Raw genomic sequence first — 67,442 nt, forward strand, 5'->3', positions numbered from 1 at the left:
CATGGCATTTTACAGGGAAGGGGTGCCAATCAGTCATGGCATATTCCAGTGGCATAAGTATACAAAGCTGTTACCCACCTGGCAGTCAACTGTATTTGCTGGTAAGCATACTTCTTGGGCCCTTCCCTAAATATGAATGGCAACTAGAGGGTTGGGGCCTTGCATGTATGGATAGAGCCAGCCAGAGTTCAGTTATTACCTTATTGATTCCCACAATAGCCCTGTAAGGCATGTATTGCTGTATCTTCATCATAAATAGGCTGACTTTAAAGAAATGTATCTATAATAATAAAAGCATGATATGCTAATTAGACCAGACATCCTAAGAGATACAAATATAAAATTAATGTCTTTAAATTGTGTCTCAAGTATTTCATTGTCTGCATTCCTTTCATAAGATCATTGACAAGTTCTTTGCTTCTTACTTGTTTTCCGATACATATAATACATGTGTATTCATTTTGAAAAAAAATGAGAAAAACAAGAAAATAAAAATCACACTCTGACATATATAAAATATGCATGCTTTTAAATGAGATAGTAGATCTATAAACTGCTTTTTAAACTGCTTTATTAACTTTGTGATATTTATTAAGCATTTTTCCATGCAAGTTAATGAAACTCCCCTGCTGACAAAAAAAGTTACAGACTAAGTCAAAATGAAATGTCCAATCAGAAAAATAAAAGAACACCAAAGATTCACCATAATGGGTACATCAAAAAATGCAAGTGTGGGAAGCAGGGGGTTTATTATTTCTTAACCTCAGCATTCAGGGCATAAGGCAAAACTCATCATGATGGTCATGGTGAGGGGGATCTCCTATAAGAATGCGCAGACTGTACCTCAACTGAAGCTCTCTAATTTTCCTCCTTAGCTCTCTCATCTCTTCCATGAACCGTTCCATATCATCTGCATCTCCATCTATCATATCAATGTTATTGACAAGCCTATTGGGCATATCCTCTCTAATATCCTGGGCAGGTGGAGCCCAACCCTCTCTAATATTTCCTCCAGGCTCCTGGACTTCACCACCTCCCAAAGGGCGGGCTTCTTCTTCATTCTGCACTGGAGCCTGCTCACCTCCTTTGCATTCCTTGGGGACATTTTCCATGTTGAGTTTTTTTTCTGCTTCTTTCTAGGAGATTAAAAAGCAAGGATTCAATGCGTTGTAACAACCTGATTCAGAACCCTCTAGGCAAAAGTTTCCCCATCTGAGAGACTTCGCGCGGCCTCTAGGGGTCGCCCCAGACCCAGCCCTGCCCCACAAAGCCCACCACCTTCCCTGCAAATCCTTCCCTCACACAAAAACGCAGGACAAGTGGTGGATGGGACAGTGGTTGAGAGACCAGGGATCCTGATAAGCCTTCCAGGGGCGCCCGAGTTTGCCCCTCCACCTTTTTCTTTCCTCACCAGCCACAGACCCAGTTTCTAAAGACTTACACAAGTTTCTCCTGCTCTTAATTCGGGCACAGAAGGCTGAGTCCCCTAGTTTCTGTTCTAATCCCTGATACCCCCTACATTTTAGGATCCCAGGCATTCCCCTACCTTCAGGGATCAGAAGCAGGTTTCCTCTCTTAGCCTTGATATCTGCTGCACCAAAGGACCTAAAGACCAGACAGAAATATGACAATGGCCAGGACTGATCACTTGATTAAAGGACAGCTTCATTGCTTATTTGGGACTCTTCTAGTCAAGTATTGCCACCATCTTTTTCTCCTTCCTTCCGTCTCACGGCTTCTTTTCCCTTCCTGTGATGCCCTAACATGCCTTCCAGAAATAGGTGTTGTAATCAATGATTATTTCCAAACCAGTTTTACGTATTCTTTAGGTCCCTTACCCCACTGTCTTGTCCCTCCCGTCACCTATTTACCATTTCTTGAACGCAAATGGACAACTTTCCAGGCGGGTAGTCAGAAGAGCTTTCTGCACGGCAACGTGGTTTATTCATAAAGAATTTCAATCTGGGTATCAGCCAGGACCTTCTGAGACCCAGTGGCCTTTCATTGCCCATCATTTTATGTACCAAGATGGACGAAGGGAGCAGAATAGTGAGGGCATGCAAACCTGGACCCGCTTCAGTCTCAGCGCTTTGTCACGCCTACCCTAGGGTGCACACTCAGCGACCACGATTACACCGACCCGCAAAGACCTGAAACAGTTTCTCGCTCTCTGCCTAGATCCCCCAGTTAAAAACCTGCCCACTCGACCGCCTCCTCTGCAGAAGGGACCTGTTTCCCAGGCCTAATCCCTTTCCCTATATTCTCGGCATCAACCGCCATCCCGCGCCGTACCCGCAGCCCACCATTTCAGACACCAAATATGGACGAAGGGTGAAGAGATGCCGGTAACGGAGGCCTAAACCGGGTGGAGAGCCCGTCATCCCCAACCCGATTTCATGGTTGTGCCCCCCTCCCGTTGCCGGCCCATTCCTCGATAACCCCTTCTCTGATTCTTCCCTCCCAGATGTCGCCCAATCACCCATCTCCTAGAAGATTCGAACTGGTACACAATGTCGACTCTTGGCCCCTCCCTATATCATCCATTTCTTACACCAAATGGGTGGGCATCGGGGGAGGGGTAAAGAAAATCTAGTCCTGGACCCAATCTGGTTTTTGCCCTCTGCCACCCCTCCCCCAGTCAGCGCCCACCAACCTGCACTGGATCGAGGTCAGCTTCTCTGACCTCCTCCTTCCGTGGGCTACAGGCTCGCTTTGAAGGCAATAGTGAGCAGACACACAGCTACAAAGGACTCACACCGCAAGTAGGAGGAGAAACTAACCCTCGCGTCAGCATTACGTCTCGTAAGAATCACGTCACCGTGAGCTCAGATCCGGAATTAGGAATCATACCTGCAGTACGGCAGGAGGGTGGAGGGCAGGGGAATGGCGGAGCCACCTTTTTCCTCTTTTCACCATCTCCCCATTCCTACCGCAGGCTACTGCCCATGCCTTGTTATATTTCCCTCTATTTAGCAATCTTTGAGACCAAGCGGGCCATAATATTTTGTAGTTTGTATTTGCCCCTTTTCCTGATTTCTGCTGGAGCTTTTAAAGAATTGCTTCTTTCTCTTCTATATCATTAAAAGCCAACTTCTCTTCCCTCCACTCACCAGGACTTGATAGTTTTGTCCCAGACTGAAACCAGTGCAGGGAAGGGGGGTGAGGCTAGGAAGTCTGGAAAACAGGTAGGAAGTAACATTAACATTTTTTCACCTTAATTGTTTCCCTTTCTGTTGATTTTTTAAAGGGGGTGGTTGTTTTTATTTTCCATTGGTATGCATTAATCTTTTAGTTGTTATAATTAGACAATACTATTATTTTCAGTTGAAAAATAGGATTCAAGTTGTAAAATCTTGGCAACCTGTATCTGCTGCTGAAACATTCTATAAATATAGACCCTTCAGACAGCATCCCCTTCCCCTTTTAAGGACTTTGAAATATAAAGCTAAGCTAGTGGTTCCTCTTATGAAGGATCTCTGTGTGATCTTTCTATGAGATGAGGCAAGTGAGTAATAGAGTCCTTTTTTTCTAATAGATTCTTGCTGGTGGATTTTCAGATCTTGAGAGCCTATGACAAACTTATGGTCTCCTCTAAATTATATTAGTACAACTTTGCAACAAGCCTCTAACATGGCCTCTAAATTAGAGCAACACTGAGTGAGGTCTTTCAAACAATTATTTGGGAAAGTTATACTGACAGTTAAAAAGTATTGTGAAGCTACAATATTAAAAATATTATGCCAGACTAAATATAGAAAAAATGAAACAGAAAAGAAAGCCAATTGTCCAACTCAAATAAAGAGAAATATTAGTAATCTGATTGAAATATTTTGAATCAGTGGGGAGAGGTTATACTGTATTGTTCAAGAAATGGTGATGGGATAATTGGTTATTTATTTGGAAAAAATAAATGAAGTGCCATATTCTTGTTGTACACTTACATACAGACACTAAATGTTTAGATAAAGAGACATAAAACTATTGAAAATAATATATAGGAAAAATAATTTTGCATATAATATTAGGATGAAAAAGTTGTTAGAAATATAACACCAGAGACAGACATGGCCAAAACACAACTGGCTCAATTTTGCTTAAGTCTAAGGAACCATGTAGAATGCTCCTCAGAACTATCCCAATCACTGTTGCAAATCTGGAATGTTTATCCACAGATGCAGGTCTTTATTAGTGCATGTTACCCTGAGAATGCTAAAATCTCTGGCACTTCTGAGTTGTCCTTTGCCTAGGTTGAGCAAACTCCCAAGGTGCCAGAAAAATCCCTCAGTAAAATTAGAAAATACAGAAAAGGTAAAAGAAAAATATTTGCTTTCATCCTTGCCTCAAGAAATATACTATCCAGATTTTACTGTAAATCAGTCCAAATATTTTCCTTCAAAATAAAGACAACACACACACACACATTTATTCCCATATTTATGAACTTTGGGATGTTTGTAGTTTTATTTATGAGAGACAGTGTTGATTGAAACTCGTTGTACATAGTTTTTTAAATAATAATATGAGAGTATTAAATTCCTAGAACTGTCATTGCTGTATATTACTATGGATGTTTTTATTTTCTTATTGTTGATACTATTACAGATGTCCCCTATCCCCCCCCATTTACCCATCTCCACCCAGACCCTACCCCCCTCCCTCTGGCCATCACCACACTGTTGTCTGTGTCCATAGGCTATGCATATATTTTGGATGCTTTTAATTGTCATAGAAATTTGCCTTGAAAAATATTGTTCCAATTTGGTTCTATAATGAATGAACATTCCTGTTTTTTTATGTGTCCACGAACACTGACTATTACTTTGATTATTGTAGTTTTTATTTTATTTTTGTTTCTTTTTGTCTTATTTCATTTATTTCTAAAAATTTGTTGTCAAGGTTATCAGGCAATATTTTCTAAACCTGCCAGATCATAACAGACACTTAACATTAATATTTCCAGACTCTGAAGATTCCAGTTCAGTAAATTGGAGTCATATCTGAGAATCTACATTTAAGTTCCTTATGCAGTTATTTTTTTAATTAAATTTATTGGGATGACATTGGTTAATAAAATTATATAGGTTTCAAGTGTACAATTCTACAATATATCACCTATATATTGCATTGTGTGCCCACCACCCAAAGTGAAATCTTTCATCACCATATATTTGGCCCCCATTACCCTTTATTATTCCCCATCCCTTTCCCTCTGATAACCACCATACTGTTTTCTTTTCTCTATGAGATTTGTTTGTTTTTCAGGCTTGTTCATTTGTTGCTTTCAGTTTTATATACTACATATGAGTGAAATCATATGGTTCTTTACTTTTTCTGTCTCCCTTATTTCACTTAGCATGATACTCTCAAGATCCATCTGTGTTGTAGCAAATGGCAGTTATTTCATCTTTTCTTATAGCTGAGTAGTATTCCATTGTATATATGTACCACATCTTCTTTATCCAGTCATTTAGCTAAGGACACTTTGATTGTTTCCATGTTTTGGCCACTGTGAATAATGTTGCAATGAATATATGGGGTGCATATATCTTTGCTAACAAATGTTTTCAAAATTTTCAGGTAGATACCCAGAAGAGAAGTTGCTGGGTCATACAGTAACTCTAATTTTTAATTTTTGGAGGAGCCTCTATACTACTTTCCATAGTGGCTGTACCAGTTTACATTCCTGCAGCAGTGAATGAGGGTTCCTTTTCAGATCCTATAAATCTTTCACCTTATGCAATTCTTAATATTGGATAGGGTTGGAAATCCATGTCCCAGGCAAAATCAAACAAACAAGAAACTTCAAAACCAAAACAAAGAAAATCTCCCATTGTTATGTAAATGGTCTTTTTACAAAAAAACATTATTATGAAATCATTTCAAAGTTACAGAATGATTCTGAAAATAGCACAAAGTACTTCACATGTCCTCAGTTGAATACTAGCTGGCCATTTAAAAATATTTAGTTTAATTCATTTCATATAAAACTTTAAAAAATGAATTCTACTTTAAAAAAAATAAATTCTACTTTATTAAACCCTGAAGTTTTTTGAGTATTTGATCTTTTTTATTGAGTTTACTGGGGTAACATTGGTTAACAAAACCACACAGGTTTCAAGTATACAACTCAACAAGACATCATCTGCATACTGCATTGTGCACCCATCGCCCAGTTTTGTCCACATTTATCTCCCTTTGTCTTCTTCTTTTTTTAGTCCTCACCCAAGTATATTTTTTCCGTTGATTTTTCAGAGAGAGTGGAAGGGGTTGAGAGAGGTTGAGAGAGAAGAAACATTGATGTGAGAGAGACACATTGATTGGTTGCCTCCCCCACTCAGCCCTGGGGCCAGGGATGGAACCTGCAACCCAGGAACCAGACCAATGCTCTAAACACTGAACCATGCAGCCAGGACCCCCTTTGCCTTCTTCCACCTCCCCCCAACTTCCTCATTCTATATAACATTTTCCTAAATATTAGTCTATTTTTATCTTTAGGTTTCTTATACAAAATTTTAAAAATACATGTAACTTGTAATGTCTAAAGATAAATGTTTTAGTGTATAGTCTAAATGTTCAGTACTCACTGTTATACTCACATAATTTATTTACATATCTACTTGAATGAAATAATATGCCATGAACTATTCTGCTACATGCTTTTTTATATGTTTAAAAGTATTTTCAGGTTAGTAGCAGTTTAAGGATTCCACTTGTTTTTAATGTCTCAAGAGTGTTTAAATTATCATAATTTATTTGAACAATCCCAATTAATTCATATTAGCATTATTTATATATATGTATATATGTATATATATATATATATATATGTATATATATATAGTTACCAATATTGTTTAAATAAATTTACATATGCAGATTACCCTCCAAAAATTATTTGTTTACACCATCACCAACACAGGTTGTAATCAATCATCCATTATTTTATACTAGCATAGATCTATTGTTTTATACTGTATATAGTTTGAAAAAACATAAGCACACACACACACACACATATATATATACATATTAACACATACATAGTTATTTTATGTACTTTAGTTATTTATGTACAAGTATTTTATGTATTTTATGTACATATTTTATGTACTTTATCCCCCAGTGGATACCTGAAACCGTAGATAGTACCAAACCCTATACTATATTTTTTCTATACATTCATACCTATGATAAAGTTTAATTTAAAATTTAGACACAGTAAGAGATTAACAACAACTAATAATAAAGTAGAAAAATTATAATAATATGCTGTAATAAAAGTTATGTAAATGTGGAAGCCTGCAACTTGGGAGAAACCAAGATGGCAGCATAGGTTAAACACCTAACCTCCAGCCTGGCACAACAATTTCAAAAATACAACTAAAAGTCAAACGGACATCATCCAGAACCACAGGAAAGCTGGCGGACTGAAATGCCCACAACTAAAAGGAAAGAGAAAACCACAAGGATAATCAGAGGAGCCGTAAAAGCCTGAGGTACAGAGACACGGGCGGAGACACGAGCACGCGCGTGCAGGGAGGACGGAGCCGGAGAGGAAGGGGCGGCTGACGGCCTGGCCGGCGTTCTCTAGCAGGAAGGAGATAAAAGCTCCAGATTGCGCTGAACCCCAGCTCCGACTGCACTGAACCCCATTTCCGGGAGAAACCCTGGGAAGGCAGGCTAATTCTGGAGGAATCTGGGCTGTGGGGCGGAAACACAGAGGAGCGGCAAAAGGCAGAGCTCCTCAGGCGTGCATGTGAATGCGCGCAGAGGAGGGATTGTCGCCTGTGCTGCTGAATTGCCCTGGCGGGAAGGAGACAAAAGCTCCAGACCGTGCTGAACCCCAGTTCCGACTGCACTGAACCCCAGTTCCGGGCGAAACCCTGGGAATCCAGGCTCATACTGGGGGAATCTAGGCTGTAAGGGGGAAATGCAGAGAAGCGGCGAAAGGCAGAGCTCCGGAGGCGCACACGGGAATGCGCGCAGAGGATGCTCTGTTGACTGTGCCGCTGCATTGCCCTGGTGGGAAGGAGACAAAAGCGCCAGACTGCGCTGAGCCCCAGTTCCAACTACACTGAAACCCAGTTCCGGGCGAGAATCTGGGAATCCAGATTCCTTGGGGGAGAGAATAGACTGTTTGGCAGCAGGCGAAACTCCAGGGCACTTTTCTCTCAGAGGTGTTTGCAGGGAGTACAGAGAGACACTGAGACACAGGAACCTCATAGGGCGGGGCTGACGGGAAGCCAAGGCTGTAGGCTCCACCCTGAAACTCCGCCCCATCCAAGCTTAGCACAGAGGCTTTTACAATTTTGCAAGTCTAGTTGAATAAGGCTGTCTCCCGGCACAGACACAGCTGATCCTCACGGCCAATTGGACTGGAGGTCAAATCCTCCCAGTGTACCAAAAGCAATCAAGGCTTAACAACACCATGACTTTGCACTCAGCCCACAAAGGGGGGTATCAAGAGCAACCACCTAGGGAGATTGGGAAAGCTGAGCTATAGGGAGGCAGCCAAAAGGTGAAGACACTGAAGCAGGTCACGAATAGAAGGGATGAAGGAAGGTAAACTAATGGACGACACAGTGTTCAGAACCACATTTATAAGGTTACTTAAGAATCTTCTGGAGGACCAAGATGGTGGCATAGGGCAGACGCCTGATTGTTGCCTACCACAACAATTTTGAGGCTACAGCTGGAAAGCAGAGCAGACACCATCCAGAACAATGGCTGGAGGAATTGCTGAGAAAGAATTGACCGATTGGAGTTGGGATCGGGAAGATGAGGCCCCGCTGGGTCCCGGATCCAGGTGCGCTCGCCCGGCGACTGGTCGCCGCTGCAGACCTGAGTGCCGCTGCAGCGACCTCGGACCAGCCCGCCACCGCGCACCGGGCGCACTGGAGCTTCGCCGAGCCCGCCGCCCAGCGAGTTCCGCGGCAGCCGCCCCGGAGCTTTGAGAAAATGGCCGAAGGAATTGCTGAGAGGGAAATGACCGACAGGAATTGGGATCAAGAAGACGAAGCCCCGCCGGGTCCTGGTTCTGGGCGAGGCCACACCCCTGGGTCCGGGCGAGGCCACGCGCCCTTGGGTCCGGGTGTAGCTGGATCCTGGGTCCGGGTGAGGCTGTGCGCCCCTGGATCCGGGCGAGGCTGGGTCCCGGGTCCGGGAGAGGCCACGCACCCTGGGGTCCGGGTGAGGCCACAAGCCCCTGGGTCCGGGTGAAGCTGGATCCCGGGTCCGGGTGAGGCCGTGCGCCCCTGGATCCGGGTGAGGCTGGGTCCCGGGTCTGGGTGAGGCCACGCACCTCCGGGTCCGGGCGAGGCCACGTGCCCCTGGGCCCGGGTGAAGCTGGATCCCGGGTCCGGGTGAGGCCGTGGGCCCCTGGGTTCGGGCAAGGCCACATGCCCCTGGGCCCGGGTGAGGTCACGCGCCTCTGGGTCCGGGTGTAGCTGGATCCCAGGTCAGGGTGAGGCCGTGTGCCCCTGGATCCGGGTGAGGCTGGGTCCCGGGTCTGGGTGAGGCCATGCCCCTGGGTCCGGGCAAGGCCACGCGCCCCTGGGCCCGGGTGAGGCCACGCGCCCCTGGGTCCGGGTGTAGCTGGATCCCGGGTCCAGGTGAGGCCAGCGCCCCTGGGTCCGGGCGAGGCCGCATGCCCCTGGGTCTGGGTGAAGCTGGATCCCGGGTCTGGGTGAGGCCGTGCGCCTCTGGGTCCGGGAGAGGCCACGCACCCCGGGGCCTGGGTGATGCTGGGTCCCAGGTCCGGGTGAGGCCGCGTGCCCCTGAGTCCAGGTGAAGCCGCGCCCCTGGGTCCAGGCGAGACCAAACCAGAGGGAGTCGGACCTGCATTACCACCATTTGTCCACCATCCAGAGCTGAAAAGTCAGTGCCAACATGTACACATAAGGAACTGGTGGACATTGAAATTGGGTCTCAAAAGAACTGTTGGTCCAGAAAGAAACTTACTACAGACTGATTCATTTGCCTGTCAGCATAACTATTATTGCTCGTCTCACATTCGGTTCTTATAAGTATATTTCTAGTAACACATGATCTCACTCATCTAGGGGAAATGATGAACAACATAGACTGATGAACAAGAACAGACCCAGAAACAAGGAGGCATCGATCAGACTGTCGGGCCTCAGAGGGAGGGTTGGGGAAGGTGGGGGTGGGGGGAGAGATCAACCAAAGGACTTGTGTGCATGCATATGAGCCTACCCAATGGTTGGGGACAACAGGGGGGTGGGGGCATGTGTGGGGAGGGGTGGGGAATGGGAATGGGTGGATGAGGACAAATATGTGACACCTTAATCAATAAAGAAATTTAAATTTAAAAAAAAAGTTATGTAAATGTGGTATCTCTTCCTAAATATCTCATTGTACTGTACTCATCTTTTCATTTGAAGGAAGTACCTTATGGCTTCTCTTTGTCATATCAGAATTGTCAGCATATTAGTCTTGTGTTTTGGGCCATTATTAAGTAAAATAATGGTTACTTGAACACAAACACTGATATATCTAGGTAGTTGATCTGATAACCCATACAGCTACTAAGTGACTAATTGTCAGGTAGTGTCTACAGTGTGGATTTCCTGGAAAAAGGATGATTCTCATCCCTGGGAGTGGGGCTGGGCAGAGTGGGATGGTACAAGATTTCATCACGCAACCCAGAATGGCTTAAAATTTAACATTTACGAATTGTTTATTTCTGGAATTTTCCATTTAATATTTTCATACCTTGGCTGACCATGGGTAACTGAAACCACAAATGATGAAGAACTACTGTATATAGGTGTAGGTGATTTATTTTTATAGAAGTACTAATGGCCCAGTGCACGAAATTTGTGCACGGAGGAGGGTGGTCCCTCAGCCCTGCCTGCACCCTCTCCAATCTGAGACCCCTTGAAGGATGTCCTACTGCCAGTTTACAAGGATCGGGCCTAAACCAGTAGTTGGACATCCCTCTCGCAATCCGAGACTGCTGGTTCCTAACCGCTCAACTGCCTGTCTGCCTGATTGCCCCTAACCACTCTGCATGCCGGCCTGCTCTTCCCCAACTGCCTCCCTGCTGGCCTGCTCACTCCCAACTGCCCCCCCCCACTGTCCTGATCACCCCCAACTGACCCCCACTGATGGCCTGCTTACTCCCAACTGCCCTCCCCTCTTGGCCTCTAACCACCTCTACCTTGGCCCCACCACCATGGCTTTGTCCAGAAGTACGTCCAGAAGGTCTCCTGGAAGGTCTCCCAGTCTAATTAGCATATTACCCTTTTATTAGTATAGATAGAGACCTGGTGCACAGGTGGGGGCTGGCTGGTTTGCCCTGAAGGGTGTCTCAGATCAGGGTAGGGGTTCCTTTGGGGCATGGGGTGGCCTGGAGAGGGGCCTGTGGTGGTTTGCAGGCCGGCCATGCCCTCATGGGGTGAGGGTCCCCACTGGGGGGCGTGGCCATCCTGGGTGAGGGGCTGAGGGCTGTTTTCAAGATGGCCACACCCCCTTCAGGGTGGGGGGGTCCCACTGGGGTGCCTGGCCAGCCTGGGTGAGGGGCTGATGGCTGTTTTCAGGCTGGCCATGCCCCCCAGCAGGGACCCTCACCCCATGGGGGCATGGCCAACCTGGGTAAGGGGCTGAGGGCCGTTTTCAGGCTGGCCACAGCCCCTTCAAGGTGGGGGTTACACTGGGGTGCCTGACCAGCCTGGGTGAGGGGCTGAGGGCTGTTTGCAGGCTGGCCATGCACCCCAGCGGATACTCTTACTCCATGGGGATGTGGCCAGCCTGGGTAAGGGGCTGAGGGCCGTTTTCAGGCTGGCCATGCCCCCTGGAAACCCAGGCCCCCAGCCCCTCCTTGAGTGGAGACCAGGCCGGGCAGGAAGCTTGGCTTCCTCCGTCACCGGGGGCAACCCAAGCCTCCTGCTTGCTCCAGCTCTGTGGCTGCCACCATCTTTGTTGGGTTAATTTGCATACTTGCTCCTGATTGGCTGGTGGGTGTAGTGGAGGGGCGGTCAAGTTGCATGTTTCTCTTCTATTAGTGTAGATAGTATTCCATTGCACAATTGCATTGTCATTCATCTTTTGTTTTCTTACTGATGTACATTTAGATTTTCCCCCCTATTTTTTCTATTATAAGCATAGATGCAATGAACGTTCTTGTGCATGGCTCCTTTGCACTTCCCTCACTTGAACAATAAAATTTGTTTTGTTTTTAAGTTTTAGGTTTTTTTGTTGATGGTTTTTTGTTTTGTTTGTTTTGTTTATTTTGTTTTTGTAAACCTAATCCGCCAGGATTTCCCAAATCTGCCCATTCTTGAGTGACATCCTAGGTATATAAATAACACCTTGATATGCAAGTTCATCTTAAGGAGGTTTTAATAGTATATCTGGGATGACACATGAGAGCTTGTATTTAAGAAGTACCTCAGGTAACTTATAAGATCAGGCAAGTTTGGGAAACACTTTGATGGGTTTTAAAAAATCATCTTATTAATTTGCTAATTTATTTTCTTTAATTCTTAGTGTAGTTCAGACTCTTATTTTTAAACTTCTTTATTGTCCTTAAAGATTGGGTCTTAAGGATGAAATAATACTTAAAATTGTTCTTTAATATTTAGGATGTCACATAGCTTCTAAACAGAGTTCTTAAATTTTGTTTAAGAACAAAATTTTAAGTTTAAGGGAAAAATTTTCAAACTGAATACATTTCCTTAAGTTTTCAGTACAAGCAAACAATCTATTTTCCTAAACCCTGAAAATTGTTAACACACACACACCCATCATTGATATGTAATTTTGATTTCTTCTGTTTTTATTTCAGTCTCTGTTCTTTTTATACCTTTTACATTAATGATTGAGTTGTTTTTCAAAAAAAAATAAAACAATCCATCCAGTTTGGTGTATATTACTGGAATTTATTTTGTATGCATATACATATGTAAAGGAAAATTTTATTAAATCAGGGGAGAATTACATAATAAATGTGAATTTCTTCTTTAAGGATAGTACAAAATTATGCTTCAGAGCAAGATGAAAGTTTGAAGAAAATAACATTTTAAACTCACTACAGTTTTTCTATTTCTCTGCAAAAGAAACTATTGTTTGCTACTCAACTAAGTTTTTTTAAAACTTATTTTCTACTGCTAAAACTTGTAACAATTTCATGGTCATAAAAGATTATTTGTCTTTTTTTTATTTCAAATGCTTTAAAATACAAAATTGTCTTTTTATTTCAAATACTTTAAGACATTAGAAACATTGTAATATAACATGGGTCATACAGAAAGATTAGTGGGAAAATTTTTGTTGTTTTAAAAATTCTATCAGCAAATGTAAAACAACCCTTTGTTAAGTTTAGTAAGATTTTATTACAGAAAACTCTGTGTTCAAATGCTACTAAAACTCAGGTTTTGTTGATAATATTAATAAACATGGTTTAAGGTAAACCTCTCTTTTATAGTAGAAATAAAGATGATTCTACTGTCTTTCCTAAACCTTAAACACATCACAAAAGTTGTTTGCTCTATAAAAATATGCTACTAAAAATAACACATACTTTACATATGCATATATTTTAAGTGAACCATACAGGGGCCAGCAAAAGTAGGTTTACAGTTTTGGATATATGAAACACAAAGTTTATTCTTGTATTATTATTTATTAATTATAGTATTATTTTCCATACAAAAAACTGTAAACTTAGTTTTGCCCACCCTTGTATATGCTTTTCTGAGATTTGCTTTCTTTTTTTTAACCTAACAATATATTTGAGCATATATCCATATCAGTAAATAAATAAAATCTATATTTGTTTTCTATTGCTATGTAACAAATTACCACAAACTTAGAGGCATATACAAAAAAATTATTATCTCAGTTTCTATGGAACAGAAATCAGGAACAGAATGACTGGGTTCTCTGCTCAGAAAATCAAGGATTTGGCTTTTTGTGTCCTCATCTGGTGGTAAACCCAGGGAATTGCTTCTAAGCGCATTTTCATTATTGGCAGAATTCAATTCTGTGGGGATATATGACCAAGATCCAGGTTTTCTTACTAGCTGTCAGCCAGGGACTGCTCTTAGCAACTACATGTGGCCCCCTAAATCCCAGCAAGAGTGAACAGCCCTTATTTCAAATCTAACACTTAGAATTTAACTTCCACTTCTCCAGCTGGAGAAAATTGTCTATTTAAATTTTTTTTCTTTTTATTAAATTTATTGGGGTAACACTGGTTTAAAAAATTCAGGTGCAGAGGAACCAAGATGGCGGCAAAGTTAAACAACTAAACTGCCGCCTCACACAACAATTTCAAAAATACAACTAAAAAACAAAACGTCTACCACCCAGAACCACGGGAAAGCTGGCTGAGTGGTAGATTTACAACTAAGAAGAGAAGGGAGCGCAAACGCTGGAGAGCTGAGGTATGGAGGTGCGCGCGAAGTGGGCTGGCGGCGGGTGACTGGGAGTGCAGCTTTTCTTCAAACCGAAGGGAGACAAACTCCCGATCACTCTGAACTCCAGTTTCTGGGGACACATGGGGGACCCAGATGACTACGGGGAGAAGCTGGACTCTCGGCCATAGGGTCGGAGAGTGAGAGTGACTTTTCTGTAGAGGTGTGCCCAGCAATCAGGGTTTGCTGCGCTGGAGCGTGGGACACGGGGACTTGGAAACGCAGAAAGGCAGAGACGGCTGAAGGAAGCCATGGCCGTTGGCCATGCCTCAGCCTAGTGATGCCCTGAGACCCCGCCCCACCCTGAGACCCCGCCCCTCACATTCTACAAACCCGCCCAGGCTCCACACAGCGGCTTTTACATATAAATGGCCTGTTCTGTGGCAGCTCAACCACATTAACTGCAGCTCCAGTCAGACTGCTCCAAAACCGCCCAAGCAAAGAGGAGAAAACTGTAGCTCTTGCTGTAGCTCCTGCTGGGGGGCCTCAGACAGTAGCTGACCTGCACCCCATTGGAGATCCAGACACTAGTGTATCTAGTGGTCGGTGTGAGACAACACCAGATTTCAACCACTCTCATAAGGGACACATTCAAGAGGCAGACTCAGTGAGCACCAAAGCCCTACTGTGTCTCCAGCACAGCAATTCTTCCGTTATAGACACAGCAGGTCCTCACAGCCAATTGGCCTGGAGGTCAATTCCTCCCAGTGTACCAACAGCAATCAAGGCTTTTAACTACACCAAGACTTTCCACTCAGCCCACAAAGGGGTGTACCAAGAGCGACCACCTAGAGTGATTGGGGAAGCTGAGCTACTGGCCCCTATAGGTCACTGACCACACAAAGCCACTCCATCAACACAGGGAGGCAGCCAAAATGCGGAGACACCGAAGTATGTCATGAGTAGGAGAGATGGAGGAAAGCAAACTAATGGACGACACAGTGTTCAGAACCACATTTATAAGGTTACTCAAGAATCTTCTAAAAACCGCTGAGAAACTCGAAGAGACCTTCAAGGACCTTAATGAGAATACCAAAAAAAATGGAAAAGGACCAGTCAGAAATTATGCATACACTGTCTGAAATAAAGAATATACAGACACTCAACTGTAGACCACCGTACCCAAAGAGACAAACCAAAGATCTGGAATATGAGGAAGAAAAAAACACCCAACCAGAGAGGCAGAAAGAAAGAAGAATCCTAAAGTGTGAGGATAGCGTAAGGAGCCTCTGGAATGGCTTTAAGCGTACCAATATCCAAATTTTTGGATGCTAAAAGAAGAGAGAGAGCAAGATACTGAAAACCTATTTGAAGAAATAATGAACGAAAACTTCCCCCACCTGGTGAAAGAAATAGACTTACAAGTTCAGGAAGCGCACAGAACCCCAAACAAGAGCAATCCAAAGAGGACCACACCAAGACACATCATAACTAAAATGCCAAGGGCAAAAGACAAAGAGAGAATCTTACAAGCAGCAAGAGAAAAACAGTTAGTTACCTACAAGGGAGCACCCATACGACTGTCAGCTGATTTCTCAACAGAAACTATGCAGGCCAGAGGGGAGTGGCAAGAAATATTCAAAGTGATGAATAGCAAGAGCCTACAACCAAGACTACTCTATCCAGCAAAGTTATCATTCAGAATTGAAGGGCAGATAAAGAGCTTCACAGATAAGAAAAAGCTAAAGGAGTTCATCACCACCAAACCAGTATTATATGAAATGCTGAAAGGTGTTCTTTAAAAAGAGGAAAAAGAAGAAAAAAGTAAAGATAAAAATTATGAACAACAAATACATATCTATCAACAAGTGATCCTAAAAATCAAGTGAATTAAAAATCTGAGGAACAGAATAAACTAGTGAACATAATAGAATCAGAGGCATAGAGTGGGAGTGGATTGATAATTCTCAGGGGGAAAGGGGTGTCTGTGTGGGGGGTACGGGACGAGACTGGACAAAAATCATACACCTATGGATAAGGACAATGGGGGGGGGGAGGTAAGGGCAGAGGAGTGGTGGGAACCGGGTGGTGGGGAGATATGGGGGGGGGAGTAGAAACAATTGTAATAATCTGAACAATAAAGATTTATTTAAAAATAAAAAATTCAGGTGCAATTGCACAACACATCATCTGTACACAGTATTATGTGTTCACCACCTCAAGTCAAGTCTTCTTCCATCACCATTTATCTCCCCCTATACCTTCCTCCACTTCCCCTACCCTGGCAGTCACCACACTGTTGCCCATGTCCATGAGTTTTTTCTCTCTTTTTTTCTTTCTTGCTCAGTCCTTCCATCTACCCCCCAACCCAGCCCTCCCCACTCTCCCACCTGACAGTCAGATTTCTATCTATGAGTTTGGTTCTATTTTGCTTGTTACTTCATTTTGTTCATTAGATTCTACATGTGATGAAATCATATGATAATTGTCTTTATCTGACTGACTTATTTCACTTAGCATAATACTCTCCAGTTCAATCCATTCTATGGCAAAGGGTAGGTAAGATTTTCTTCTTTTTTATGGCTGAGTAGTATTCCATTGTGTAGATGTACCACAGCTTTTTTATCCACTCATATACTAATGGACACTTGGGCTGCTCCCAAATCTTTGCTATTGTAAATAATGCTGCTATGATCATAAGGGTGCATATATTATTTTGAATTAATGTTTCGGGCTTTCTTTGAATAAATTCCCAAATTTATCCACTGGGTCATAAGGTACTTCCATTTTTAATTTTTAGAAATAGTTTATTAATTTTTTAGAGATAGAGAGAAACATCAATGTGAGAGTGAAACATCTATTGGCTGCCTCCCACATGCCCCTCCCGCTCCCCTGTGCCTGCAACCCCGGCATGTGCCTGACCTGGAATAGAACTGGCAACCCCTTAGTCCACAGTACAATACTCAACCAACTGAGCCACATCAGTCAAGACCCATTTTTTACTTTTTGAGGTAATGTCATATGGCTTTGCACAGTGGCTGCACCATCTGCATTCCCACCAACAGTGCACAAGGGTTCCCTTTTCTACATATCCTCGCAAACACTTATTGTTTGTTGATTTATTGATGATAGCCATTCTGGTAGGTCTGGGGTAATAGCTCCTTGTGGTTTTAAATTTTCATTTCTCTGATGATTAATGACATTGAGGATTTTTTCATATATCTATTGGCCATCTGAATGTCCTCTTTGGAAAAGTGTCTATTCAGATCCTTTGCCTACTTTTAATTGGATTGTTTGGGGGTTTTTTGGTGTTGAGTTTTATAATTTCTTTATAAAACTTTGATATTAACTCCATTTCACATGTATCAGGGAATATGTTTTCCCACTCAATGGGTTTTCTTTTCATTTTGTTGGTGGTTTCCTTTGCTGTGCAAAAAGTTTTTAGTTTGATGTAGTCCTGATTGTTTATTTCTTTTGTTTCCCTTACCCAAGGAGATATATCAGAAAAAAAAATTGCTACAAGAAATGTCCAAGATTTTACTGCCTGTGTTTTCTTCTAGGATTTCTATGGTTTTGAGTCTATCATTTAAGACTTTAATCCATCTTGAGTTTATTCTTGTGTATGGTATAAGTTACTGGTCTAGTTTCATATTTTTGCACATACCTGACCAATTTTCCCAACACCATTTATTGAATAGACTATCTTTATTCCCTTGTATGTTTTGCCTCCTTTGTCAAATATGAATTGACTATAAAGGTGTAGGTTCATTTCTGGGCTCTATATTCTGTTCCATTGATCTGTATGTCGGTATTTATGCCAGTATCATCATGTTTTGACTACTATGGACTTATAGTATAGTTTGATATCAGGTAGCATGATTCCTCCCTGTTTGTTCTTCTTTCTCAGAATTGTTGTGGATCTTAAGGGTCTTTCATGATTCCATATAAATTTTTGGAATATTTGTTCTAGTTATGTGAAATATGCCATTGGTATCTTGATAAGAATTGTGTTGAATCTATAGATTGCTTTGGATAGTATGGACATTTTAATGATATTAATTCTTTTTTTAATATATTTTTATTGATTTCAGAGAGGAAGGGAGAGGGAGCGAGATAGAAACACTAATGATACTAATGATGAGAGAGAATAATTGGTCAGCTGCTTCCAGAATGGCCCCTACTGGGGATTGAGCTTACAACTTGGCATGTGCCCTGACCTGGAATCGAACTGTGACCTCCTGGTTCATAGGTCCATGCTCAACCACCAACTGGGCGATGTTAATTCTTATCCATGAACATGGTATATGCTTCCACTTATTTGTATCTTCTTCAATTTCTTCATTGTCTTATAATTTTCTAAGTAGATTTCTTTTATATCCTTGGTTTAATTTATTCCTAGGTATTTTTTAAGCAATTGTGAATGGAATTGCATTCTTAGTTTCCCTTTCTGATATTTCATTATCGGTGTATAAAAATGCAACTGATTTTTGGGTAATTATTTCATGTTTTGCTACTTTACTGAATTTATTTATCAGTTCTAGTAGTTTTTAGTGGAATCTTTAGGGTTACCTAATTCAGTATGATAGCACATGCAAATAATGACAGTTTTACTTCTTCCTTTACAGTTTAGATACCTTTTATTTCTTCTTCTTGTATGCTTGCTGTGGCTAAAACTTCCAGTACTATTTTGAATAAGAGTGGTGAAAACACACATCCCTGTCTTGCTCCTGACATTTAAAAAATTATTTTATTGTTGACAGTATTACAGATGTCTCCAATTTTATCCCTTTTTGCCCCCTCCACCCAAACCTTGCCCCACCCCAGGCCTTGCCCATGTTATTGTCTGTGTCCATGGGTTATGCATATATGTCTATATCTTCTTTATTTAATCTCTTCCTGTTCCCTCCCCCTCTAAGTGCTGCCAATAAGGTCTGTTATTCTGTTCCATGCATCTATACCTCTGGACCTATTTTGTTCATGAGTTTATTTTGTTCTTTATATTACACTTATAAGTGAGATGATATGATATTTCTCTTTTTCTAACTGGCTTATTTTGCTTAGCATAATAGTCTCTAGGTCCATCCATGCTGTCTCACAGAATAATAGATCCTTCTTTTTTACAGCTGCATGGTGTTCCATAGTGTAAATGTACAACAACTTTTTTATCTACTCCACTACTTATGGGCACTGGGGCTGTTTCCAGATCTTAGCTATTGTAAATAATGCTGCCATGAACATAGTGGTGCATATATTCTTTATTATTAGTGTCTTGGGATTCTTATGATATATTTCCAGAAATGGGATCACTGGGTCAAATGGCAGATCAATTTTTAATTTTTGAGGAAGCTCCATATAGTTTTCCACAGTGGCTGAACCAGTCTGCATTCCCACCAGCAGTCTACTAATGTTGCATTTTCTCCACATCCTAACCAACACTTGTTTATTGATATGTTCCAAATCTTAAGGGAAATGCTTGTAGTTTTTACACATTGAGTATGATGTTAGCTGCGTATGTGTCATATATGGCTCTTATTACATTGAGGTATGTTTCCTCTATTTCCATTTTGCTGAGAGTTTTTACATAAATGGGTGCTGGATTTTATCAAATTCTATTTCTGCATCTATTGATATGATCATGTGGCTTTGATCCTTCATTTTGTTTATGAGGTGTATCAGATTTATTAAATGCCACAGTATATCAGATACATTTAATTGATATCTTCACAGCATTTAACCACAGAGCAGAAGAATATACATAATTTTCAAGTGCATATGGAACATTTTCTAGGATAGACCACATGTGAAGACACAAAACAAGTCTCAATACATTTAAGATTGGAATATATCAAGCATCTTCTCTGACCATAATGGTATGAAACTAGAACTCAATCACAATAAAAAAACTGAAACTCACACAAAGATGTGGAGGTTAGCTCACATGTTATTAAAAAAATGAATGGGTTAATTATGAGATCAAGGAAGAAATCAAAAGATGCCTTGAAACAAATGAAAATGAGAACACAACAACCAAAAATCTATGCAACACATTGATAGCAGTCATAAGATGGAAATTCATAGCATTACAGGCCTATCTCAAGAAACAAGAAAAATCTTGAATAAAAAATATAACTTTACACTTAAAGGAACTGGAAAAAGAACAACAAACAAAGCCCAAAGTGAGTAGAAAAAAGGAAATGAAGATCAAAGCAGAAATAAACAAAATAGAGTCTAAAAAATATAAAAGGTCAGTGAAACCAAGAACTGGTTCTTTAAAAAGATAAACAAGGGGAGAAAATGGTGGCAGAATAGACAAACGTGTTCCGAGCCTTGTCCCAGAGCAGAAAGAAAGAACAGCTGAGGGTCACACGGGGAGTGTTTGTTAGCAAGTTAAGGGACAGCTAGACTCCAGGAAAGGTGAGGGACTGCTAGACGGGGTTCCCCTGACCTCGCAGCCACCACTGCAGCTGGGTCCCCTCACAGAGCTATGGGCTCAGACGCGGAAACCACGCCATCTTGAAAGGGAAAGTGGATCTTATCGGAAGCCTGCAAATCCACAAATGTAGTAACCACCGAACAGCTAGGAGCCTCAGAACACAGGTCCCTAATTGGCGCAAACACGTGGATTCAAAGGAGCTCTTCACTCCAACATGGAAAGGTCAGATTTTGCCTGGGATAAGGAGAAAGAGAACTACATAACCAGACATCCGGAGAAGAGAGACTATAGGGAAACAAACAAACAGCCCACAAATGAAAGAAAATAGGCATCACCAGAAACAGAAGTAAACAAAATAGAGGCAAACAACCTATCAGAGAAAGAATTCAGAGAAATGGTAGTAAGCTGGCTGAAAAGAATGGAAGACAAATTCGACAATATGAGTAAGAACCAAGAGGAAATGAAGAAGAACCAAGAAGAAATGAAAAATGACATCGCTGCTATAAAGAACTCAAAAGAAAACATCAAGAGTAGATTATAAGACTGCATCAGTGAGCTAGAAGACAAGATGGGAAAAAATACCCAAGTAAAGCAGCTTCTGGGGAAAAAATTAAAAAGCAGGAGGAGAGCCTAAGGGAACTTTGGGACAACATGAAGCAAAACAACATCCACATAATAGGGGTTCCAGAAGGAAAGGAAACTGAGCAAGGAATAGAAAACCTGTTTGAACAAACAATGACAGAAAACTTCCCTAATATAGGGAAGAAAAAACCCACACAAATCCAAGAAGCTCACAGAGTCCCAAGCAAAATGAATCCCAAAAGACCGACACCAAGGCACATTATAATTAAATTGGCAAACACCAACGACAAAGTAAGAATCTTAAAAGCGGCCAGAGAGAGACAGAAAGTTACCTACAAAGGATCCCCCATCAGACTAGCAACTGATTTCTCAACAGAAACTCATCAGGCCAGAAAGGAATGGAATAAAATATACAAAGTCATGCAAAGGAAGGGTCTGAATCCAAGAATACTGTACCGAGCAAGGCTATCAATCAAAATTGAAGGTGAAATCAGGAGCTTCACCGACAAAAAAGGACTAAGGGAATTTATCACCACCAAACCAGCAATGCAAGAAATGATAAAGGGTCTGCTGTACAAAACAGAAATAGGAAGCGAAGAAGGAACACAAGGGTAAAGAATAAAAATGGCGACAAACAAGTACCTATCAATAATAACTTTAAATGTAAATGGATTAAATGTCCCAATCAAAAGACATAGGGTAACTGAGTGGATAAGAAAACAAGACCCATATATCTGCTATCTACAAGAAACCCACCTCAGAAAAAAAGACGCACACAGACTGATGGTGAAGGGATTGAAAAAGGTTTTCCAGGTGAATTGAAATGAAAAAAAGCTGGGGTAGCAATACTTATATCTGACAAATTAGATCTCAAAGTGAAGGACATAACAAGAGATAAGGAAGGCCACTTTATAATACTAAAGGGAGCAATCCAACAAGAAGAAATAACTCTGGTAAACATATACACACCCAATACAGGAGCACCCAAATACATAAAAAATCTCCTGGAGGATATCAAGGGAGAGAATGACAACAATACAATCATAGTAGGGGACTTTAATACCCTACTATCACCATTGGAAAAATCCTCTAAACAAAAAATCAGCAAAGAAATATCAATCTTAAATGACTCACTAGATCAGATGGAATTAAATGACCTCTTCAGAACATTTCACCCCAAAGCCACAGAATATACATTCTTCTCAAGTGCACATGGGTCATTTTCAAAGATAGACCATATGTTGGAACATAGGCAAAGTCTCTTCAAATTCAAGAAGATACAAATCATATCAAGCACCTTCTCAGATCATAATGGCATAAAACTGGAAATCAACTACAAAAAAAAACAATCCAAAAAAATCAAACACATGGAGACTAAACAGCATTCTATTAAACAATGACTGGGTTACTAGAGAGATCAAAGAAGAAATAAAAAAAAATCATGGCAATAAATGACGATTAAAACACAACAATCCAAAATCTATGGGACACAACAAAAGCAGTCTTGAGAAGGAAGTTCATAGGTCTACAAGCCTACTGCAAAAAAAAAAAAAAAAAAACACAAGAAACAATGGTAAAACATTACCTAACCCTACAACTCAAAGAGTTAGAAAGAGAGCAACAAGAAAAGCCCAGTGTAAGCAGAAGGAAGCAAATAATAAAGATCTGAGCAGAGATAGACGATATAGAGACAAAAAAAAATACAAAAGATCAACAAAACCAAGAGCTGGTTCTTTCAAAGGATTAACAAGATTGATTAACCTCTAGCCAGGCTCACCAAGAAGCAAAGAGATAAGACCCAAATAAATAAAATCAGAAGTGAAAGAGGAAAAATAACAACAGACCCTACAGAAATACAAAGGATTGTTAAAAAATACTATGAACAACTATATTCCAACAAACTGGACAACCTAGAAGAAATCGAATTATTCCTAGAAAAATACAACCTTCAAAATTCAATCAAGAAGAATCCAAAAATCTCATTAGGCCGATAACTGTGGAAGAAATTGAAGTACGCATCAAAAAGCTTCCAGCAAACAAAAGCCCAAGGCCAGACGGCTTCACATGGGAGTTTTACCAAACATTCAAGGAAGAACTAAAACCTATCCTCCTCAGACTATTCCAAAAAATTCCAGAGGAAGGAACACTTTCAAGCTCATTCTATGAAGCCAGCATCACCCTAATACCAAAACCAAATAAAGACAGCACAATGAAAGAGAATTACAGGCCAATATTCCTCATAAACATAGATGCCAAAATCCTCAACAAAATTCTAGCAAATCAGATTCAGCAGTACATCAGAAAGATCATACACCATGACCAAGTAGGATTTATCCCAGGGATGTAAGGATGGTACAATCTCCACAAATCAATAAACGTGATACATCACATAAACAAATTGAGAGATAAAAACCACATAGTCATATCAATTGATGCAGAAAAAGCATTTGACAAAATCCAACACACGTTTTTTAATAAATACTCTCAGCAAGGTGGGAATAGAATGATCATACCTCAACATAATAAAATCCAATTATGAAAAACCCACAGCCAATATCATACTCAATGGGCAAAAACTAAAACCATTTCCCCTAAGAACAGGAACAAGATAAGGATGCCCACTCTCACCTCTCCTGTTCTATATAGTACTGGAAGTATTAGGCATTGCAATTAGACAAGAAGAAGAAATAAAAGGCATCCAAATTTGAAAAGAAGTAATAATGTCCTTATTCATAGATGACATGATACTGTACATAGAAATCCCTAAAGACTGCATCAAAAAATTATTAGACTTAATAAATGAATTCAGCAATGTAGCAGAATACAAAATTAAAGCCATGAACTCTATGGCATTTCTATAAACCAATAGTGAACTAACAGAAAGAGAGACTAAAAAAAGCAATCTCATTTACCATGGCATCAAAAAAATTAAGATTCCTAGGAATAAACTTAACTAAGGAGGTAAAAGACCTATAGGCGAAAAACTACAGGACACTGAAAAAATAGATAGAGGAAGACATAAACAGATGGAAGAACACAGCGTGTTCATGGATTGGTAGAATCAACATCATCAAAATGTCCATACTACCCAAAGCAATCTATAGATTGAATGCACTCCCCATTAAAATACCAATGGCATATTTCACAGACATAGAAAGAACTCTCGAAAAATTAATCTAGAATAAAAAAAGACCCTGGATAGCTTCAGCAATCCTGAGAAAGAAGAACAAAGTATGTGGGATCTCAATACCAGATTTCAAGCCATATTACAAAGCCACTGTTCTCAAAACAGCCTGGTACTGGCTCAAGAACAGACATATAGACCAATGGAATAGAATAGAGAACACAGAAATCGACCCAAACCACTATGCCCAATTAATATTCAACAAAGGAGGCATGAACATACAATGGAGTCAACATTCAATAAATGTTGTTGGGAAAACTGGACAGATACATGCAAAAAAATGAAACTAGACCACCAACTTACACATACACAAAAATAAACTCAAAATGGATAAAGGACTTAAACATACGACAGGAAACCATAAAAATACTAGAGAAATCCACAGGCAGCGAAATCTCAGACATATGCCAAAGCAATTTCTTCACTGATACTGCTCCTATGGCAAAGGAAACTAAAGAGAAAATAAAAAATGGGACTACATCAAAATAAAAAGCTTTTGCACAGCAAAAGAAACCATCAACAAAACAACAAGAAAGCCCACTGCATGGGAGAACATATTTGCCAATGTTATCACTGATAAGGGTTTAATCTCCGACATTCACAGGGAACTCATACAACTTAAAAAAAGGAAGATAAACAATCCAACCAAAAAAATGGGCAATGGACCTAAATAGAAACTTTTCAAAAGAAGACAAAAAGAAGGCCAAGAAATATATGAAAACATGCTCAAAATCACTAATTTTCTGAGAGATGCAAATCAAAATGACAATGTGGTACCATCTCACACCGGTCAGAATGGCTATCATTAACAAACGACAATGTTGGCGAGGATGTGGAAAAAAAGGAACCCTCGTGCACTGCTGGTGGGAATGCAGACTGGTGCAGCAACTGTGGAGAACAGTATGGAGTTTCCTCAAAAAACTAAAAATGGAACTCTCGTTTGACTCAGTGATCCCACTTCTAGGAATATATCCCAAGAAACTAGAAAAACCATTCAGAAAGGATATATGCACCCCTATGTTCATAGCAGCACAATTTACTATAGCTAAGATTTGAAATCAGCCTAAGTGTCCATCAGCAGATGAGTGGATTAAAAAACTTTGAGACATCTACACAATGGAATACAATGCTGTTGTAAAAAGAGAAGGAATTCCTACCATTCGCAACAGCATGGATGGAAGTGGAGAGCATTATGCTAAATGAAACAAGCCAGTCAGAGAAAGATAAATATCACATGATCTCACCCATCTATGGAATATAATGAACAACATAAACTGCTGAACAAAAACAGATCCAGAATTGAGAAGCATAGATCAGACTGTCAAACCTCAGAGGGAAGGTAGGGGAATGTGGGATTAAGGGGGAGAGATGAACCAAAGGACTGGTATTCATGCATATAAGCCAAACCAATGGACACAGACAACAGGGGGTGAGGGTATAGGTGTGGGTTTGGGGGTGAGGAGTAATGGGGGAATGAGGACACATATATAATACATTAATCAATAAAAAAAATTTAAAAACAGAAATCAAGTGACTAAATGGATAACAAAACATGACCCAGGTATATGTTGTTTACAGGAGACCCACCTCAGAACAAGGGACTCAAACAGGTTGAAAGTGAAGGGGTGGAAAAATAACTATCAGGCAAATGGAAATGAAAAAAAAAGAAGAAAAAAAAGCTGGGGTAGCAATACTTATATCTGAATAAATGGACCTCAAAGTGAACACAATAATAAAAGACAAGAAAGGCCACTTCATAATTCCAAAGGGATCTATAAAACAAGAGGATATAACTCTGATAAACATATATGCACCCAATGCAGGAGCACACAAATACATAAAAAAGGGGAGAAACCAAGATGGCGGCATAGGTAAACACCTAAACTGATGCCTCGCACTACAATTTCAAAACTGCAACTAAAAGACAAAAGGGACATCATCCAGAACCATAGGAAGGCTGGCTGAGTGGAAACTCTACAACTAGAAGGAAAGAGAAAAGCACACTGAGACCCAGAGGAACTGCAGAAGGCAGAGGTATGGAGACACGCGTGCGGAAAGGGCTGGCAACTGAATACGCAGGTGGCTTTCTCAATTGGGAGGGAGACAAAAGCTCCCAACAGCTCTGAACTCCAGTTCCGGGTGAGACTCAGGGGACCCAGACTCATTTGGGGAGAAACTGGACTGGCAAGAAAGAGAAAAGCACACTGTGACTCAAAGGAACTGCGGAAGGCAGAGGTACGGAGGCGCGCGGGAGGAGAGGGCTGGCAACTGAGTACTTGGCTGGCTTTCTCAATGGGGAGGGAGACAAAAGCTCTCAATGGCTCTGAACTCCAGTTCCGGGTGAGACTCTGGGGATCCAGACTCATTCAGGGAGAAACTGGACTGTCTGGCAGCAGGTGAAACTCGAGGGCGGCTTTCTCTCAGAGGTGCTTGCAGAGATTACCGCGACACACTGAGACCCAGGGGCTTCTTACGGCAGGGCTGATGGGAAGCCATTGCTGTCTGCTCCGCCCTGAGACTCCTCCCCATCCAAGCTGAGCGCAGAGGCTTTTGCAAGTCTTGTCTCATAAGAGTGTCTCCAGCACAGAAGTTCCCCCATCGTAGACACAGCTGGTCCTCACAGCCAATTGGTCTGGAGGTCAATTCCTCCCAGTGACTCCAACAACAGTCAAGACTTAGCTACAACAAGACTGTGCACACAGCCCACAAAGGGGTGCACCAAGAGTGTCCACCTTAGGTAACTGGGGAGGCTGAGCCACTGGACCCTATAGGACACCTAGCACACAAAGCCACTCTATCAACACAGGGGAGCAGCCAAAATGCAGAGACAAACAAACAGGTAACAAATGAAAGAAATGGAGGAAAGCAAATGACTGGATATAGAGTTCAAAACCATGGTTATAAGGTTTTTCAAGAATTTTCTAGAGAAGGTCAATAAATTTAGTGAGACCCTTAAGGATATGAAAAAGAACCAACTAGAAATTAAGCATACACTGACTGAAATAAAAAATAATATACAGAGATCCAACAGCAGACTAGAGGATCGCAAGAATCAAGTCAAAGATTTGAAGTACAAAGAAGCATAAAACACCCAACTGGAAAAGCAAAAAGAAAAAAGAATAAAAAAATATGAAGATAGTGTAAGGTGCCTCTGGGACAACTTCAAGCATACCAATATCAGAATTATGGGGTGCCAGAAGAAGAGAGAGAGCAAGATACTGAAAACCTATTTGAAGAAATAATGACTGAAAACTTCCCCCACCTGGTGAAAGAACTAGACTTACAAGTCCATGAAGCTCACAGAACCCCAAACAAAAGGAATCCAAAGAGGACCACACCAAGACACATCATAATTAAAATGCCAAGAGCAAAAGACAAAGAGAGAATCTTACAAGCAGCAAGAGAAAAACAGTTAGTTACCTACAAGGGAGCACCCATACGATTGTCAGTTGATTTCTCAACAGAAACTATGCAGGCCAGACGGAGTGGCAAGAAATATTCAAAGTGATGAATAGCACGAACCTACAACCAAGATTACTCTACCCAGCAAAGCTATCATTTAGAATTGAAGGTCAGATAAAGAGCTTCACAGATAAGAAAAAGCTAAAGGAATTCATCACCGCCAAACCAGTATTATATGAAATGCTGAAAAGTATTCTTTAAGAAGAGGAAGAATAAGAAAAGGGTAAAGATAAAAATTATGAACAACAAATACATATCTATCAACAAGTGATCCTAAAAATCAAGTGAATAAAAAATCTGATGAACAGAATAAACTGGTGAATATAATAGAATCAGGGGCATAGTAAGGGAGTGGACTGACAATACTCAGGGGTAACGGGGTGTGGGGGGGTGCGGGAAGAGACTGGACAAAAATCATACACTTATGGATGAAAACAGTGGGGGGTGGGGGTAAGGGTAGAGGGTGGGGTGGGAACCGGGTAGATGGGAGCTATGGGGGTAAAAAAGAGGAACAATTGTAATAATCTGAAAAATAAAAATTTATTTTAAAAAAACAAATACATAAAAAAAACTTCTGGAAGATATTAGGGGAGATATTCACAGCAACATAATCATAGTAGGAGACTTTAATACCCCGTTAACATCACTGGATAAATCCTCTAGGCAAAAAATTAGCAAATAAATATCCATCATAAACAACTTACTAGATCAGATGGACTTAACATCTTTAGAACATTCCACCCCAAAACTGCAGAATATACATTCTTCTCAAAAACACCTGGGACATTTTCAAAGATAGACCACATATTGGGACACAGGCAAAGTCTGTCCAAATTCAAGAGGATTGAAATCACATCAAGAATTTTCTCAGATCACAATGGCATAAAATTAGAAATCAGCTACAGTAAAAACAATCACAAAAATGCAAACACTTGGAGGCTGAACAGCGTACTATTAATCAATGAGTGGGTTACCAAAGAGATCAAAGAAGAAATAAAAAAAACAACTAGAAACAAACAACAATGAAAACACAGCAATCCAAAATCTTTGGGACATAGTAAAAGCAATCCTGAGATGGAAGTTCATAGCTTTACAAACCTACCTCAAAACAATAACAACAAAAAAACTGGTAATAAACTATCTAACTCTGAAACTTGAAGAAATAGAAAGAGAGCAACAAGAAAATTCCAGTTGAGTAGAAGGAAGGAAATAATAAAGATCAGAGTGGAAATAAATGACATAGAGACAAAAACAAACTATACAAAAGATCAATGTAACCAAGAGCTGGTTCTTTGAAAGGATAAACAGGATTGATGAAACTCTAGCCAGGCTCACCAAGAAGCAAACAGAGAGGACCCCAATAAACAAAATCAGAAATAAAAGAGGTAAAATAACAACGGACCCCACAGAAATATAAACGATTGTAAAAAAAAAATACTGTGAGCAACTCTACTCCAACAAACTGGTCAACCAGGAAGAAATGGACACATTCCTAGAAAAATACGAACTTCCAAAACTCAACCAGGAGGAATCAAAATATCTGAATAGGCTGATAACTATGAAGGAAATTGAAGCAGATGAGTGGATTAAAAAACTGTGATACATCTACACAATGGAATACTACACTGCTGTAAAAAAGAAGGAATACTTAGCATTTGCAACAGCATGGATAGAACTGGAGAGCATTATGCTAAGTGAAATAAACCAGTCAAGAAAGATAAATACCACATGATCTTACTCATTTATGGAATATAAAGAACATTATATGATGCAAAGACTTCGCCATCTTGAAGGGGAGAGTGGATGTTGTTGGAAGCCTGACAATCCTGGAAATCTACAACAAAGGCAACCAGTGAACAGCTGCGAACCTGGGAACACTGGTCCTCAAGAGGCGTGAACACATGGATTTGGAGGAGCTCTGCACCACCTCACGGAAAGTAGAGAGAGAACTACAAAACCAGAAACCTGGAGAAGTGAGATCATGGGGAGACAAAGAAACAGCCTGCATATGAAAGAAAAGCAGGCATCACCAGAAAAGGAAGTAAACGAAATAGAGGCAAGCAACCTGTCAGAGAAAGAATTCAGAGAAATGGTCATAAGGTGGATGAAAAGAATGGAAGACAAATTCAACAATATGTGTAAGAACCAAGAGAAAATTAAGAAGAACCAAGAAGAAATGAAAAATGACATCGCTGCTATAAAGAACTCAATAGAAAGCATCAACAGTAGATTAGAAGAAGCAAAGATCTGCATCAGTGAGCTAGAAGTCAAGGTAGGAAAAAATACCCAAGTAGAGCAGTATCTAGAAAAACAAAAATTAAAAAGCAGGAGGAGAGCTTAAGGGAACTTTGGGACAACACAAAATGAAACAACATCCGCATAATAGGGGTTCCAGAAGGAAAGGAAACTGAGCAAGGAATAGAAAACCTGTTTGAAGAAATAATGACAGAAAACTTCCCTGATATAGGGAAGAAAAAACCCACACAAATCCAAGAAGCTCACAGAAACCCAAGCAAAATGAACCCAAAAGACCGACACCAAGGCACATTATAATTAAATTGGCAAACACCAACGACAAAGTAAGAATCTTAAAAGTGGCCAGGGAGAGACATAAAGTTACCTACAAAGGATCCCCCATCAGACTAGTGATAGATTTCTCAACAGAAACACATCAGGCCAGAAAGGAATGGAATGAAATTTACAAAGTCATGCAAAGGAAGGGTCTGAATTCAAGAATACTGTACCCAGCAAGGCTATCAATCAAAATTGAAGGGGAAATCAGGAGCTTCACAGACAATAAAGGACTAAGGGAGTTTATTACCACCAAACCAGCAATGCAAGAAATGCTAAAGGGTCTGCTGTAAAAAGAAAAAACAGGAAGCAAAGAAGGAACACAAGGATGAAGAATAAAAATGGCGACAAAGAAGTACCCATCAATAATAACTTTAAATGTAAATGGATTAAATGCCCCAATCAAAAGGTAGGGTAACTGAGTGGATAAGAAAACAAGACCCATATATCTGCTGTATAAAAAAACCCACCTCAGAAAAAAAGACGCACACAGACTGAGGGTGAAGGGATGGAAAAAGGTTTATCAGGTGAATAGAAATTTTAAACAAAGCTGGGTTAGCAACACTTATATCTGACAAATTAGATCTCAAAGTGAAGGACATAAAAAGAGATAAGGAAGGCCACTTTATAAACCTAAAGGGAGCAATCCAACAAGATATAACTCTGGTATACATATACACACCCAATACAGGAGCACCCAAATACATAAAAAACCTTCTGGAGGATATCAAGGGAGAGATTGACAACAATACTATCATAGTAGGGGACTTTAATACCCGACTATTACCATTGGAAAAATCCTCTAAACAAAAAATCAGCAAAGAAACATCAATCCTAAATGACTCACTAGATCAGATGGACCTAATTGACATCTTCAGAACATTTCACCCCAAAGCCACAGAATATACATTCTTCTCAAGTGCACATGGGTCATTTTCAAAGATAGACCATATATTGGGTCACAGGCAATATATCTTCAAATTGAAGAAGATAGAAACCATATAAAGCATCTTCTTAGATCACAATGGCATAAAACTGAAAATCAACTACAATAAAAACAATCCAAAAAATCAAACACATGGAGACTAAACAGCATGCTATTAAACAATGACTGGGTTACTAGAGAGATCAAGGAAGAAATAAAAAACATAATGGCAACAAATGACAATTAAAACACAACAATCCAAAATCTATGGAACACAGCGAAAGCAGTCTTGAGAGGGAAGTTCATAGCTCTACAAGCCTACTGCAAAAAAAAAAACAAAAAAAAAACAAGAAACAATGGTAATACATTACCTAACCCTACAACTCAAAGAGTTATAAAGAGAGCAACAAGAAAAGGCCAGTGTATGCAGAAGGAAGCAAATAATAAAGATCAGAGCAGAGATAAACGACATAGAGACCAAAAAAACAATACTAAAGATCAACAAAACCAAGAGCTGGTTCTTTCAAAGGATTAACAAGATTGATTAACCTCTAGCCAGGCTCTCCAAGAAGCAAAGAGAGAGGACCCAAATAAACAAAATCAGAAATGAAAGAAAAGAAATAACAGAACCCACAGAAATACAAAGGATTGTTAAAAAATACTATGAACAACTCTATTCCAATAAATTGGACAACCTGGAGGAAATGGACATATTCCTAGAAAAATACAACCTTCCAAAATTCAATCAGGAAGAATCTAAAAATCTCAATCCTTCCTAATAATAAACAAATATGCAAATTGACCGTACCTTCGCTATGCCCCCAATTGGCCAGGAGGCATGGGGGGGCGGGACTCGGGATGGCCAGGGTGGCCAATTGGGACAGCGTCTGTGCCATGGCTGTGCTGCAGCACAGAAGGGGCGTCTGGGGCAGCGAGCTCACGTCCCACCACGGACCATCAAAAGTGGGGGAGCTGGGTGCATGTCCGCTCAGGCACCAAGCCTTTCAGAAGCCTCCGGCGGGGAGGAGGCTTCTGGAAGGCCTGGTGCACCAGAGGACAGGCACCCAACTCCCCCGGAATCGAAAGCAAAAGCGTGTAGGGGACCCTACAATTGCATGATTCAATCATGCACTGGGCCTCTAGTAGGCCAATAACTATGGAAGAAATTGAAGCAGTCATCAAAAAGCTTCCAGCAAACAAAAGTCCAGGGCCAGACGGCTTCACATGGGAGTTTTACCAAACATTCAAGGAAGAACTAAAACCTATCCTCTTCAGACTATTCCAAAAAATTCCAGAGGAAGGAACACTTCCAAGCCCATTCTATGAAGCCAGCATCACCCTAATACCAAAACCGGATAAAGACAACACAATGAAAGAGAATTACAGGCCAATATCCTTCATGAATATAGATGCCAAAATCCTCAACAAAATTCTAGCAAGTCAGATTCAGCAGTACATCAGAAAGATCATACACCATGGCCAAGTAGGATTTATCCCAGGGATGCAAGGATGGTACAATATCTGCAAATCAATAAACGTGATACATCACATAAACAAATTGAGAGATAAAACCACATAGTCATATCAATTGATGCAGAAAAAGCATTTGACAAAATCCAACACCCTTTCTTGATAAAAACTCTCAACAAGGTGGGAATAGAAGGATCATACCTCAACATAATAAAATCCATTTATGAAAAACCCACAGCCAACATCATACTCAATGGGCAAACACACTAAAACCATATCCCATAAGAACAGGAACAAAACAGGGATGCCACTCTCACCACTCCTGTTCAACATAGCACTGGAAGTACTAGCCATTGCAATCAGACAAGAAGAAGAAATAAAAGGCATCCAAATTGGAAAAGAAGAAGTAAAACTGTCCTTATTAGCAGATGACATGATATTGTACATAAAAAAACTAAAGAGTCCATCAAAAAACTATCATACTTAATAAATGAGTTCGGCCATGTAGCAGGATACAAAATTAACCCCAATAAATCTGTGGCATTTCTATACACCAATAGTGAACTTACAGAAAGAGAGAATAAAAAAGCAATCCCATTTACCATTGCAACAAAAAAATTAAGATACTTAGGAATAAACTTAACTAAGGAGGTAAAAGACCTATACGTGGAAAACTACAGGACACAAAAAAAGAGATAGAGGAAGTCATAAACAGATGGAAGAACATACCATGTTCACGGATTGGTAGAATCAACATCATTAAAATGTCCATACTACCCAAAGCAATCTATAGATTGAATGCACTCCCCATTAAAATACAAATGGCATATTTCACAGACCTTGAAAGAACTCTTCAAAAATTCATCTGGAATGAAAAAAGACTCCGAATAGCCACAGCAATCCTGAGAATGAAGAACAAAGTAGGTGGGATCTCAATACCAGATTTCAAGCTGTATTACAAAGCCAGTGTTCCCAACACAGTCTGGTACTGGCACAAGAACAGGCATATAGACCAATGGAATAGAATAGAGAATCCAGATATCAACCCAAACCACTATGATCAATTAATATTTGACAAAGGAGGCAAGAGGATACAATGGAGTCAAGACAGTCTCTTCAATAAATGGTGTTGGGAAAATTGGACAGATACATTCAAAAAAAAAATGAAACTAGACCACCAACTTACACCATACACAAAAGTAAACTCAAAATGGATAAAAGACTTAAACATAAGACAGGAAACCATAAAAATACTAGAGGAATCAACAGGCAGCAAAATCTCAGACATATGCCGAAGCAATTTCTTCACAGATACCACTCCTAGGGCAATGGAAACTAAAGAGAAAATAAACAAATGGGACTACACCAAAATAAAAAGCTTTCGCACAGCAAAAGAAACCATCAACAAAACAACAAGACAGCCCACTGTATGGGAGAACATATGTGCAAATGTTATCACTGATAAAAGTTGAATCTCCAACATTTACAGGGAACTCATACCACTTAATAAAAGGAAGATAAATGATCCAATAAAAATATGAGAAACGGATCTAAATAGAAACTTTCCAAAAGAAGACAGAAGGAAGGCCAAGAGACATATAAAAACATGCTCAAAGTCACTAATTATCCGAGAGATGCAAATCAAAATGACAATGCGGTACCATCTCACACCTGTCAGAATGGCTATCATCAACAAATCAACAAACGACTAATGCTTGTGAGGATGCGGGGAAAAAAAAAAAAAAAACCACCCTCATACACTGCTTGTGGGAATGCAGACTGGTGCTGCCACTGTGGAGAACAGTATGGAGTTTCCTCAAAAAACTAAAAATGGAGCTCCCATTTGACCCAGTGATCCCACTTCTAGGAATATATCCCAAGAAACTAGAAACACCAATCAGAAAGGATATATGCACCCCTGTGTTCATAGCAGCATAATTCACCATAGCTAAGGTTTGGAAACAGCCTAAATGCCCATCAGCAGATGAGTGGATTAGAAAACTATGTTACATCTACACAATGGAACACTATGCTGCTATAAAAAAGAAGGAATTCTTACCATTTGCAGCAGCATGGATGGATCTGGAGAGCATTATGTTAAGTGAAATAAGCTCTGCAATGAAAGAAAAATACCACATGATCTCACTCATTTATGGAAAATAAAGAACATTATAACCTGATGAACAAAAAGTTAGATACAGAGGCAGTAAAGCATGGAACAGACTGTCAAATTATAGCAGGAAAGCAGGGCAGTATTGGGGAGGGGGAAAGAGATCAACCAAAGCACTTGTATGCACGCATATAAGCACACCAATGGACACAAGAGTCTGGGGGGTGTGGGATGAGGGCATGCCACAAGGGTTAGGGGAGGCTGGGGGAAGGTCAATGTGGGGAAAAAGGAGATATATGTACTACTATATGTAATACTTTAAACCAGTGATGGGCAACCTTTTGAGCTTGGTGTGTCAAACTTTGCCCCAAAAATGAGCATAACTCGGGTAGTGTGTCACTTTGAGGGAAAAAACATTATTTCGCAAATGTTTCATCCTCAGAAGCAGCAAATGTTTCATCCTCAGCATGCGGCCGCCTCAGCAGCAGCGTGTCATCAGAAATGGCTACATGTGTCAGTGCTGACACGCTTGTCATAGGTTCACCATCGCTGCTTTAAACAATTAAAAATAAAAAAGAGCATTATAAACTGTTGAACAAAAATAGATATAGGCAAAGAAGCATCAAACAGACTGTCAAACTACAGGTGGAAGGAAGGGGAGGGGTGGGGAGGTAAGAGATCAACCAAAGGACGTACATGCACGCATATAAGCACAACCAATAGATGCAAGACACTGGGGGGGTCAGTGCTGGGGGGTAGGGGAGGCCTGGTGTAGGTCAATGGGGGAAAAAGGAGACATATGTACTACTATTTGTAATACCTTAAACAATAAATAAATAAATATTTTTTAAAAAGAAGCAAAAAACAAAAATAAATAAATTTTTAACAAAGAAAGAAAATATTATGAACATTGCTTTGGATATTATGCCAACAAATTGGACAATCTGGATGAAATGAATAAATTCCTAGAAACATACAATCTTCCAAACCTGAATCAAGAAGAATCAGAGAATCTGAATAGACAAATTACAACTAGTGAAATTGAAGCAGTAATTAAAATACTCCCAACAAACAAAAGTCTTGGACTGAGTGGCTTCACAGGTGAATTTTACCAAACATTCAAAGAAGAATTAACACCTGTCCTCAAACTATTCGAATAAATCCAAGAGGAAGGAAGAATCCCACGCTCATTTTATGAGGCCAGCCTTATTCTAATTCCAAAGTCAGATAAAGACACTACAAGGAAAGAAAATTATACACCAATATCTCCAATGAACATAGATAATAGAATCCTCAACAAAATATTAGCAAACTGGATCCAGCAATACATTAAAAAGACCATACATCATGTTCAAGTGAGATTTATTCCAAGGATGCAAGATTGGTACAATATCAGAAAATTGTCTGTTTTTTAATGACCTAGGTGATTAAGTCAAATCCACCCAGATAATTTAACATTTTAAGCTAAACTCATTCAGAACTTTAATTACATGTACAAAAGTGAATTACAAAAATACCTTAATTATAATTTGATTAAGTAACCAGGGATCTGGTATCTTGTGTATGTGTGGGGGGGCGGTAAGGAGGGAGGGAGGGTCATCTTAGAATTCTTTCTATCATACAACCTAAATAATTTTTCTTTTTAAATTGAGGTAAAATTTACCTAAATTAAAATTCATCATTTTTACAATTAGAGAGTACAATTTAACAGCACAATATATTCAGTGTTTTGCAACCACCAGCCTGTATATTTCCAGAAAAATTTCTTCACCGAAAAGAAACCCTCATATCAATAATAAATTCAATAAAAAGGAAAAAAGAGAAACCCTCATATCTATTAAGCAATCTCTCCACATTACTCCCTCCCCACAACATCTGGCATCCACTAATCAGCATTCAGTCTCTGTGGATTTTCCTCTTCATGATATTTGTATCTTGCTTCTTTCACTTAACATAATTTTTTCAAACCTCACCTATGTTGTAGTATGTATCAGTACTTCATTCCTTGTTATCGATAATATTACAGTGTATGGATATGCCACATTTTTCTTCTTTTTAAAAAAAATATTTATTGTTGAGAGTTTTACAGATGTCCCCTTATCTGTCCCCATTGTCCCCTTCTACCTAGTTTCTGCCCTGTCCTAAGCTTTCACCACCCTATTGTTTGTGTCCCAGGTAATGCATATCCTATATAATAAAGATGTAATATGCAAATTGACCATCACACTCTCACAAGATGGCTGCCTATGACCAGGGTGGCAGGGGGGTTATTGAGGGACAACTAAATGACTGAACAAGCAGGCTGCATGGGGTGACCAGGTTGGCAGGGGGGTTAGTGAGGGATGACCAAATGACTGAACAGCAGGCTGTGTGGGGTGACCAGGCCAGTGGGGGGCTGTGAGGGGCAACCAGGCTGGCAGGGGGCCAATTGAGGGCGACCAGGCTGGCAGTGGGGGGCAGTTAGGGGCAACCAGCCTGGCAGAAAGAGGCAGTTAAGGGGAACCAGGCCACAGGGGGAGCAGTTGGGGGCAATTAGGCTGGTAGGGGGGCAGTGAGGGGCAACTAGGCCAGTGGGGGGGCAGTTGGGAGCGACCAGGTTGGCAGGGGGGTGGTTAGGGGTGCCCATGCCAGTGGGGGGGGGCAGTTAGGGGCAACCAGGCAGGCAGGCAGGCAGGTGAGCGATTAGGAGCCAGCGGTTCAGGATTGTGAGAGGGATGTCTGACTGCCGGTTTAGGCTCAATCCCTGGGACCAGGCCTAAACTGGCAGTTGGACATCTCCCGAGGGGTCCCAGATTGGAGCAGGTGCAGGCTGGGCTGAGGGGATTCTCCCCACTCCTGTGCAAGAATTTCATGCACCAGACCTCTAGTATGCATATACATTCTTTGGTTAATCTCTCCTGCTCCTCTTTGCCCCTACCCTCTGAGATTCATCAGTCTCTTCCATACTTCCATGCCTCTGGTTCTATTTTATTCATCAGTTTATTTTGTTCATTAGATTTCTTGTTCTTTTTATTTTTAGATCCAGTTGTTGATATACGTATATGCCATTTTACTGTTCATATTTTAGATCTCTTCTTCTTCTTCTTCTTCTTCTTCTTCTTCTTCTTCTTCTTCTTCTTCTTCTTCTTCTTCTTCTTCACTTTCTTCTTCTCCTTCAAGAAGACCCTTCAACATTTAATGTAATATTGATTTGGTTCATGTCAAGATGAATGCCTTTATCTTTTTCTTGTCTGTGAAGCTCTTTATTAGACCTCCAATTCTAAATGAGAGCTTTGCTGAGTAGAGTAATCTTGGTTGTAGTTCCTTGCTTTTCATCACTTTGAATACTTCTTGCCACTCCCTTCTGCCTTGCAAAGTTACATTGAGAAATCACCTGACAGTCGTAGGGGTGCTCCCTTGTAGATAACTAACTGCTTTTCTCTTGTTGCTTTTAAGATTCTCTCTTTGTCTTTGACTTTTGGCATTTTAATTATGATGTGTCTTGGTGTAGGCCTCTTTGGGCTCATCTTGTTTGGTACTCTCTGCAATTCCTGGACTTGTAAGTATTTCTTCCACCTGGTAAGGGAAGTTTTTTGTCATTATTCATTCAAATAGGTGTTCAATATCTTGCTCTCTCTCCTCCTTCTGATAATTCCATGATGTGAATGTTGCTATACTTGAAGTTGCCCAGAGGGTCCTTACACTATCTTCATATTTTTTTTTATTTTTGCTCTTCTGATTGGGTGTTTTTTTGCTTCCTCATGTTCCAAATTTCTGATTTGATTCTCAGCATCCTCTACTCTACTGTTGATTCCCTATAAATTATTCATTTCAGTTAGTGTATCCTTCATTTCTGACTGGTCCTTTTTCATGTCTTTGATGTTCTCACTAAGATACTTGAAAGTCTCACTAAGTCCCTCTCATTAAGATCCTTAAGCATCTTTATACCCATTGTTTTGAATTCTGTACCTAGTAGTTTGCTTGTTTCCATTTCATTTAGTTATTTTTCTGGCGATTTCTTCTTTCATTTGTGACATGTTTCTTTGTCTCCGCATTTTGGCTGCTTCCCTGTGTTTGTTTCTATGTATTAGGTAGAGCTTCTATGTCTCCTGGAATTGGTAGAGTGGCCTTGTGCAGTAGGTGTCCTGTAGGGCCCAATGGCTCAACCTCCCGTGTCACCTAAGCTGGGCACTCTAGGTGCACACCTGTGTGGGCTGTGTGCACAGTCTTGTTGTAGTTGAGTCTTGATTGCTGTTGGCGTCACTGGGATAAATTGACCTCTAGGCCAATTGGCTGTGAGGACCAGCTGTGACTAAAGCAAAAGAGCTGCTGTTCAGAAGACACACATATGGAGTAGGACTTCCTTCATTGGGGCTTTGGTGCTCACTGAGTCTGCCCCCTGAGTGGGTCACTCGTGGATATATAGAGTTGCAATCTGGGATGGTCTGAAGCTGTCCAATGGGTGCACTGGCTCTGGAGCCTCCTGGGAGGTGCCAAGTTAGCCACTGGCTGGGACCTACTTGGCAGGAGCTAGAGAGCTATCTGCAGATGTCTGCTACTTGTGTTGAGCTTGGAGATGAGAGGCCAAACTGTGAACCAAGGCAGGCTGCTGCTAGTGCTGGGCCTGGGGCCACTTATCCAGAGGTACAAGGCATACTGAGTCCAGCTGCTACTTGTTTGAGAGATTTTAGGAAAGTCTGAAGCCTGAGCCAGGACAGGCCATTCATATGGAAAAGCCACTGCAAGCAGCTTTTGTGGGACTATAAATTGGTTGGGGCGGGTCTCAGGAAATCACCGGGTAGAGTGAACAGTGTGAGCCAGGCTGATAGAAACTCAGATATGGCTGCCAGTCATCTCTGTGACAGTGGAGGTCTCAGCATAGAAACAATTACCCATGTGATCATCCTTGTCTAGGAGAAAGCGCCCCTGAGTTATTGCTCTGATGCCAGACAATCCAGTTCCTCCCTGTATGTCCCTGAATCCCCCCGCCCCCAAGTCACTGCCCCAGCGCTGGAGCTAAGAGGGAATGGGACCAGGTAAGTTCATATGCTGGCCCTTTAAGAGGAACTGCCTGTGTCTCCAGCAGCCTTGTGCCACTCATCCAGAATCCCTGCTGGTTTTTACAGCCTGAAGTTCCTGGAGCTTCCCTTCCTAGTTCTGGAACCCTGGGCTGAGGGGTCTAGTGTGGGGCTGGGACCCCTTGCTCCTCACTGGAGATCTCCAAAGCCAAGATATCCCTCCTGATTTAAAAAACACTACACATAGGTGTCTGACCAGGCAATTCTGCATCTCTGCCCCTCCTACCATTCTCAATGTGCTTTCTTCTTTAATTCTCTAGTTGTAGGACTTCCATTCAGCGAGATTTCAGGTGGTTATGAATGATAGTTGTTCTGTATTTTAGTTGTAATTTTATGTGGCTGTTGGAGGATGCAAGTACCATGTTTATCTGTGCCGCCATCTTGGTTTCTCTCTTGCCACATTCTCTTTATCCATGCAACAGCTAATGGACATTTGGGTTGTTTCCATCTGCTTGCTATTGTGAATAGTATTTCTATGAAAATTTGTATACAAATTCTTGTTTGTTTGAATACATGCTTTAAATTTTTTTGCTGACCATCTAGGAATGGTATTGCTGAGTCATATGGTAATTATATGTTGCAGTTTTTGTCAAGATAGATTTCAAGTCACTATTTCATTTATTTTTTGCACAATCTTTATTTCCTTATATCTTCTAATTTTTGCTTCAGTATGCTTTTTTAAAAAAGGGAGGTGGAAGCGGGGATGGGTGGAGGTAGGCAAGGGAGAGAGAGGGGGACACCTGCAATAATGTCAAAATTAAAAATTTTTAATAAAAAAAGAACAGAAAAATGTACATGTTTATAGCTATACATTTTCCTCTGACCACTGCTTTAGCTGCATCCCATAAATTTGGTATGTTGTGGTTTTATTTTCATTTTTCTCAAAGTATTTTCTAATTGCCATTGTGATTCTTCCTTGACCCATGCTTGTTTATGAGTACATTTAAAAATTTTCTTCATATTTGTAAATGTTCCAGTTTTTCTTCTGTTACTGATTTCTAGTTTTATCCATTGTTGTTGAAGATGTTTTGTATGATTTTAACCTTTTTAAATGTGTCAAGAGTTATTATGTGGCCTAAACATGGTCTGTCCTGGAGAATGATCTATGAATTCTTCTCAATGCACTTGGGAAGAATGTGCATTCTGGTGGTGTTGGGTAGTGTTCTGTATACTAGTATATCTGTTTGACCTACTGTCTTTATTATTATTATTAGAGATCAACTCTCTTCTTTGCTTTTATTCTTTTTTTTTCCTTTTTAAAAATATATTTTATTGATTTTTTACAGAGAGGAAGGGAGAGGGACAGAGAGCTAGAAACATCGATGAGAGAGAAACATCGACCAGCTGCCTCCTGCACACCCCCTACCGGGGATGTGCCCACAACCAATGTACATGCCCCTGACTGGAATCGAACCTGGGACCTTTCAGTCTGCAGGCCGACGCTCCATCCACTGAGCCAAACCGGTTTCGGCTTCTTTTTTTTCTTTTATTTTTTTTGACAATCTTGTTTATCAACTAACCAGTTTAGCATGAAGATTTTCTTTTATCCTATATAATAATAGACAAATATGCAAATTGACCATACCTCTGACACACCCACAAGCCACGCGCACAAGCCACACCCACCATCCAATCAGAGTGAGTATGCAAATTAACCCAAACCAAGATGCTACAGCCACAGAGAGCAAGGTTTCCTAGGTAACAGAGGAAGTCAAGCTTTCCGCCTGCCCTTGCCAGGCCTAAGGCTCCACTCAAGCTACAAAGTTTCAATTATAGAAGGTAAACAAATTCAAACAAATGGCGGCAGAATGGAGCTTGAGAGAGCAGGCCAGGGTTGCCGCCGGCAGCAGGGGAAGCAAAGCTTTCCGCACACCATGGCAGGGCCCACCCGCTTAAGGCAACAAAGTTTCAATTATAACCTCAACACAAATGGCTGCTGGCCTGGGAGGGAGCCCCAGGCTACAAAGTTTCAACTGTAGAAGGAAAATAAATTCCAGATACCAGGGCCTCCACTTGGGTTGCCAGGGGGCGTGGCCGGCCTGCAAACCACCACAGGCCCCTTGCTTAGGCCACCCCATGCCCCAAGGGAACCCCCACCTGATCCGGGATGCCCTTCAGGGCAAACCAGCTGGCCCCCACCCCTGTACCAGGCCTCTATCCTATTTAATAAAAGAGTAATATGCAGATTGATCATCACTGCAACACACAATATAGCTGCCCCCATGTGGTCAAAGATCCTGCCCCCATGTGGACACAAGATGGCCATCACAAGATGGCCAGCAGGAGAGGGCAGTTGGGAGGCACCCAGCCTGCAAGGGAGGGCAGTTGAGAGGGACCAAGCCTGCAAGGGAGGGCAGTTGGAAGTGATCAACCCTGCAGGGGAGGGCAGTTAGGGGTGACCAGGCTGGCAGAGGAGGGAAGTTGGGGGCAAACAGGCTGGCAGCAGAGTGGTTAGGGGGTGATAGGCTGTCAGGCAGAAGCGGTTAGGGGCAATCAGGAAGGCAGGCAGGCAGGCAGGCAAGTTGGGAGCCAGCAGTCCTGGATTGTGAGAGGGATGTCCAACTATCAAGACATCCCTTGAGGGGTCCCATATTGGAGAGGGTACAAGGCTGGGCTGAGGGACAACCCCCCCTCCATGCACGAATTTTCGTGCACCGGGCCTCTAGTTTGTACTATAAAAGAACACAGATTATTTTCAAATACGATATAGTCTCAAAAACTGACTATATAATAAGCCTCAAGAAGAAATCTCAACAAATTCAGTAATTAAAATCTTACAGGCCACTTTGTACTACTGACCACCATGAAATAGAATTAGAAAGCGATAACCAAAATGCAGTAAAATAAAACAACAAATGTCTTATATAGTCATGAGCTGCTAAAAGACAGGGATACATTCTAAGAAATGCATCATCAGGTGATTTTGTTGTGCAAACAAGCATCGAGTGCACTTATATAAATCTAGGTGGGACAGCCTACAACACACCTAGGCTGTATGTTAGCCTATTGCTCCTAGGCTACAAGCCTATGCAGCATGTTACTACATAAAACAATGGAAGATTATAGCAAGCAAGATATAAAATGATGCAATCAAGAGACATATGTACTACTATTTGGGATCGGGCCTAAATGGGCAGTCGGACATCCCTCAAGGGGTCCCATATTGGAGAGGGTACAGGCTGGGCTGAGGGACAACCGTCCTCCGTGCACGAATTTCGTGCACTGGGCCTCTAGTGTGTTTATAATTGAATTTATTGGGGTGACATTAGTTAATTAAATTATATAGGTTCGCAGTGTACAAGTCTATAATACATCATATATATATTGTATTGTGTGTTCACCATCCCAAGTCAAGTCTCCTTCCATCACCATTTATCCACCCATTACTGTCTTCTACCTCCCCCACCCACCTTTCCCTCTGGTAATCACCAAACTATTGTTTGTCTATGAGGTTTTTTTATTAATCTCTTTATCAGTTCCCCAACACCCTCACCTCTGACAGCTGTCAGTCAGTTTTCTGTATCTATGAGTCTGTTTCTATTTTTTTTAGTCTGTTTGTATTTCATTTGTTAGTTTATTTTGCTCATTAGATCCCACATATAAGTGAAATGATATGGCATTTGTCTTTTTCTGACTGAATTATTTCACTTAGCATAATAATCTCCAAGTCCATCCATGCTGTCAAAAAAGATAAGATTTCCTTCTTTTTTATGGCTAAGTAATATTCCATTGTGAAAATGTACCACAGCATTTTTATCTGCTCATGTATTGATGGGCACTTGGGCTGTACTTCCTCTGTCATTTCACTATCTAGTTCTATATCTCTTACATATATATTGTTGTTCTTCAATTCCTCATGAGTTCTTTCTTTTGTGTCTTATATATATACAATGGGTAGTACAATTAGTATCTTTAATTGATAACACTCTAGTTTGAATTAATACAAACTTAGTTTTGATAGTTTATATAAATTTTCCTTCTATACAGTTCCATTCATTCCCCTTTATGTTTTTTTATTGAATCTATTGGGGTGACATTGGTTCACAAAATCATACAGGTTTCAAGTGTACAACTCAATAAAACAGCATCTGCATATTGCATCATGTGCCCATCAGCCCAAGAAAAGTCTCTCATGTAGTTATTATTACAAAATACATATTTATACATTTTTTGCCCATTAACATATGTTTATAATTATAGGGAAAATAGAGGAGTTACAAACTAAAACTATGATAAAATGCTGATTTTTATTTTTTATCTATGTAGTTACTTCTACTAATGTTCTTTATTCATATGGCTCTGTGTCCAAATTTCTAATGTACTTGGTGGGCTAGAATGCAATATTTTATTAATTCAATGACCTAGTAGGTAGGTATTTAAGATGGAAGCCTGATGACAGGTATGTGAAAGATGTGATAAGGCCTATTCAATTCCTATTTTTTAAATCTTAGAAATATTTACTACATGCTTTCTGAAAAATAATGCAAATAATAAAAAGTGTGTGAAGTAACAATGTGGACACTGCCTTCCTCACTTTTACTGCCTCCCTTAGTCAATGGGAATCCCTTGAAAAAATCCTGTTAGTCAGGTATGTTCTCTGTTTCTGCCAGCCTCCAGGTATGACCTCTGGCTTAGTCACACTGACTCAAAGGCTCCTCTACAGAAACAACATGTGTTCCCGCTCATAAGGTCTTATTTACAACTCTCTAGGACTACATTGACATATGTAACTGCTAGAAACTGCCCCAGTTTGAATGGTGAGTCAGGGCCTTTGGTCCTGGTCCTGTTGGCTCATGGTTGGAAAGAGTAATCCAGGATATACAACATACAATATATAATATCAGTTACAGAACAAGCAACATCACTATTTATTTTGAAAAGAAATAAGTATTCTGGGTGGGACAAATACACAGAACAACTTGTCCTTTGGGTGGTAGTGTTAACCCTGTACAAGGTCAGCTTTAGCTTCCTGACATGCTGTACCTCTCATCTCAGTCACAGGCCAGAGTAAAAAGGATTAGGATGATGAATCCAGTGGCTCCTTTTGAAGTTTTTGTTTTCAGGGCCATAAATGACTTCATAAAGGCCTCTTCTGGGACCTTGATCCAGCCTATAAGAAGTGAAGTGAAGAAAGGGAGTTGGGAAATCATCAGTGCCAGGAGTCCTGAGTTTTATTCCAAAGCTACCCAACTTCTGCTTTCTTGCCCTGTATTCCACAATCCCACCTTGGGAAGAGCAAAAACCTATGTGGCTCTGATGTAGTCCTAGTGGTTGTCCTAAAGGAATCTGGAGTGTATGAGGGCAAACAACATCCATTAATACTAAAGTGGAGATACTCTCACAGCACAGTGACATTTCCTAATCTATGTCACAAAAATGCACCTTTCAATGTCCTGTGACATATGCCCCAGAATGAGCACTGTGGCACATTGTGTTTTGGGGAAACCTCTTGTAAATCTAAATGTCAATAATGGGAAAGGGTTCATGGAATTCAGAATATTACTATAGATGTGTTCAAAGCACAAAGGCAGTTAAATTTATACTAAGAGAAAAAGATATTCTGGGTACTGAGAAATAAAAAAGGTGAATAAATACCTATAGTGGTAAGAATAGTAGAACATCTTTTTAGAGTAAAATTTGCTTTTATACATAGTAACTTATTTAAGATGTATTTACAGAGATTTTTTTAAAAATAAATTATCTATGAGTTCTCATTCTTTACTCCCCTGATCCTCTCAACTGAGTCTTAGCCCTGTATATAACAATAATTACCTTTTAACACCAAACAAGTTCATCTTAGACTGATGAAGAACATCTGTATCATTTCTAGCTGCTCCTGGGAGAAGTTGGGCATGGAACTGGAGGAGGGCATGGGTGGTAACTTGGAGAAAGTACTCTGTGTCTCTTCAGGGCTGATACTTTTCACAATCAGGTCATTATTGCAGATTTTTTTTACTTCACACAACTGTGGGAGCTGAGTAAGTAAATTCTGTAACTTTGTCTTCTGAAATAAGAAGACCAAAGTTCAGACAGCCAGAAAGAGAAGCTAGATTTAAAATGGGGAAGAAGAGAAACAAACCATAATACATAAGCACAAGCTGGAGGCCTTGATGGCAGACTGAGTTTGTTCTCAGTTTGCCATAGTTAATGGCATGGGTGTCATGCAGAATCTGAAGCCCTTTACCATATATATAAATACACATGCCAGATCAAGGAATCAGAAAAGCAAAGAGGATTCAGGGGAAAATTGGAGAAGTTGCATGCTTGGCCAATGTCTCACACTGTTAAGGTGAACCAGCCAATAAGCAATGTCTGAGCACTACAAAGAGGCAATGTCTTTGCTTCCACTCTCAAAATCTCTCATCATAATCTCTCTTGTGACTCACTCTAAAAACAGACATACAGGTAAGTGAATCTTTGAAAAATGTAGTCCATTCTACCCAGGTTGACATATTTAAAACAGACATAATATGATTTCATTTATAAGACATTCTGGTGCCCAGGCAGTATGGATCAGCATTTGAACGTCGACCTATAAGCCAGGAGGTCACGGTTCAATTCCCAGTCAGGGCACATGCCTGGGTTGCGGGCTCGATCTCCAGTGTGGGGTGTGCAGGAAACAGCCGATCAATGATTCTCATCATTGATGTTTCTATCCCCCTCTCCCTTCCTCTCTGAAATCAATAAAAATATATTTTTTAAAAAGACATTCTGGTAAAGGTAACCTACAGGAATAGAAAACTGATCAGTGGTTTCCAGGGGCTGGGACTGTATAAAAGTTGTGACTACAAAGTGGCATGGGAAAATGTTTTGACTTGGTAGAAATTCTGTATCACATCATCCCCACTGAAATAAGGGTGATCATGTCAATGGCAGTATCTCCCATCTCATCTGTGACCTAAATGTGTCAACTGCTTTGGAATACTTCAAAGATTAATATGCCATCCTTATCAAAACGTTCTCCAATGCTCTGGGAAAAGGAAAATCCTCTCAGTCCCTAGCAGCAGCTTCTTGATCCACTAACACATTGACTTCAAAGGCATTTCAAAATATATGACCAAAGGTGATAACTTTTACAACTATTTTACCCTTGCATGTTATAGAATACATTTGTAGTCGTATATATTTTACAATCCAACTTGTTGAAAGTTCCGATATTGCATTTTGTATTACACTTTTAGTTTATATCTCATATCTGTGGTGAAATGATTTTTTGTAGGATTGGGTGAAATTCAAATGTAAATTCACACATAAATATACAGTATTAGATACTTTTATAAGCTAGAAATAATGCATTATTGATTAATATAAATTAAAAAAAAAAACTAAAGGAACCAGAACTGGTAAAACAGCCAAATATCAGGAATTTTACCTTAGTTATTAAAAAGTTATTAGGTAATATAACAATCATGAAAATGCATCACTCAGATCTAATTAGTAGTGAGCATTGTTTACTGATGGTCCCAGCTGCTGTCCCTCTGAATTTACCCCCACATTCATACTGAGGCAATGCATCCCATGAGCTGATCCCTGCCAATAACTGGTGCTAATGTACTTGCATTTCTGTAAGATGTGAGACTTCTCTAACCAGAGTCTTTGGCTCCAGGTCTCCCCTTCAGCCTGGCTTAAACCTTAGGATGTCACTACAGTCTAACTAAGGCTCTTCCTGTTAAATCCTCCTTCCTTTACTTCCCTCCACCAATATCAGACCTGCATTGTCATCTGAAGGCTCTCCCCACCTTCTCCCATTTCCTCCCTTTTAGCATTCATGGTGTTTTGCCGGAAGCCAATTCCAGCATGTCAGCAAGGGCTGAATCATCTGGGGTGGCTGAAAGGCATTTCCATAAACTTAAAGGGATGCATAAATTGATTGCTTGCTGCCAGAGAGCTCAGGGCATCTTAATCTACATGTTATTGCCTCCTACTGGCCAAACACCTGAACAGCCACAGGCAATTCCTCAATCTGACAATGGACTCTGTAGACTAACCCTGACCTTTGATGTATATCTCCACCTTGCCTTAGGACAAATTGTGTTAATAAAAAGCAAGGGGTCCTGAGACAAGGAGAACTTGGTTTCTTTAGCCAGGCTCCTCTGTCCCCGCCCCCCAAATGCCTTTAAAATTATGTTTCATCTCTGGACTCTTTATTAATTTATTCACAGCCCCTTCTCCAGGTTTCCTGAACCCTTCTAGATGCTGGATCAAGACCACCAGCATTAAATGGCGCCCAACATGGGGCATTAGTGTTTACTCCATTTAATCCCTTAATCATCTATTCCCATTTGGACAGCTATTTCTCAGAGGACAGTGCTAACACAAATTGTCCAAGAAAACTGGTGGTAAAGTGGGGTTGGGTTCTGGCTCACTGCTCACAGGCAAATAAAAAAAATAACCTGAGTGGCATGAGGACACAGAGAGTCCCTACCACAAGATGGCCAAATGGCTAGATATTTTATCAGTCTTGAGGTGGAAAAAAAGCCTGCATGATAAAAACATCCTTGCTGGAATACGGGCATTTTAAAAGCTAGGAAAGGGATAATACCTATTAGGAGAGTGGAGTTGTCTGCTTACTAGTTGGCTAAATTTATTAATACCCTGCAGAGGAAAAATGAGAGCTAAAGGTCATCAACAAGTATCAGAATCTGAGAGCATTGCTGGTAGCTTTTGCAGTGAAAGGGCAGAAAAAGCTGAGCATCAGACTTTGTAATTGATAGAGATACAGAGCTTCAGATACATTTAAGTCAAGCATGTCAAACTTGAAGCCCGCGGGACGCGTGGACTCACAATGAATATTTTTGTGGCCCCGCCAATATAACGATATGTAAGAAATGTTTTAATAAAAATTTTCTGACTTAATTTTTACAATATCCTGTTATACATAATTATTAATAACTAACTACAATGTTTGCTAATGACTGATTACTATAATCATGTTGCATTCATTTCCTTTATGTGCCTTATGCGCAGGTGCATCATTTCTCTCCACTAATACTAGCAGCGAATATTTTAACAGCCAATTGCCACATCATTAGTCTTGGACTGACTTGTTTGGTGTGTGTGACAGGAAATATTTTGCTTTCAGACAATAAGAAAAATGGGTTTATTTGCATTGTGCTTATTAATTTGTGCAGTTATTTGGTGTCTGGTAAGTTAATGTTCAAGAAAAAATTAATTTTTATTAAAACGTTCTATTATTTCATCTTAATGATTATTCATTAATTTCAGCCCTTTGTATTCAGCATGTTTCTATTGAAATAAACCTAGTTTCTCTGAAACTTTTGTTTTCTTTCGGCCCACATAAACTTAAACCTTGTTTATTTGGCCAATGTTAGCCTTTGAGTTTGACATGCTTAATTTAAGTACTCAGGCAAGGCAAGTGTTATATTAATGTCAGGACTTTGGTTGAAAAAATATGGGATTTGGAAATATGAAGGCAACATCTGGATGTATACCTCTAAGCACATCCTTGAGGATGTTGGTTTTGCAGATTACTTTGAACCTCAGAAATTGCAAAAATAGCCCATGATTGTTTAGTTACAATACACTCCCCTATATTTCCATCACCTCAACAATGCAACAGGTACTACCCTCCGAAGCTTCTTCTACACAAGGCTGCCAGACCATTAATTAATGTTGTCACAGCATGAACTAACTGTGGGTATTCTGAGCTTCATAAGGAAGGAAAGAAATTTGACATTGAAGTTGCTGCATGTAATAATTGCCTAGCATGTACCAGTAAGAGCTAGGGAAATACTCCCAGGATTGGGTTCTACAGGTACTTGATCAAGGTAGCCAGAATATAATACTGGATAAGCAAGAATTCATTTACTTAGGATCACTTTCTGGGGACATAAGATTTAATACCAGGAAGGACCCCAAGAGATAGGGCAAATTTGCTGTTAATGCGGTCCTTAGAAGTATTGAGAAAGCAATGATCTATGCTGAATTAAATGGAAATGCCTGAGGTACTGGTATACAAGAGAGGGAAAATAATGCAAAGTCTCATAAAGGTGGCCTGGATGAAATGACTATTTTATAGGAGAAGAGAAGACCCAGCTAAGGATAATGTACCATAGAAGGGCCCAGAGGAAATACTATTCATCTGGACCAGTGATGGGCAACCTTTTGAGCTTGGTGTGTCAAACTTCGCCAAAAAACTGAGCATAACTCGGGTAGTGTGTCACTTTGAGGAAAAAACATTATTTCGCAAATGTTTCATCCTCAACATGCGGCCACCTCAGCGGCCGCGTGTCATCAGAAATGGCTACGCGTGTCAGTGCTGACACGCGTGTCATAGGTTCGCCATCACTGATCTGGACCATCAGGAATGTGCTTCTAAGAGGAATACCAGCATCACTAAAATATTCAGTGGTGGTTTTCCTCTGTAGACCAGGAATGATGGTGGGAAGCACAATCACAGAGCTGAGCTTATTAATATCCATGGGATAAAGGCATATCTTAAGTGCCTGAAGCCAAGAGGTCAAAATTATAGAAACCAGCAACATCAGTGGGGAATCAAAAGGGGGTTTACTCACAAGGAGTTGTGAATATGATGAATGGAACATGAAGTCCCCAGGAGGAATATAGCCAAACAACCTAAGAGTGTGTTGCTTAATATCTACAAGCTGAAAAAAAGACAAGAGTGTTGGAGAAGAAGGGTGATGGAGGTTTCCCCAATAACATCATGCTTCTTGCTCTGTTTCTGGACCTAGTTCAATTTTCAGATCCAGAACACATTTATTAAAGAGGGAGCAATGTCTTTAGAAGGAAGAACCCTGCAATATCACAATAAGTATATACTATAATGATTCTGTTAGTCCTTCTCTAAAAGGAGCTATGGCTATGCCCTCAGTTGACTGTATACAAGGGAAATGAAAATACCAAGACATTTCAACAACTATTGAATGCAGAGCCTGAGTTTGACTTTGATATCTGGAGACCTATGAATCATCATGGCCTAACTGTTAAAGAGGGGGCATACAGAGACTAGGTAATAAATTTTAAGCCTCACAATAACCACAAAGCAAAAATCTTCTATAGGCACACAAAAAATAAAGAGAAGGGAATCATAGAATACCACCATGAAAAATCATCAATTTACAAAGGAAGACAATAACAGAGGAAGAAACAAAGAAACTACAAAATATCCAGAAATAATTAATAAAATGGCATTAATAAGTTCTTACCTATCAATAATTACTTTACATATAAATGGATTGAATTCCCCAATTAAAAGTCATAGAGTAGCTGAAAGGATAAAAATACAAGACCTAACTATATGCTGTTTACAAGAGATATTTTCAACTTTAAGGACACATATAGGTTCAAGGTAAAGTTATGGAAAAAAATATTCCATGCAAATGGAAACCAATAAACTGCAGGGGCAGAAATACTAATATCAGAAAAAAATAGACTAACTCAAAAAATGTAACAAGATACAAAGAAGATCATTCTATAATGACAAAGAGGACAATTCATCAAGAGGATATAACAATTACCTATACTAATAAAAGGGTAATATGCTAATTAGACCAGACATCTTCCAGACGTCCTTCTAGACAAAGCCACGGTGGCAGGGGCCGAGGCAGAGGCAATTAGGGGCAGGGGAGGGCAATCAGGCTGGCAGGGGAGGACGATCAGGCTGGCAGGGGAGCAGTTAGGGGGCAATCAGGCCAGCAGGGGAGCAGTTAGGGGACAATCAGGCCAGCAGGCAGAGGCTGTTAGGGGCAATCAGGCTGGCAGGTAGAGGAGGTTAGGGGCAATCAGACAGGCAGGCAGGTGAGCAGTTAGGAGCCAGCGGTCCCGGATTGAGAGAGGGATGTCTGACTGCCAGTGGGATTAGACCTAAACCAGCAGTCAGACATCCCCCAAGGGGTCCCGAATTGGAGAGGGTTCAGGCTGGGCTGAGGGACGCCCCCCCCCCCCCCCCCCCCCCGTGCACAAATTTCATGCACCAGGCCTCTAGTAAATATATATACACCCAACATCAGAGCAGCTAAATATATTAAGGAAATACTAACAGATCTTAAGGAAGAAATAAATAGCAATACAATAATAAAAGCATACAGTCCTCGCTGGTTTGACTCAGTGGATAGAGCATCGGCCTGCCGACTGAAGGGTCCCAGGTTTGATTCCAGTCAAGGGCATATGCCCGGGTTGTGGTCTCAATCCCCAGTAGGGGACATGCAGGAAGCAGCCAATCAATGATTCTCTCTTGTCATTGATGTTTCTATCTCTCTCTTCCTCTCCCTTCCTCTCTGAAATCAATAAAAATATATTTATTATAATAATAATATTAAAAGCATACAAAAAGAAATTAAACTGTCCCTATTTGCCAATGACATGATTTTCTACTTAAAATATTCCAAGGAATCTGTACAAACTCCTAGAACTAATACATGTGTTTAGCAAGTTGGTGGGATACAAGACCAACACACAAGAGGAAAAGGGGGGTGGAAGGAGGTAGGATAAGGCAAAGGGGGGATAAAGGATGATGAAAGGAGAGTTTATATAATCCAATATACACATTATGTATTATAGAATTATACAATTGAAATCTATATAATTTTCTTAACCAATGTCACTCCAATAAATTACATTTTTTTACAAATTAAAAGTCAATCACATTTGCCTGGCTGCAGTGGCTCAGTTGGTGTGTTTTTTTAAAAGCTATTTTTAGTTTAATTTCCAAAACATATAAAGAGTTCATACAACTCAACACCAAGCAAATAAACAACCCAATCACAAAGTAGGCAGAGGACCCGAAAATACACCTCTCCTAAGTAAACATATGAACAGCCAATAGATATATGAAAAGATGTTCAACCTCACTGGCAATGAGGGAAATTCAAATCAAAACTACAATGAAATACCACCTCACATTTGTTAGAGTGGCCATTATCAACAAGACAAGCAATAACAAGTGTGGAGGGTGGGTTGTGGAAAAGAGGGAACCCTCATTCACTGCTGGTGGGAATGTAGACTGGTACAACCACTATGGAAAGAAGTCTGGTGATTCCTCAAAAAGTTAAGAATACAGCTACCTTGTGACCTAACAATCCCTCTCTCGGGTATGTATTTGAAATCATGTATTCACACAGATACTTGTACCCCTACGTTCATTGCAGCATTATTAATGGTGGCCAAGACATGGAAACAACCAAAGTGCCCTGTGATAGAGGACTGAATAAAGAAGATGTGATACATATACACAATGGATACTACTCAGCCATAAGAAAGATGAAATAGCGCCCAACACAGATGGACGTTGAGAACATTATACTAAGTGAAATTAGTCAGAAAAAGCTAAGAACTATGTTATTTCACTCACATATAGAATATAAAACTGAAAATCGTGAACACAAACAGCAGTGTAGTGATTGCTAGAGGGAAGAAGGTAGGAGGAGAAGGGTGTCCTAATATATGGTGACAGGAGAAGAGGACTTTGGGTGGTGGCCACATGGTGCCATTTTCAGATCTTGTAACATAGAAACCCACACATGAAACCTATATGTTCATGTTGACCAATGTCACCCCAATAAATTTAATTTTAAAAAGAAAAATGATAATAAATCATGCCATTGATCCCTTCTTTAGAAGCCCTTTAAATTTCAGAAGTTTGGAAAAGAATAAAGTGTAGAGTCTGTTCTCCAGCCTTAATTCTGTATTGTCTCTCCTCTCTAGCTCTTCTTTTCATTCTTAGGTTTCCTATGGAAGAAAGTATGATCAGACATAGTTGATAAATTCAACCCAGAGCCATTGCAGTGTTCCCTTCATTCCAGTGAATGTAAGAAAGGATGGTGAAGCTTGATGATGGGACAGAGGAAAGGTAGAGAGACCTGCCTCAGATGGGGTCATTGACCTCTGACATTATTGTTGTTGCTTCAACCCCTGTAGTTTCACCATGTGCAAAACAGGGCCCGGTTCTTTGTCCAGGATGCTCGCACTGCCTTGGCAATGAAGGATGTCAGCTACAAGATTTGTGATGAGGAGAACCGAAAGGTGTGTGCTGAGGTCTTTATCTGTCCTTAGTCCTGGGACAGGAGGACAGGCAGAGCTGGTCACCTTCTGTAGTACTGGAGTTCCTGGTTCTAACCCAGCCTTTTGTTCCTACAGATGCTTGTCTTTGTCAATACTTCTTCTGTACCCTACTCTGTACAGAATAAGCTAGAGCTAGAAGAAATGGAGCAGCTAACGGTAATGCAGACTCAAGGCATATGTGTGGCCACATTCAGACCCACCTGCTCCTCCTCTAGCCCCTGACTTCCCTGTTTACAACACAGCCTCAGAGTGCTCTCTCTCTCTCTCTCTCTCTCTCTCTCTCTCTCTCTCTCTCCTCCCTCTCCCCCTCTCTCTCTCTCTCCCTCCCTCTCTCTCTCTGCAGCTGTCCATGAGCACACAACATGATATGTCTCAGAAAGCTCTTGATCTTCGTAAGCTTCCCCTTGACCCAGGTACAATGGACAGCAGTAATTTTAGGGCAGGTGAAGGCAGAGGGTTCTCCCTGGGGCTTAGCAATGGTAATAAAGGAGGACTTGGCCGAAACTGGTTTGGCTCAGTGGATAGAGCGTCAGCCTGCGGACTGAAAGGTTCCAGGTTCGATTCCGGTCAAGGGCATGTACCTTGGTTGCAGGCACATCCCCAGTAGGAGGTGTGCAAGAGGCAGCTGATCGATGTTTCTAGCTCTCTATCCCTCTCTCTTCCTCTCCGTAAAAAATCAATAAAATATTGTGGTTTTTTTGTTTGTTTTTTGTTTTTTAAAAAGGAGGGCTTGGCACTGCCCTTAGACCCCTCACAACCTCCTGATTTCCAACTCTTGGCTTCCTGAAGACTTGGTGCACCATGACATTGATATAATTCTGAACAGAAGAAATTGCATGGCTGCCACCCTGCAGATCATTGAAGAGAATTTTCCTGAGGTGGGGCATTAGATCTAGTGCTGGTGTTATGGTAGAGGGTGGAACAGATGGAATGGAGGGAAGATTTGTCTCCAAGCTCTTAGATAGTAACCATCACTCTAACTCATCTTTCCCAAAGCTGTTGTACTTGAACATGTGCAAAAACAAACTGTACCAGCTGCATGGCCTGCCTGACATTATACAGATGGCACCCACAATGAACATCCCAAATCTTTCAAAAATGAGGTGAGAAGGAGCCAAATAAAATTTGGATTGAGTTTGGGGTGTAGTGGCATCAGAGTTAGGGCAGGAGGTAAGCAAAGATCAGAGTGATGGAAGGAGGTAAGCCAGTGGGAGAGAGAAGGGGCTGTGGGTGCAGTGACATGGATTTTCCTCTTCCCTTGTACTCTTTTTCTAGTATTCTTTTGATATTTCTCAGCTGAATTCAGCTTGGGAGTGGGAGAATATCAAAGGCCTGAAGCTCAAAGAGCTGTGGCTGGAAGGGAGCCCCTTGTGTGACACCTTCCCATCCCAGCCCACCTAAGGTTGGTGATAACCACTGCCACTCTTCCTGGGAATCATTGCCCCCTGGGAGACTGAACTGACTCTGAGAATGCATGTGTGCAAGAAGCTACAACCCTTGTCCTCTGGAAGGACCACCGACCCCACTCTCTCTTCTTTCTCCATTTCCCTTACCAGTGAGGAGTTTCCTTCTTCTGACCTGCTCACCTGTTCTCCTGGTCTGAGGTAAGTTCCCCACTCGTTTGCACCTAGCTTTCTCTAGCATGCCCTCCCAAGAGTGTGCTCCAGGAGCATCAAGACCAGGAGGGTCCAGCCTTGAGCCCGATGTGGTTCCCTGCACCGAAAAGGGCCCAGGGTCTCATGCTGAGAAAGCCTTCCTACTGGGTGCTGAGATGGGGCTTCCTTATCCTGCCCTGAGAAGAGCCCTGTTTCCCGTACACCAAAAGGATGGCTGCCATGATGACATCTGTTCCTCTGACCCACTGCCACGAGCCGAGCCATCCTTAGGGGGAAAAAAAGTTTCCCTGAGTTTAGAGGCCAGAAGTGAGCCACCAGCAGTGAACAGAGGGCCTCTGGAGACAGCAGTGGAAGGCAGAGGGCAGAGTGGTTTGAGGAGACAGAAGGACAGTCCTCTCATGGGCACTGCCCCTCCCTCCATACATCATTTCAAATGCCTGGCCCTTCAGAGGAACCCTGAGTAGCCTGACATGAATAGGATTCCTCAGGCCAGGAATCATCTAAGACAGGCACAGATGCACAGTGGCCATGAGGTGAGAAGGCAGTGATTTTAAGAGGGGACCACAGACCGCCCCCCCCAACCAAAGCTCAGCTGGGGCCTGATGCTTTACTCCTTCTGGGAAGGTCTCTTGATCCTGTGGCTGGTGTGTTTCCCCTGCCTAGTTTAGACTGAGCTCCCATGTGTGACAAAGGCTCCACTGGTTTCCTATGGGCCTCAGGCCAACAGGTGCATGTTTCCTGTTAGAGAGTGGGAATTTTTTAGCTCTACTGAGGCCGTGGACTATGCCCCAGATAGAGATGTCAGTGCTGACACTAGGCCAAGCCTTGAGATATGGTCTCATGGCCTCTTCCCAGCACGGAGGCCTTCTTTCATAGAACACTGTCAGCTTTCTGAAGAACAGGATGACCCTGTGAATAACATGGTCGTCATTGGCATGATCCTGACATTGCTTGGGAAAAACTGTTTTGTCTTGGGTTACTTGTTCTGCAAAAACCGGATGTGGTTAATGTGCTTAAAAGCGGTCCTACACAAAGGGTCGCTGCTGCTCTCTGGTCTCCCTGAGTGGAGAATGGCAGAGCAGTCGCCGGGTCACCTGGCCACCCGGCTAATAAAGGCTCCTTAAATTTTAATTTGGTCTGGGCTCCAGTGATCGTTCACTCGCATCTGCTCCACAACATTTCCCATTACTAACTGGATATCCAGGGCCAGCCAGGGGCAGGTGAAGGAAAGGGCTGCTGCAGGGGAGCCATGTCCCCATTCTTTTCTCTTCTTCCATGACCCACCCCCACTGCCAGGGAAAAGCTTCTTTCCCTTCCCTTTGCTTTGCTTTCTCTTTCTCCCTTGTCTCTACACTCCTGGGTCTCCACAATCCCCGCTATCGTTACTTCCTTTCTGTCTTCATCCCTCTCCCTTCCCCACCCTGCCACCTTAATCCTCCATCTCTCACCTCCCTGCCCCAGTGTTCTTGGGAGTGTCCTGGTCTTGGAAGGATTCTGGACCCTCAGTGAGGTAACAGAGCCCTAGGCTCCCATCCCATTCCTTCTCTCTAGAGTGTTCACTGGGGACTTGGAGAACGGAAGGGAGACAGGGAGGGGCAAGAATCTTGGAGCCTGGGCTGCAAAGGCTGCTAGTTGTGGCACTAGAGAAGGGAGTCAGAGTTGTTTAGGTGGGAACTACCTAAAGAGGAGGATCAAGAGTGAGAAAGGAGAGCTAGAGAGAAGCTTCACAACCCGGAACCATGAATCCTTTTTATTTTTGGATTTGGACAGTTCCATCAGGGATGATTTCCCAGAGTTGTTATGGCTGGTAAGTGCCTTCATTCATCATCTTCTCTTACTAACTTGATTACCTCCACACCTGCCCTCAAGCCCTTTGAGTTCTGCCTAGATTACATGTTTGTATCAGACCATTATCCATATTGGGGGATATGAACTTCTGAAAACGACATGAACGTGATCTCTGGAAAAATGTTCTACACACAAACACATACACGCACACACAGGCAAAACTGCATATAACAGAGATTTCCAGGACCTCATGATGCAGATGCCCACTGTAATCTTGCCATGAAATTTACAGGATCCTTTCATTCCTGACCTCTTACCTTCACCATCTCCTGGGCCCATCCTTTCCCCTAATCATCCAAGACCACCTCCCTGGTCTATACTGCTGACTTCCTCTTCTCTTTTTCAGGATGGCCAGGAGTTAGTTCTACTAACTACCATTGACATTGATAGACACCACTTAATAAAGCTTGCAAAATGAAAAAGAAGGATCTAACATCATTGGGGGTATTGTAAGGGAGGCTTTATCAGCGACTTGGTCTCAAATGTATTTGATTCCAGGAAAGTTGTAACGGATCTGGTGTTCTGAAGACTCAAGACCTGCAATTCATGCAGGAGTAAGTACCCCTGAAAGTTTTAAAGTCCCCTTTGAGGTTCTTTCCATTGAGGTAGACTGTATTAATTGTCCCCTCACAGATATTAATTGATCTATGACTCTGGAGATCGACACTGTCTTCTCTGTGCTTATCAAGATGAGGTCTGCTGCTCCCTGAGCATTCCTTTCATGCTGGACAACCCAGCCCATGAGTATCACAGCTCAGACTCTCATTCTGGGGGTAGGGAGTGTCTCTCCAGTAGAAACTTGTCAGCTGATTCAAACACCCCCACTGGCCAGACCACCACACCCTGTTTTGTTTTTTCTCCTAGAAGCAGCTTGTTTGAGTACTTCAAGGATAACAGGAATATGAAGAACCTCCAGGACCCCAGTGCATGTGGGATGTGGAAAATTGGTCAGTCATAGGACCCAGAGTGCAGCAACCCTGACTTTTGCTGTCCTTCCCCCACATATTTGGCATTTTTCAGCTGCTGAAACATACACAACACAATGTGACATTGTGAGTTCCCTCTGTGTGTTGCCCAAAACTCAGCATGACCTCAGCTCCTTCGTGGTGGACGTGTGGTTCCAGTTAGTGAGTACCTACTTTCTCCCTCAGGCAGGCCCAGAAAGACACAGGTGTAAAAGGTGCTGTGCCTGCACTCTTTTTTTTTCTTTCTTTTTCTTTTTCAGGAAAGGATGCTCTGCTTCTCTGTCAATGGGGTAAGGAGTCCTGGCTGAGCTCTATCTCAGAATTCTCACAGCTTTCCTGATTTCTTCCCTTTCCTTCCTATTTCTTCTGTGTTATTCTGCCTCCACTCTGCCCCTAAAGAGTAACCTGTGTTATTTTTAAATCATAAATTCAATAAAAATTTAGAAATATATTCTGCACTGCCAAAAGAAAAAATTAAAATGTGAAAGCAGGAAGAACATATTTGCAAACAATATTGCAGATTTTGTGCTAATATGCCTGTATATAAAGGACTTTTGCTAACCAGGAGCAAGAGAGACAAAGATATCAAAATTAATTAAGAAGCAAAATTTTTCTCCAATAAATGTTTGCAAGAAGCCAAACCACATTGCCCAAAGAAATATTCAGAGATGCTACAATTAGTAAAAATCCAATTTGCATAAAATCATTTATATGATTGAAAAATTTAAATAAATATTCATATGCACACACACAAATATATATATATATGCATGTGTACATATGTATATATATGCATGTGTATATATATGTATATAAAACCTGAAAATATTTTAAGATAGGTAAACACCAACCTTACACATCTAGAAAATGTGCACCAATCTATTTAAAGTGGGTTTCTTTGGGTCATGTTGAGAGGATCATATAGATGAAAGATATGGGATGATTTTATTTTCTAAATATATATTTAATAGTGTCTAATATTTTGTAATTAGGCAAATTTGTTGAGACATTTGAAAATATCTAACATGTTGAAAAAAATTCCTATATTTACTTAGAAAAATTTTCATGTTATATTGTTTTACAAAAAATTATAAAAATACAGTTTGACAGTTTATGTATATGTATGTGTTTTTTGTCTTATGTTTCCCTCATTCCAAATATGCACATTCTTGAGTGCTTATTTTTCTTCAGCTCATTCGGAGGTTGGATGTCCTCCTTCAGGGCATAGAAACCCAGGAAGGCACTGCTGCTGCGGGAGGGAAGTGGCTGAAAAACAACAGTTAAGTTCTGGCTAATTCATTGGAGCTCAGGCCCTTATCTCACTCTCTTCCCCTTAGGAAGCCTTCAGGTCAGGCCTTCAAAGCTACAATTCTGGCTGTGGCCACTAAGGGGGTAGCTTCTCCCCATGCAACATCCCTTTCGACTGCCCCCCCTGCCCCCCCCCCCCCACACACACACACCCCAGCCACCCAAAGGAAAAGGTATGGGTTTTTTTTTCTACTCTCATTCCGGTGCCCCACCAAACTGTTTGCTATTTTCTTCATAAATTTCAGTTCATCCCCAAGTATGACCTCTCTAAGGTGAACTGGAGTTATTTTTGCCATATGACTATTTACAGATCTTTAACTTTGTCTTTATTTAAATCAATCTTATATATTTCACCGAGAGTTTATTAAAGCAATGCAAGGTGGAATAATGTCCATTCTATAAAGCTCAGCACCAGTGTCTGCATCACCATGTAATATCTTTATTACTCCAAACAAGCGCCTCCTACACCTTCCTAAACTTCAGCAACTTCAGGGAAAGCAAGGACTGTTAATTTGCAGATGCAAGTGTCCTTGTGAGGAATACATGAAGGAATATAGTGTAATACAGCCCACACAGAAACTGGTCACAACTGACGATCAGAATTCTCTGGGAACTCTACGTGCAAACATCTACCTGGGAACTAGTCATATGAAATCTACTTAAAGCCTACGTGGAGTTGGCTTGGTTGGAAACAGTTGCCTAGGTGAGGCTAGTAGCAAACCCAGGGGGCAGTGAGAACAGGAAGTTAAGTCTTCTCTAGCTGCTAGGACCCTCCTCTCTATGGCCTTGGGGGAAGGGATTTCCTGTAAGGACTCCATCTTACTTGCGTCCACTTGATTCAAGTTTTGCGCCCCTCCTCGTACTTGCCACAACCCTCCAGCTCCAGATTCCACAGATTCTCCTCATAAATACCATGTGAGGACAGTGGTGACAGGTTACTGCCTTCAGACTACACCAGCGGTGAGTTGGTTAGTGTGAGTCCTCACAGGACCGGAGGGATTCTAGGCCCCCTCCCCCACCCCTTCCACAGGATACACAGCCAAGCCACGTTTATATGGGGGAGAGTTGGCGAGGGCTCCCCCCCGCCCCCGCCCCGCCTTGGGAAAACCTCCCCACCTGTGGATATGGTTATGACAGAGCTGAGATATTCCCCTTGGATGAGGGGAAAGGTGTGAGTCATCTATACCTCTCTGGTCCAGGATTTAGTGAGTGGGGAGGGTTACATGAGGAAGGGAGTATTGGAAATTAACATTCTTTGGATGCATACTAGAGGTAGGGGAGGGGCAAGGAACCCAGCATTATTATTGAATTTTTAAACCAACCAGTCAGCATATATTGTATTATCTCCATAGCAGCGTCTTTTGGCTTGCCTTATAGCCCAGCATATGATCTGTTCTGGAATGTTGCATGGGCTGTCATGTGCAGTGTTATATGTCAATTAACTAAATTTTGTTGTATGTGTTATTTAAATCTTCATTTAACTCATTTTTTATCTGAATGTTTTATCTGTCATTCTATCTGTCATTCGGTGAGGTGCATTAAAATTTCCCACTGTGGATTTGTTCATTTCTTTTACTTATGTCATTTTTTGCTGTGTGTATGTTCTCCATTTACTTCTATCAGTTTTTGCTGTGTATCTTTTGGTTCTATGTTAAAAGGTACATACAAATTTAAAATTTATTAATATTTTCATATTGAACTGAACCTTTAGTAATAAAGAAATCTCCCTTTTTCTCTAGTAATGTTTTTACTTAAGGTATGTTTTTTTCTCTTTTTAATTGTTACACCATCAGTCAGTCAGTGTTTAAATGGTATATCCTTTGCTATCTTTTTTTAAATTTTCTATACCATTATATTTACATATGTCCCTTTTAAGGAGCATTTTATTGAATAAATGTTTTTATCTAGACTTAATGATCTCTACTTTTTCATTTGAAATCTTCAGTCAGTTTGCATGTAAATGTAATTCCAGATATAATTTCATTTAAATTATTCTGTTTGCCTTATATTTATGTTTCTGTTCTAATTTTATTTTCCTCTATTTTGTAACATTTAATATAGTAATATATTTTTAATCATAAATTTTTGCCTTATTTGGCTTGGTAGTTAAACATTCTTTTGTTGTTTTTGTCATGTTCATCCTTCAGATTACAATTTATATTTTTGCCTTATAACAGTTTAATATTAATTTTTATATCTCCTTGGTTAACACAATACCTTCCAACACTTAATTCCATTAATGCACCTCCTGATTTATTGTCATGCATTTTAATTATATATACAATAGGGGCCCAGTGCATGAATTCATGCACCTTGAAAGGAACTGTGGGCCCTCGAAGCTGCAGAAGGCACAGGGGCGGGTCTCGGCCCATCCTCCAAAACCCTGCCCAGCCCCTCCCTCTGTGCGCCCCCCTCCCCCGTCCACTGTCTGCTGGCAGCCCCACTCCCACCACCGCCACTCCCATGTGCTGACAGCGCCAGCCCCGTTCACACCTGCAGACGGCACAGAGCGATTGGGGCCGGCACCAGCAGCGGGTGCAAGCGGGGCCAGTACCGTCAGTGGATGCGAGAGGCGGCTGCCAGCCCCGATCGCCCCTCAGGAGCAGGGAAGGTGGAGAAGCCCTGAGCGGCGATTGGGGGCCGGCAGCCACCACTCACACCCACTGACAGTGCCGAGCGATCGGGACCAGAGCTGGGCGCCAGCAGTGGGTGTGAGTGGTGGCTCTGGCGCTGGCTGCGGGTGTGAGCGAGGCCACTGCTGGCAGTGGGTGCAAGAGGCAGCTGCCAGCCCCAACCACCCCTCAGGAGCAGGGGGGCGTGGAGAAGCCCTGAGGGGCGATCAAGGCCGGCAGCCACCACTCGCACCCACTGACAGCGCCAAGTGATCAGGGCCAGCACTGGGCGCCATCAGCAGGTGTGACCGGCGGCTCTGGCGCCAGCAGCGGGTGCAAGTGGGGCCAGGGCTGGCATCAGGTGTGAGTGCTGGGTGGGACCGTGGCACGCTGGAGCAAAGAATTTTCAGTAACCACCAGAGGCTCACCCCAATAACAGCGACCAACACCCCGCCTTGGTCTGGTGCCCTCACTCACCTGCTCCACCATCCCGCCGCGGCTGATGCCCACTATGTTCCATGGTCTGCCGCCTGCTGCCGACGCCCGCCATGTTCCGCGCATGCCCCCTGGTGGTCAGGGCATGTCATAGTGACCGGTTGTTTGGTTGTTCCACTGTTCGGTCTATTTGCATATTAGCCTTTTATTATTTAAGACTAGAGGCCTGATGCATGGATTTGTGCACTAGTGGGGTCCCTCGACCTGGCCTGTGGGGATCGGGCCAAAACCGTCTCTCTGACATCCCCCAAGGGGTCCCAGATCGCAAGAGGGTGCAAGCCAGGCTGAGGGACCCCACTGGTGCACAATCAGGGCTGGGGAAGGACCACAGGAGGGCTCCAGGGTGTATCTGGCCCATCTCACCCAGTCCCAATCAGGACTGATCAGGGCCGTCTCACCTAGTCCCAATCGGGGCTGATCAGGGCCTGCTGGCTGGGGAGGGACCTCTGGAGGTTGGCCAGCTGGGGGCGGGGGACAGCAGGAGGGCTCCAGGGCATGTCCAGCCCGTCTTGCCCAGTCCCAATCAGCCAGACCCCAGCAGCAAGCTCACCTACTGGTTGGAGCATCTGACCCCTGGTGGTCAGTGTGCATCTTAGCAACTGGTCGAATGGTGAACAAACAGTCGGACACTTAGCATATTAGGCTTTTACTATATAGGATATTCTCCAAAGAAAGTATCTCGATATTATACAGTAAATACTTATTTAGATTCTCCTCCATATTTTCTAATGTCATTATTCTTTACTCTTCTTGTATCTATGTGTCTCCATTTTGAATCATATTTTGGCCTGAGGCAATAGTGCATTAATGGCCGGGGGAGGGAACAGAAGTGGGAAGGAAGGGGTTAAAGGGGAAAAAACGGGGTTACTATTTATTTATTTTTTTACTTTAATTATTTTTTGGTTACAGTTGACATGCAATATTATATTCTTTTCATATATACAACCCAGTGACTGGACAAGATTTTTGTGAACACAAAATTCTGAGCATGCAGTTATTTTACTTCAGCAATATGAAGATATAATTTCACTTTCTTCAAGCTATCATTATTTCTGTTTCAAATTAATGTCAGTCTTATTTTTCTCCTTTGAAGATACTTTGTTGTTTTTATCTCTCATCTTTGAATATCTCAGTTATTTGGGTTTCAACACTTTTACTATGATAGGCCTGGTTTTAGTTTTCCTCCTACCCCCACTATACTTGGCGTGTATATTGCTTTCTACATCTGTTACTTGATGTCTTTTGTTACTTTTCAAAACTTCTCAAACGTTATATCTTGAAATACTTTTCTATACTATTCTCTTCCCTTAAACATCGGGGAGAGGTCACTGGGAGAAAAAGGAGACATATGTAATACTTAAACAATAAAGAATTTTTTTAAAAAAGGAACAGAATTTCTAGAACTCAAAAATGCAATACCTGGAATTAAGAATAATTAAACTCCTATTAAACATACGTTTGATTTATTTACCATACCCCCTATTTGCCCCATTTCTTCCTGTATTATTCATCATTTTGTCACATACTTCATTCTGGATATTTTCTTCAGCTATTCTATTCATTTGTCTAATTCTCCCTTCAGTGTGCCTAATATGCTGCTAATCATATAATTATTCTTAATTCCAGGTATTGCATTTTTGAGTTCTAGAAATTCTGTTCCTTTTTAAAAAAATTCTTTATTGTTTAAGTATTACATAACAATATGTCTCCTTTTTCTCCCATTGACCTCTCCCCGATCTTTCCCACCACTTCAGCATATACGCTCACCTCCCAACTGTGTGTCCATGGGTTATGCTTATATGCATGCATACAAATCCTTTGGATGATTTCTCCCCCTCTTTCACCCGCCCCTGCCTTCCAAATAAGGTTCAATGCTTCTATGTCTCTGGATCAATTTTAGTTCATCAGTTTATGTTGTTCATTATATTCCACAAATGAGTGATCATATGATATTTATCTTTCTCTGACTAGCTTATTTTGCTTTGCATAATGCTCTCCAGGTCCATCCATGCTGTTGCAAATGGTAAAAGTTCCTTCTTTTTTACAGCAGCGTAGCATTCCATTGTGTAGATGTACCACAGTTTTTTAATTCACTCATCTGCTCATGGGCACTTAGGTTGTTTCCAAATCTTAGCTGCTATGAACATAGGGGGGCACATATCCTTTCTTGTTTCTAGTTTCTTGGGATATATCCCAGAAGTGGAATTACTGGGTCAAATGGGAGTTCCATTTTTAGTTTTTTAAGGAAACTCCATACTGTTCTCCACAGTGGCTGCACCAGTCTGTATTCCCACCAGCAATGCACGAGGGTTCCTTTTTCTCCTTATCCTCGCCAGCACTCATCCTTTGTTGATTTGTTGATGATAGCCATTCTGACAGGTGTGAGATGGTACCACATTGTCGTTTTGATTTGCATCTCTCCGATGATTAGTGACTTTGAGCATGTTTTCATATGTCTCTTGGCCTTCCTTATGTCTTTAAAAAGTATCTGTTTAGATCTGTTGCCCATTTTTTTATTGGGTTGTTTATCTTCCTTTTAAGTTGCATGAGTTCCCTGTAAATGTTGGAGATTAAACTCTTATCTGTGATAACATTGGCAAATATGTTATCCCATTCAGTGGGCTTTCTTTTTGTTTTGTTGATGATTTCTTTTGTTGTGCAAAAGATTTTTATTTTCATGTAGTCCCAATTGTTTATTTTCTCTTTAGTTTTCATTGCCCTAGGAGCTTTATCGGTGAAGAAATTGCTTGGGCATATGTCTGAGATTTGGCTGCCTGTAGATTCCTCTAGGATTTTTAGTTTCCCGTCTTAACCCTTTGCACTCGCTTGCTTTTTTCTCGAGCTGCTACCTATGCTAACCGTGTGGAGTCACACTCGACATCCAAGTGCAAATTAACCTTTTGCACTCGGATGTCGAGTGTGACTCGACACGGTTAGCATTGGTAGCAGCTCTTTTTATACTCTTTGAATGTATCAATAATTTGAAATATAAAAAAATCCAAATAAATAAGTTTGTATGAAAAGAAACTCCAGTTCTTTATTCTACTGCCGCACTTTGTAAAAGCTGGGGTATTTAAAAAATTAAATCCCGAGTAGAATAAAGGAATCGAGAAAAAAGCAAGCGAGTGCAAAGGGTTAAGTTTAAGTCCATTATCCATTTTCAGTTTATTTTTTGTGTATGGTATGAGTTGGTGGTCTAGTTTCATTTTTTTGCATGTATCTGTCCAATTTTCCCAACACCATTTATTGAAAAGACTGTCTTGACTCCATTGTATGTTCTTGCCTCCTTTGTCAAATATTAATTGAGCATACTGGCTTGTGTCAATTTCTGGGTTCTCTATTCTATTCCATTGATCTATATGTCTGTTCTTGTTACAGTACCAGGCTGTTTTGAGAACAGTGGCTTTGTAATACAGTTTGATATCTGATATTGAGATCCCTCCTACTTTGTTCTGCTTTCTCAGGATTGCTGCAGCTATTCGGGGTCTTTTTTTATTCCAGATGAATTTGTGGAGACCTCGTTCTAGGTCTGTGAAATATGCCATTGGTATTTTAATGGGGCTTGCATTGAATCTATAGATTGTTTTGGATAGTATGGACATTTTAATGATGTTGATTCTACCAATCCATGAACACGGTGTGTTCTTCCATCTGTTTATGTCTTCCTCTATCTCTTTTTTCAGTGTCCTGTAGTTTTCCGCGTACGGGTCTTTTACCTCCTTAGTTAAGTTTATTCCTAGGTATCTTAATTTTTTTGGTGCGATGGTAAATGGGATTGCTTTTTTAGTCTCTCTTTCTGTAAGTTCATTATTGGTGTATAGAAATGCCATAGATTTCTTGGGGTTAATTTTGTATCCTGCTACATTGCCGAATTCATTTATTAAGTCTAATAATTTTTGATGGAGTCTTTAGGATTTTCTATGTACAGTATCATGTCATCTACGAATAATGACAGTTTTACTTCTTCTTTTCAAATTTGGATGCCTTTTATTTCTTCTTGTCTGATTGCAATGGCTAGTACTTCCAGCATTATGTCAAACAGGAGTGGTGAGTTAGCATCCCTATCCTGTTCCTATTTTTAGGGGAAATGGTTTCAGTTTTTGCCCATTGAGTATGATGTTGGCTGTGGGTTTGTCATATATGGCTTTTATTATGTTGAGGTATGACCCTTCTATTCAGAGGGTTTTTAAAAGAAAAACCTTGCTGAGAGTTTTTAAAAGAAAGGGTGTTGGATTTTATCGAATGCTTTTTCTGCATCAATTGATATGACTATATGATTTTTACCTATCAATTTGTTTATGGGATGTATCATGTTTATTGATTTGTGGATATTGTACCATCCTTGCATTCCTGGGATAAATCCTGCTTGGTCATGGTGTATGACCT

The 67,442-nt window shown here is 41.1% G+C and overlaps 1 protein-coding gene and 1 pseudogene across 3 annotated transcripts; one reads left to right on the forward strand and one right to left on the reverse strand.

The window, feature by feature from the left end:
- Positions 1 to 554: 554 nt before the first annotated feature.
- BEX5 (brain expressed X-linked 5) lies at positions 555 to 2,748 on the reverse strand. 3 transcript variants are annotated; one of them, XM_054716865.1, is made up of 3 exons: positions 2,654 to 2,748; positions 1,547 to 1,605; positions 555 to 1,132 (listed from the first exon to the last, which is right to left on the reverse strand). In XM_054716865.1, the coding sequence occupies exon 3, from the start codon at positions 1,110 to 1,112 to the stop codon at positions 771 to 773; it is 342 nt and encodes a 113-aa protein (XP_054572840.1). In that variant the 5' UTR covers positions 1,113 to 1,132; positions 1,547 to 1,605; positions 2,654 to 2,748; the 3' UTR covers positions 555 to 770. The 3 variants fall into 3 exon arrangements, with proteins under 3 accessions (XP_054572840.1, XP_054572837.1, XP_008157426.1); XM_054716862.1 differs by having other exon boundaries at positions 555 to 1,136; XM_008159204.3 differs by lacking the exon at positions 1,547 to 1,605 and having other exon boundaries at positions 555 to 1,136.
- On the forward strand, positions 2,340 to 60,029 carry LOC103302190 (nuclear RNA export factor 2-like; annotated as a pseudogene).
- The last annotated feature ends 7,413 nt before the right edge of the window (positions 60,030 to 67,442 follow it).

Source organism: Eptesicus fuscus, chromosome 1 (assembly GCF_027574615.1).
Source record: "Eptesicus fuscus isolate TK198812 chromosome 1, DD_ASM_mEF_20220401, whole genome shotgun sequence".
NCBI lineage: Eukaryota > Metazoa > Chordata > Mammalia > Chiroptera > Vespertilionidae > Eptesicus > Eptesicus fuscus.

Coding starts and splice junctions, on each gene's coding strand:
- BEX5 (XM_008159204.3), bottom strand. CDS start 1,112: ATGGAAAATGTCCCCAAGGAATGCAAAGGAGGTGAGCAGGCTCCAGTG.